Source organism: Dryobates pubescens, chromosome 15 (assembly GCF_014839835.1).
Source record: "Dryobates pubescens isolate bDryPub1 chromosome 15, bDryPub1.pri, whole genome shotgun sequence".
Lineage (NCBI taxonomy): Eukaryota > Metazoa > Chordata > Aves > Piciformes > Picidae > Dryobates > Dryobates pubescens.
In genome coordinates this window covers 12,499,159-12,552,761 of record NC_071626.1, presented here as the reverse complement: position 1 = coordinate 12,552,761, position 53,603 = coordinate 12,499,159, and the positions used below count along the sequence as shown (strand labels likewise).

Here is a 53,603-nt window from a genome sequence, read left to right as displayed (position 1 = left end):
TGCTGAAGAGAATGAGGCAAACTTCCCTAGATTTGTACTTCTAAACCAGGCTCAAGAGTGGCCCTGACTTTACTCCTGAGAGGATAGAATACAATTCCTAAAACACAAGATTGTGGGAAATACAACATTCACTTGATGCAAAATTACTGTTTATGAAACCAAACAGTTAAAAACAGCATTAGAAGATGGGGCAGGGATAGGGAAAACTTAACTATATGTTCTAACCTTTATGCTATGATAGCTGTATATACATTTTCCCTGTTTCCATACATACAAATATGGACACATTGCAGCATAGATAAGGATATGAGATGGTTTCTGTGCACACATAACAAGTTTATTCTGGCTCCTTGAGAAGACAGATGGAACAGTAAGAATTCTTGAAACCTGAGTCACAAAAAGGACTGTCTCTCATTGGTTAATGCTCATGTTCAGGCAGCATCCTAAATTAGTCTCTGACCACAAGCTGAATGACAATAAAAATATACATTAAAACACTAAGAGCTGGCTTTGTTTGCAAACCACTTACATTCATCTGTATTTAGGTCCCAACAGATGACTAAGTTGTAGCAGAAGAGGAGCATTTCTGAAAGTCCTTTCACATCTGCAGTACTTATCTACATTCCAGCAGCCTACTCCCTTCATGTGGCATTAATTTACACAGAGAGGAAATCAAGCTTATAGGTCAAAATCCCCACTGCTGAGATAGCCTTTCCCTCACATAGTACACACAAGTATCATCCCCTTATCTATTAAAAGGTTTACTTGTTTACATAAGCAGAGAGACAGCAGAACCCCTTACACCCTTAGAGTAACTTTCTAACCCCACTTAAGCTAATAAATCTCTTCCATAGAGTTTACTACTATCTTTCAATTAAATTTTGTCACTATAGTCATGGATAATAGTAATGATCACTGTAAGATGAAGGCTGAGTAGTCATAGCATCATAAAATACTTCAAAAGTATTAAATCAACATAAAACAAACCGTGTTTTAAACTTTAAAATTCAAACTCAGACAGACTCTCATACAAGCTTGAATTCTAAAACTACAGCATTCCTAACCCACAGAAACCCAGACTGATTACCCACTGATATTCAAGAAAAGAGAGGAATACTTGTTGCCCTGCAAATATCCAGTCATTTTTTCCTGACTGTAGACATTAGGTTCCTGGAACCTGGCAGTCCCTAACTCAGTTGCCAAATCCTGTAACAAAATGAGGGGCTGCAGAAGGGAAAGCTCAGAAACAGTGACATTACTGTTCAGATATTTCCTGCTTAATTAGTCTTTTTACCTCTTCAAAGCAGTACCGTATTCGGGACTCCTCTCTCCTGAAGAGCTGCAGAGCTATTTACTCAGATCCTAGATAGCCCACAGCTGTAAGCACTCTTGCCAAAGCTGCCTTGACCATCATCCTCTTTTGAAGTCTCTCGCACAAGGGCCTTACAGGGCACAGTAACAGTTTTCAGATTTAATTCCTTTTGCAAACTCTTCAAAGTTTACTTTGGAGTTGTGCTGGTTTTCTTTTCTTCTGCTGCTGCTCAGGAATAGCACAGAGTCCAGACGCCGCACTGGAGGAATGAGAGCCCATAAACCACTTCCAGATGTGCGGAATGATGATGCAGCCCTAGATCTGGCAAACTTGCCTCAGAGCTTCAGCTAGCAGATTGCAAACAAATCCCATAAGACAAAAAGTCTTAAGGGGTGGGGGCAAGAGAAAGAAAAAAACTCTTCCAGAAGTTACTTCAACAATTTAGTTTTAAGATAGGTTTCTGGTCATTATTTATGGTAAATGTGAACAGATAACTAGTGTGCAAGAGCCAAACAACATGCCAAAGTCAAACTGAAAGCCAAGTTTTTTTCCAATGTCGGTTTGCAGAGTTCTTGCCAGTCAAATAAATGCTAAGGGAAACTTGCAAAATTCAACTCTGAACATGCATGTTGACTTGCATCATCTCATTTCTCAATCTTTGAGTAGTTAAGACAATCTGAATCCACAGGTATGGTTTAGAGTCAAAGGTAATTTAAATCAAGCTAACTAGTAAAAGTTGATAACCTGTCTCCTAAGCTATCCCATAATGTTTTTGCAGTTTTACTTCCATATAACCTCTTTTACTCAAATTCTATTCCTTCCTTCTAGGGGCCTCCCCTTTATTTGATAAAACACAGTTTTGTCACAAGATTTGCACGAGTACTGAAAGGAAGAATAATAATCATCTTAAATCCTAAACTATGTTTTCATATTTTCAGCATAAGGCAGTGCAAAACTTATGAGGAGTATTTAGTTAAGGCTTTAAAAATATTGTTTGAAATGAAGATTGTTGCTCCATTTGCAAAAACTGAAAATGTGATCTTTGAACTCTACGTCTCAAAGATGCTAAAACTGTATTATCTGATTTTGTACAGAAATCTGTCTTTTGCAGATCTGCTCAAAGGGAAAAATAAATGAAGATCTTTACACATCGTTGCATGCTTCATGTAAATGGCCCAAAATATTCCCTTTTCTGTATTAAGCTCATCAAATCAACTTTTTAATTATTTTTTAAACGTCCCTTCCTTTCCTATGTACATCCGAATGTACCTATGGCACACACACCACTGTGAGCCTACAGTACTGAGTCCATCAGCTTCACGTGGCAGCACCCCCTGGATCACTGGCAAGGAACCCAGAAGCACCTTCTCTGCATTTCCCTCAGCTTCCTGTGTTTATATTCTCACTTAGCATCGCCTTCGCACAGGGAAGGGAGTCGCTTCTGCTCTGCAGAACGAGATCTTCGTATTTACTCAGATCCTCTGCTCACTGTAGAACTGAAACCTTGGTTTTTCATCGCAGCCTTCAGTGTTTAAACAGACGCACGCAGGCAGCATACCCCTCCTACAATCAGCAAGCTTTCAAAAAAACGTCTGCCACGTATTTCTGAGGGTTTGAGCACATAGCTAAGAGCCCCCAGCCCAACAGCACACACCACATGTGTGATGACCCGGGCGCCTCAGAAGCCCAGGCCGGGAACTAACAGCCCCGAGCAGGTGCGCTGCAGGCAGGCTCGCCTCTGCCATCCGCCTTTGACAGGGCTCTCGCCGAAGCAAGGCCGAGACCGAGGATTCCTGAGGGATGGAGGGTGACGTGCAAGAAGGAAGAGCCTGAGATACAGGGGCCGTGGCACAGCCCATGAGGTGCGCCCGGGGCCTGGCCCCCAAGTCCCCGCCCCAGCGGGGGACAAGACACAGCTCCCTCGCTGAGCCTCTCAGCCGGCCCCCGTCACCCAGGTGAAGCCGGCCACCACCCAGCAGACGGTTGTCGCCTCCCCTGACTAGAGCGTAGAAAAGACTAGCGGTCAGAGGTATCCCGCACAGAGGACTGTAACTGACACCACCCGCCCCACCGCCTCCTCTCCCCATTCCCCCGCCGGCCTGCCCCGGCTGCGCGGTGCATTGTGGGAGTGGCGGTAAGATGGCGGCGGCCGCCGCTGGACTGAGCTGGAGGCGGGTGTCTTCCTTCACGGGGCCGGTGCCGCGCTCCCGCCACGGGCACCGCGCGGTCGCCATCCGCGAGCTGGTCATTATCTTCGGGGGCGGCAACGAGGGCATCGCCGACGAGCTGCACGTCTACAACACCGGTGCGCGGGGCGGGGCCGGGCCGGGGGCGCCCGGGGCTGTCAAGAGGCGGGCGGGGGTAGGTGGGCAGTGGTGGGGCTGTCATGTCTGTAGACGCCGATGGCACCGGCCTCCTCACAGCAGGCGGACCTCTGAGCCTCATGATCCCCCTCCGAGATTGCCGCGGGACGCTCGGCTGAGCAGCTGGCGCTGCCCGCTGGCGGGCAGGCGGGCGGTCCCTCGGCTGAAAAGCTGCCTGGAGCCGAAATGAAGGGGGAGGGGTCGGGAAATACGCCTGGGAGAGGGATCCTCCCGGGATCGTGCTGAGCCCTGGCTGATGTAGCGGCATTATTGCTGCTTTCTGGGAAACGGAATCTGGAAAGTCTTTTCATGCACCTGACATCTGCTCCACTTCCCCAGTCCCTCGTCCTGGGTCGCCGAGTCTCTCTCGGCGGGTCGCGGCTGAATGACTGCAGGCTAGATTAGCCCCTTCCAGTATCCAGGTCCCCTTCTTCCCTCTGGTGGCTGTTAACGAAAGCTAAACACGCCGGAACAGAAATCTTGGTTAGAAAAGCGAACGTGCTGGCATTGGGAACCTTTCCAAACAGGAAGCTGCCCCAATGCGACTTTTTTCGGGAAAGATTAGATGCCTAAATAGTCACAGTACGGGATGCTATATGAGGCTGGAAAACTTTTGATTAATTTCATAGCTTGGGCTGAAATGGGAAACTTCAGTGCTTCTCAGTCAGCTGGTGTTGGCTACTTGTGCAATACACCAAAAGCATTATTAGAGTGGGAGCATGTTAACTGGCTTCATAATTTGCCAACCTTATAAAAAAACATGCAAAAATTATTTTTACCACCTTCCCTTGTACAAGCATGTTTTGAAGGTAGTTTATTTGCTTTCTGTTGAAGTACCAGGCAGGTTTCTTTCCATTGTAGCTTAAAGATCTGCTATACTCAACCACATAACTCCAAAAAAAGTTGTATCTTAATCTTTCTGTTTTGAAGAGTAATCAAAAAGAAAGCTTATAGGTAGTACACTTTTACTTAGAATAGTTACTCTGTTCTTCTGCCCAGACTTTCTGCTAAAGGTGTTTCCCCTTTGTGGTATTTACTGAAAGGGTCACAACTCAGTTGTTCCAGTTCCCAGATGAGTGTTTGGCCCAAACTGACCTTTTTTCCTCTGGAATCTAAGATGCGAGGTTGTGACTTGGGCTGCCAGAGTTTGGAGTGTCATCAACTGCACTTGCTATGAGTGTGATGACTTTCGAGGAGCTGGCACACAGCGAGAGCATCTTAATCCCCTGCAGCAACATTCACTGAAAGCTGCTAATTTCACACTTTCCTCTTCATGCTCATGAAAAAGGCTTAGGAAAATGGAGACAATATCTCCTGTAATTCTTTCGTTCCAGAGCAATTTAAACACCAGTATGCTGCTGCTGGATCAAGCAGTCTCAGTGGCTTTTGCCTCTGTGCCTCTCCTCTCCTATGTATCAGTGCCGTGCTCTGTAGATATTAACATTGCTCCCAGAGCAGTGTAATTAGTTTTTCAATAGGGCTGTTAAATCCAGGCACACTGCCATGCTGCTGTAGCTCTAATAATTCTGTTTCTAGGGCTAGCTCCCTCTGAGTTAGTTATCTCTTTTGTGTGAAACTGCACTTATGTTCCTCATTAGCCTCTTTTCTTTTTTTGGCAAATTGCTAGGTGACTCTTGGTAACTGACTTGGTTGCAGTGACCTCATGTGCTCATTTTTAGATTGAGAAACATTGATTTGGTAGAGGTGTTTGCTTTCTTTTAAAAAATATAATAATTAAACAGTCCAATTGCAGTTATCTACAGGTAAAAGGTAATTCTTCAGAAAGCAGAGGTATTTAAAATTAAGTTTTTCCTTCTCAGTGTTTAAAACTTGGTTTGGTTTTGTTGATGTTTGTTGAGTTTTGTGTGTTTGTTTTTTTTTCTCCCCTCTGCTATAGTTACAAATCAATGGTTCCTTCCTGCTGTAAGGGGAGATATTCCTCCAGGCTGTGCAGCACATGGATTTGTTTGTGATGGTACCAGAATACTAGTTTTTGGAGGAATGGTGGAGTATGGAAGATACAGTAATGATTTATATGAATTGCAGGTAGGAAATACGTGAAAATGTTTCAGTTTTCAGGACTACTTTACAATCTGTTTATGAACAAGCATTTTATATTACCAACCACAGAGGAAAGTTAGAGGAGCCTTGCTGTGCTTCAGGAAGAATAAACTCTTTATAGACTCTGAAGATGGAGACAATCTGAATAACTTTGAAAAAGAGATGTCCATCTAGCCTGAGTAAATAGAACATATTTAATGTTTTATGAAGGTTAGCTCTCATGTGTCTGTTTTAATGTATATTCTAAGAAAAGCTCATCATTGCCTTAAAAATAATTCAGAAGTGTTAATATTGTCTGAATTCTGCTGACTAGGAATGCCTATAAACAAAGATATTTCTGAATATATTTTCCTTTTAAGGCAAGTCGATGGCTCTGGAAAAAAGTAAAACCTCAAGCTCCTTCCACTGGATCACCACCATGTCCTCGACTTGGCCACAGCTTTTCTTTGTATGGTAACAAGTGCTATTTATTTGGTGGCCTGGCAAATGAAAGCGAGGATTCAAATAATAATGTTCCCAGGTATGCTGATTTGATTTGAATTCAGTGTCTTTAAAAACAAATTACTAGATATGACAGCTTTGAAGAGGAACGTTCTAGGGAGTCTGTCCTCCATACCAAGTCCTCACGTTTGGGTTATTTGTGCAGTGCAGAAGTTACATGCTAAAAAGCTTAAATATTTCTGCTAATCCTACAATATTTAAATACTGACTGACAGCTCTGACACTTTTGGAGGGAAACCTGAGTAGAGTGGTGTGTTTTTATTCCTAGCATTTTGGGTGATGTTTTTAATAATGGCTTCTTTGTTAGAATGACTTAAATTGGCAAAATCTCATGAGTCATCAGAGAATACACAATTGAAGTTTCCTCTATAATGCTGTGGAAAACAGTTAGGAATTCATCTGGAAATTTTGAAAGTAACAGCTGAAGTTCTTTGTCAACAAACTGTGCTGTAGTGCTGAAGTTTTATATCCACCAGCAGCAGTTCAGGGCACTTATATGCAGTGAGCTATAAAATGGTAATTTTCAGCTCAGTAAACAAGAGGTATCTGGTGTGAATGCCAAGATTCAAAGACCATTATCTAAAAATAACTTGCTGATAGGTTCAGCAACAAATGGCTAATTGTCTGGTGGCCAGCCTGAAGACATCAGAACAGAAGCCTCTCCTTTTCACCTTCATTGCCTTAGAGTTGCAGATACTGATCTCTGATGTCCCATGTCATCACGTATTTCTTACAACATTGCAGTTTATTCCCAGTTTGTCCATATGAAGTAATTTCTGCTAAGGATGTTGTTCACCAGTGTTGAATGCTTCATGTAATACAGTGTACCAAGTGTGATATGAAAGCATGTTTCCTTAGAGGCAACAAGTTGTAATAGCAATTTTTTTTGTTTTAAATCCGTTTAATTTTGATGCTGTCTACAATGCTGTCAAATGTTTTGAGATTTTAAAGTTCTAAACTCTTCCAAGACTGAAGTCTGTAATACTTGGAAGTGAACAGGCTTTAAAGCTCACTTGTAATCTTGCTTCTAAGTGAATTTTTCATGCTTTGGCAATAATACCCTAGGTATTTAAACGATTTCTATGAACTGGAGCTGCAACATGGTTCTGGCGTCGTCGGCTGGAGTATTCCTGTGACCAAAGGGATCTTGCCATCTCCTCGAGAATCTCACACAGCCATTGTGTACTGCAGAAAAGATATAGGAAGTCCAAAGATGTATATTTTTGGAGGGATGTGTGGCTGTCGGCTTAACGATCTCTGGGAACTTGACATAGGTGAGTTGATTTGCCCAGTGTAAGTCAGCACGGGGACCTTAATGGCTAAGAGGAAAAATGCTAGTATGCAATGATTAACAACATGATGTGGTGCAGATATTATTGATACTTACATCATAGTGTTAAAAGTGTAGATTTTTTTCATTAAATAGATACAGCATTGTTTGCATATATTATCCTCAGTGATTGTGGTTACTCAGTGGGATTGTTTCCTTAAGAGTGCCTCACTGGTAACCAAGTTGAATAATCTTAATTAAACCATCATAAACTGATAAACAGTTAGCTTGTCAGTATTACCTGTGAATTTTAAAGGCAGTTTTAAGTGCTTGTTCCTACACCTTCTTTCTTAAAACAGCCATCTTAAAAAGGTGGTATTTTATTTTGTTGAATGTTTAGAGACATGTTTGCTCCTAAAATCTAGGAAGTGAAATATACAGCAGCAAGTGTTTTGAGGGTTTTTATTCTTTCTCTTTTAGAAACCATGACCTGGTCAAGACCAGAAACTAAAGGGACAGTACCACTTCCTCGCAGTCTCCATACAGCCAATGTAATAGGAAACAAGTATGTCTGTTGTTAAAAGCTCAACTCTAGAAAGGTACACTTAGTAGGAGAATGATGATGCTTATCCACTACTGCTCAGTGTAAACCATCAGCCCCGTAGAGTATTTTTCTGCTTCTATTATTCTGCCTCAGAGGAAATGAAAAAGTACCGTTCTTAAGGGTATCAAACTGTTAGCTTGACACACTTATTGTCCATCTGTTTGATTATAGGGTATTTGATAACCTTTGTCCCATCCACCCAGTCCTATCCAGTGGGACAATCTGTCCAACCCACAAGCAGCCTTCCAGGCTTCTTAATGCACCTTGGTGCATTCTGGGGCAGTCTGAGCTGGACCTGAGCTGGTTTTATCAGGAGCCAGCCTGAGTGCTTCTGTGTCTGTGATAGAGTGAACTAGCTATGCAAAGAAACAGCCCAAAGAGTAGAACTAGTTCTAGGCAAAACCATTCCACATAAATGTGAGCCAGTTTTTCTGTACTTGGTTCCTCATTACTTTGCTTCTTGCCAATATGTTTTGCCTTGGCAGATAACATTTATAAAATGGACTTTTAAACACTGGTTTCAGTCTGCTTTTATATCAGTTTACAAGGTGATCTAAAAAGAGAAAGGGTCAAGGGGGAAAGTGTGAAAGCTGTGTAACTTATGATCCAGCAGCTTAGCTTTTAATTATTTACTTAAAATATTAGTAGCCTGTATTATGGTTTTTGAATTTTGACATTTGACTTAGCAGTCTTCTAATTTTGGAATGGTTTATAGAGAAGTTTTCAGTAAAGGCTTGTAGAAATTCTGTGTAAATGTGAGTTTTGGAGAGTATTAGCAGTTTGGTGGTTTGTAAAAGGATACAGTATTATCTTCTGTTTCTGGGAAGCTGTTGGAGGAGTTTGGTGGGTTTTGTTGTTTGGTTGGTTTTCCTACTCAGTTAACTTACTCAAAAATTTCAGAAGCTAGTTGTCTGCAACAATGCTTTCTCAAGAGAAAACACAAAATCTGCTGTAAACCAGAACTGTAAAGCACTGGGAATTTTCTGTTTTGTCCTAGTTTGAGAGAGCACATGCAGCAAATCTGGATGTTAATTGGCTCTTCTTTTCTTTTTTCCCCTCTTACCTCTTTTCCTGTATTTCAGAATGTATATTTTTGGTGGATGGGTTCCACAGTCAACAGGAGGTGAAATTTCTACTCATGATGGTGAATGGAAATGCACTGGTTCATTCTCTTACCTTAATTTGGGTTAGTGTTTCTGCCTTTCTGGGAGTGGGCATTTTGAATTAATACTTCCTTAGCACAAGAAACATTTTGAAGATCCTGAGAAAAGTTTTAGGACACACAGTTGGAATTCTAGCTGACTAAAGGAGATGTCACTTTTTTACATCTTTCTTAAGTATTTTTTTAATGATTATTGTTTTTTCCTTGAACATTCAGCAGGTTTGCTGATGCAAATCTTGGTTGATACAAGGTTAATACCAAGTAATATAAATACTCCTTCTTCATTTATAGAAGAGCACAAAAGACAGATCCTAAAATTAATTTTTTTCTAAACATCCCTGAATCTTCAACATTCTGATCTTGTATTTGCCTGAGAGACAACCAGAGGTCAGAAAAATTCATCCTGTGTTAATTGATTGTGTCTTGCAAACTAATTGTAAAGCAACTGTCTCGTTGTAGTGTTGCAAGTTTAAATGTAATTGTCTGTAAACACAGAGGTGATCTGTTCTAATTTTCTCTGAGCAGATAAATGTATTCTTAGGATGCTAATTAAATGTTAATCTCTGTTGCTTGTTTTGGAAAACATCTAGAAACTGAATTTTTTGAGTTTCATTTAATAGATACCACAGAATGGATAGGTCTGATCTCAGATTGCCAGGAGGACAAAAGTAACTCATTACCAGGTCCAAGAGCAGGACACTGTGCTGTAGCAGTCGGCACTCGTCTGTATATCTGGAGTGGTAGAGATGGTTACAGAAAAGCTTGGAACAATCAAGTTTGCTGCAAAGATCTTTGGTACCTTGATACTGGTGAGTCAGACATAAATAAGAGATTTGTGCTGTGTTCTGTATTTTATTAACATATGGGAAGTTGGCAGTCAATGATGAACAGAACATCTAAAGTTGTAGCAAACTCAAAGATTATTTACATTTTAAAGCTTATTTAAATTAACCATGCTTCACTGTTGATGGTTTGATGGCTACAGCTGGAAGTTAAAGTGAAAATATTTGGAAGGCTTCTTTAAAGCCTCTAAAAGAGTTTTGTGGCTAGATTCTGCATTGCATGCCATAGCAGGAGATACAAGATGTTAAAGGCTTTTTATTTAAGGCTCCTGGCCTCTCTTCTTGGTGATCTTTTCTTCTCCTACTTACTCTTTTTTTACCAAACCACTCCTTTTGGGATCATTGCTGCTGCTGCTTCCTCATTTCTTGGACTGCAAAAGATACTGTTGAATCTGAGAAGGGAACCAAATTATTCTTGGTGTTGAATGGAGTTTTTGAGCACTAATCACTCATTAGTAGCTGGTTTGATGGCAGGACACTGAGGTGATATTGGGAGAGGGATAACTAGACTAGTACTTCAGGGAGGGAGTTGTTGTCTGCCCAGGTGGAAGCGTGAGAATGGCTACTGAAGACTGTGAAACATTTAGGAGACTGTTTGCTTTTCCTTAGCTTTCTTCTTTTTTTTCTCCTTCAGGAAGGTTGGAAGAAAAAGAATAGCAGGTGAGGGATGTGCAGCCTAGTCAGGCATTGAGGCGAGTGAGAGGAGCTGGTCATTGGCACTGAATCGTGCCTAGGCTTCAGTCTCTGCAGAAGAAGTTTGAGCTCACTGTAGCTACAGAGAAGAAGCAAAAAGAAAGGACAGTCATCTGTGAATCCTTTCTGCGAGTACATAAACCTTTAGGAGCCAAAGAGCTGCATGCAGCCTTTCAGGAAAGGCTGAGAATCTCTTGTTGCTGTAATCTCTGTAATGTTGTATGTAAAACCTAAAGACTTTCTGTCAGCAGCAGAGACATTAAAAAAAAAAAACAAAAAACCAAAAACCAAAGTATCAAAACTTCAGCATTTTCCAACACTCTGTAACAGCACTTTATGATTCTCTGACTTGAAGTGCTCTCATTGACAATGGTTTCTTGAAACAGGTATATCCTGTACATCAGTGAAAAAGGATCTATCAGCTTTGCTTGCATTATATGGATACTTTTGAAACAGATAAAGGAGGGCAATTTCAAACATGTCATCTGTGTTTTGTTGGTTTCTTGTAGAGAAACCTCCAGCACCATCACAAGTACAGCTGATTAGAGCTACAACCAACTCTTTTCAAGTGAAATGGGATGAAGTACCTACAGTTGAAGGATATCTTCTTCAGTTGCATGCTGACTCACCAGTACCATCAGTGGCTGGAATACCTGCTACTGGGGTTCCTGAGACGTCAGTACTGAGTTCACAAGGTAGTAGTCAAATCACATTTTGCTAATGTGTATGCAAAGATAGAGGATGGCATAAGTATAAAAAAAAAAAAGGAGTTTGTTCTTGAAAAAATAATTTGGAGAGAGACCCTCTTTGCTTGGTTGCTCTCAAAATGGGGGCATCATAATTATGGAAATTTCAGCATTAGCATGTCTCTGTCAGTTTTGGCCAGCCATCTCGATACAAAGTTATTTGTACAGTGCAGGGCACCAACTTGAGAAAGGAAGCAACAAGGAAGGGATTTTATTTGATTGTTTGGCCATGCAGTTTTATTTCAGTCTTACAACGAAGTCTTCCTTCAGGAAACTTTGGGTCTCACTCTTGCTTACCGGAATAGATTCCAACAACATGAGTTTTACGTAACTGATTTGAATTCATTTTTGTTTACCTGAAAGGTGGCTCTTCTCTACATCAATCACAATCATTGCCTAGTGTCCCTTATCCAGAAGTGAAGGTGGATCATCCCAGTCCAACAAATAATGTCATTCCTAATAATGTAAGTGCACACTGGAAAATGGCTAAGTGGCAGAGTAGTGGGGGAATGAGAGAACTGCCATTCTACTTTTATGACTGACAGTCCTCTTCTGGAAATGCAGAAAGGAAACCGCACTGTGTTGACTTCCAGAATTGTAACTAGGAACCTGATACCAGTAGAAATCCTATTCATCCTTTGTGGTGACATGAATAGGGGAGGCAAAAAGGATAAGTCATATGCCTTCTTTGTTAGTGTTTTTATGCTGCTCTGCTTAGTCATATGTTCTTACTACAGTATAAACCAAATTGCTGTCTGTTCTGGTTGTGCAGTTGCATGTGTCCCACTGCTTTGCCAATGTAAAGGAAATTTGCCAATTTAAAGGAAACTTTAGATGAAGGATCATATTTTCAGAAATGTAGACCTTTTCTTAACTGCATAAAGCCCCAGGTTTGTATGGGAAGCATAATATTTTCTTGTAGAAAACACATGTGGAAGTACTGTAAATTCTACTAACAGTAGAAATATCTTGAGTATGTGCTAGGAAAGCAAAGGTTGAAAGCCTCTGGTACTGTGATATTTCCCTCCCCCCTTTTTGAATTCCCCCAGCAGACTAAATTATGTGTCAATGAATTTCCATGTAATATCATGAGAGTGTGCACTCACTCTCCGCTACGATGTTGTGTGTCAGGGGTTCTTCCAGGTCAGTTCAAGAGTTTGAGTCTTTGTTTTGGAATGGCTGAGATAAGGTGGATTGTGGTATTGGTGTCTTGGTTTAGATAAAGTGCTAGGGGGATTTGTTGGAAGATTTTGTTGTTTTCAAGCAAATATTTTCATGCCATTTTCTGACCTTTGCTGTTAAACATTAACAATGTATTGTTTTGATTAGGTCCAAGTTTCCCTTTCCTCCAACTCATTATTAAAAGTAGAAGGAAAAGAAAAGGTTTCAGCACCTGAAAACAAGATTACACAGGAGATTGTGAAAAACCATGCAGATGCTACAGGATTTAAAGAATCAAATGCCCCATCTCTTTTGCCTGTTTGTACTTCAAGTAAGATGACTATAGAATAGAAATTTAAAAAGTGAGAGTTAAAATTAATCTTGTAAACGTAAAATGAGATTATTTATGTCTTGCAATTTAAAACTGATGTAGAGGCTTTTGTAGTTAAAAACACAACCATTTGTGCTAGTTATTACTGTACATATTTTAGGAAGATACAAGGGAAAACGAAACTCAAAGTTGTTTGAAGTGTTGCAAGGAACGTGAGTTTCTCAATGCATTCATTATTATGATGGCAAATGTGTCCCTTTAAACATAAATAGCATTTTTTAACATCAAAGAACAGACTGACAGGGCCACATTCATTTTAAAACATTAAAGGTGATAACAACTCCAGGCTCTCTTTGACACTACTTCTGTCTGCTAACACGGAAAAGCTATTAGCTGGTGTAAAATTTTAGGCATTGTAGAGAAGGACCTTGTTTCTCTCTTACTGCCAAAGAAATAGAAGATGACATTTCACTGAAGTGCCTTAAATTCGGTGTGGTGAATCCAGGCTCAGTGACCTGATTTATGTATGTTTGACTTCTATGTAATTTGTAGTTCTTGGATTTTCCTTTTTTTTTTTTCTGTTGGTTCCCCCCCTCCCCAGTGTAATTTAAGTATTGTGTGCAAAATTTGAATCTTCATGCTAAGCAAGAAATCAGCTTTCACAGTGGTTAATCATAAGTCTGTGATACTGGTTTGTGTGGCTAGTTTATGTTGGGTTTTTTTCCCAAATAAATCCATCCTTAACCAAATAGATGTACAATAGCAAGCTTAAAACAAAGAATTTTAATATTGCTGTTGACATATATCTGTTTATGACTGTGCAAACAGACTCTAAAGTTATATACCTAAAGAAAGCCTTAGCAATTAATATAATCACATCTATTGTAACCTTAATCTGAGCTGAACTCTGGTTTTATGTGAAACTAAAGCCATTAGATCAAGTTGAGATTTATTAGGTGTTATCAATATTGAAGTTTGGTTAATATTGTCTTTTTTTTTTTAAGGTCCTCAGGCTTCAGCAAATGTAGGTGAATTACATGACTTGGACAAACCAACTGTAAATCCTGATGCTTCTGTATCCAGTACTGTCTCCAGCACACAATCTATGGTAACCCAGCAGGCTGTTAAAACTGAATCATCAAGTACAAATGGGGCAGTTGTTAAAGATGAAACTTCACTAACAACATTCAATTCAAAATCTGAAGGTTTGAAATGTGTTTCACATACTGTATTTTGAGCCATATATATCTAAGGCCATCAGAGTTCCTCTAGTGTGGTGGGATCCCCATTTTGAGTAGTACCTGGGGTGGAGATAGGGCTTTAGGCATTGAGGACCTGGGGCAGCGTGGATGATCTCTGTTTTGATTTAAACATCTTTTAAAATCAGGATATTCCTTTTATATCTTTGTAAACCACTTTGTTTGCTGTAAGTGAAAAGTCCTGTCAATCTTCACTTACACAGAAGCCCATGATCTGAATAGCAGCGGCAGCCAGTTTTGGTGCCCACAGCGTACTTGTTTTCATTCAGTGATAGTTTATTTAGTCAGCAAGAGGATACAAAAAGTGACTTTAGATGGTTTTTTATTTTAAGCAATTGACCTCTGTAACAAATATGTCCAGTTGACACGGCTGGCTCACTGCTAGTCAAATGTGACCTCTTCACAGTCTGTTTGAAATATCCAAAATAAGCAGCAACACAGAACCTAAACATACAGGTAGTTGTTACAAGTTTTGTTTTGCATCAGTATCAACAGGCTGTGCTTCCTGTTGATTTCAGTGTTAAGTCATGAGCTGTGTTCTGTTACTGATGCTGTGTGAGGAGTGGCTTTTTTACCAAATAGTATTGTATTTTAAAAGCTGAGCCCAGAAACACAAGTATAGTATAATAATATTCCCTTGTGTTGCTTACTTGCTTTGATTTGTGATCTATTTGTTGTTGTTGTTGTTATTTCTTTGGGGTTCCATTTTAAATTTAATGAATGTTCTTTTCCCATTTGTTAGGATTGTTTAAAGATTAACTGCTTGTGTTCAGAATTTAGGCTGTATTGATGTCAGAAAAAGTGCATTCAAATTAAGATTTCATGCTTTGGCTATTCATACAGTGTCACCAGTTTGTGCCTCAATCTGGTATTTAGATTATTTGTTCACAGATATTTCGTAATTCAGGCATTTATGAGGATTTTTTTCCTCGGGAGTCCTGCCTTCTGTTTGTATTATCTCTAGCAGCCTGCAGTGCCAGGCTCATGCAATTGTTCTGTGAATAGGATGCAAGCCAGAACTAGTTGTTTGCATGCAGAAGTCTCAGACATAATTTTGTAAATGGCTGTTGAGGTCAGCTTTCATGCTCTGTGGACTTTGTGTTAAGTTTGGTGGGTTTTGTGTCACTTAAGCTTTTTAAGCACAACTTTTTGTTTCTAGCTGCTGAAACTGCTTGTACCGTGCCTTCGACAAGGGTCAGTACCGGACAGACAAATGATTCACACTCCTCTGTAAGTCTGAAAGAGTATAATCGAATTGCTCTATTTATTGTTTTGTTGATTAGTTGTAAGGGCTCTCCTGTTTTCCTTTAATTATGTCTCTGAAAGAAAAACAGTCTGTATTTAGGGCTTGAAGTGAATAACATGGGGGTAAACATTGCTGTTGTAAAATGAGTAGCATTGTGTGGGCTCGATTTGAGTCTAAGTAGCAGTTGTGTAGTCGGGAGGAGATCCAAGTATGTGTTTCAGCTGTTGAATCATTTTTTGTCAGCTGGCACAGTGGAGTGGCCTCTCTGCTGCATGATGTACAAATGTGAAATGTTTTTCTGTATGCACAACTGAATTTAAAATTATTTATTCCATCAGACTCGTGTTAGCTGCTGATCTATAGGTCTGAAACATAACTAAACTGACATCTTGATGTTTTTCCCTAGAGGAGATGGGGACTGGCTATGCAAGCTGTAAATACTGCCTGAAAAAGTAAATGCCTCCTATTTCACCTGTTTACATTTTAATACACAAACCTAAGGTGCCACTATTGCCACTAAGAGAGAGGAGCTAAAGATGGGAAGAAGCAGCTGCTGCTAAAGGGTTGGGGTGCTTTTGCTAGGAGCTGCTGTCACTTCTGCCCCTTTTTCTTGCTAGCAGGGTCATAGCCTGCCTGTGCAGGGCATACTGACAATGCAGACACTCTCCCTGGTGTCTGGAGTCAGGCAGGGAAGACAGGTTTGTCTTTTCTGGGTCAGTCAGGAACAATTTCCATGCTCTCCACTACCATCTTCCCATGCCATATCAGAGGCCCTATTCTTAGCTGCCAGTGAGTTCAGCAGTAGTTCGAAAGAGTATGTTTGGGGCTGAGGTGTAGCTGAATCCCAGGCAGAGCTACTGCTGTTGAACCATGCTGTGGAACTTCTTGAACCCCAAATGAAATTAACTTAACAGCTATGTGCTGCTACAGACACCTGGTTCTACACTTGAAACTTCTTCCCCTCCCTGTTGAGAGTGTCAGAGATGACATCCCAACTATTTTTATTTTTGTTGGTTGGTTGGTTTGGTGTGTTTTGGTATTTTGGGTGGGGGTTTGTTTGGTTTGTATTTAGATGATGGACTTTGTCTAAATGTGTAAGAATTAGTTGGTTTGAACAGTATTTTAATAATAAAAACATGCATATTCACTTGAATTGTAAGACATTAGTGCTGGTATAAAAGGGGGCTGTCTTTTACCCATGCTAGAACTTTTTTGTAATAGTACATTGAAGTATGGGTAGTCTACATAACGTGTTGTTCAACTCCTAGAAACCTCCACAAAGACAGATGGCTCCAGTGAAAACAAGAGACCGGCAGTGGTATGATGTTGGAATTTTCAAGAACAACAGCGCTGTGGTGAGCCAGTTCTACTTGCTCCCAGAGGAAACAATGAGCGTCTCTAACAAGGTAGCTGCTAATTCTTCTCTGACATAACTTGCACATACCTCTTTTTGGAATCTGTTGTTCACATGGTTGACAGCAAACTGTGAGATTTTCTGCTGCTTACAGGAGTTTTGGATTTTCTGAGCCTCATGTGTTTTGCTCAGCTGATTGTTTTTTATTTATTTTTTTTTGTACTGTTTCCTAAATCAGCTGAATTTTCTTGGGTTTGTAGGATAATATAGAATCAATGAAGTTGGAAGAGACCTCAAAGATCATCAAGTTCAACCTGTCACCCAAGACCTCCCAACTACTAAACTATGGCACCAAGTGCCACATCCAGTCCCCTCTTGAACACCTCCAGGGACGGTGACTCCACTACCTCCCTGGGCAGCACATTCCAGCTGCTAACACCTCTCTCTGTGAAGAACTTTCACCACAGTCCTCATGACTAAACCATGGCACCAAGTGCCCCATCCAGTCCCCTCTTGAACACCTCCAGTGATGGTGACTCCACCACCTCCCTGGGCAGCTCATTCCAATGCCTAACGACTCTCTCAGTGAAGAACTTTCTCCTCACCTCCAGCCTAAACTTCCCTTGGCACAGCTTGAGACTGTGTCCTCTTGTTCTAGTTGCTTGGGAGAAGAGACCCCCCCCCACCTGGCTACAGCCACCCTTCAGGTAGTTGTAGAGAGCAATAAGGTCTCCCCTGAGCCTTGTCTTCTCCAGGCTAAACAACCCCAGCTCCCTCAGCCTCTCCTCATAGGGCTTGTGCTTGAGGCCTCTCCCCAGCCACATAGTTTAGGTGGGTTGGATTGATTGATGGGTTGGACACGATGATCTTGAAGGTCTCTTCCAACCTGGTTTATTCTATTCTATACTATGTATTGCCCTTCTCTGGACATGTTCAAGAGTCTCAGTGTCCTCCTTATTTTGCTATTGCTGATTGTTTCTGTGTTCCTCTTTCTAGTGAACTTTATACTTGGTGAATTTTCAAATCAGTAATACTTGTTAAAAACCCCACAACTTTTTCATGTTTTATTTTGGTACAGCACTGAAATGTTTCAATGAAAGTTTCTTCTGTTTTCAGAACCTTCGCTTACAAATTGCTAAAAGTACTACTAAGACATAGGCTGGGCTGTTTAAGAAGACTAGACATGGAACTGTAGTGGGTTTTGTATTTCTTTAACTTAATGTTGTTTCCTATATAAACATTTATATATGAAAACTTGCACAAGTGTTGCTGTTTTGATGGTGAAAGTGTAAACTAATGATCTGGCAAACTAGAAGTAAAACTCCATGGGTATATGTTTTCCTGAGACAGAAATAAAAGAACAGAACACTTCCTTTGAAAGCAGCTCACTATAAATATTGCACATCTTAGTTTTAAAGAGCATAGTACATTTTACAATGTTTACATTGATTGTGGCTTCTTATACATTATTCAGAAGGAAAAATAGTACCGCTGGAAGTTTCGAGGATGCATCAATGCATATTTAAACATGGAAGTAGAGTGGCACGAGTGTTTCAGAGCCTGTTTGTTACTAACTTAGGGTGCTTTGCTTTCATTTTGAATACTTGTGCATCAAATTGCAGCTCCTAACTACAGAAGTAATACTTTTAGGACAGAAGAATATACTAATTAAATAATAAATTGTGTACTTTGAAATGTTACTTTGCATTTACTTTCCTGAGTTAAAAACAACCAAAAGGTGCAGCTCAGTTGAAAGGACTGAAAAATGTGGGTTTGGTTAGAGATTTAGTCTCATGCTGCATCTTAGATCAGCTCTTTTGAGGTGAGTTGCTGTCTCAGAACCTTCTTTTTTAAATTCTGATTTAAGCACAGAAATATCAGATAGCAACAAACCAGTAAGTTTAACTGAAAATCTAACTACTTTATGTATTTTTAGGCTAATCATGTTTAGAATAGTTTCTAAAAGAACACACATGTTGCTTTATTTTCAGACGGAAAGTGCGAATGTACCAGACTACAGGTTACTTAAGAAACAGGATCTTTTTCCAGGCACAGTGTACAGGTTCAGAGTTGCTGCAATTAATGGCTGTGGTGTTGGACCTTTCAGTAAAATCAGTGAATTCAAAACTTGCATTCCGGGTTTTCCTGGAGCACCTTCAACAGTCAAAATCACCAAGGTGAGTATAGAGTCCAATCGGAAGCCTGTGACCAGTGGTGTTCTCCAGGGATCAGTAGTGGTTCCAGTTTTGTTCAGTATCTTCATCAAGGACCTGGATGAGAGGATTGAGTGTACCCTCAGCAAGTTTGCTGATGATATGAAATGGGGGTGGGTGGCTGACACCCTGTCAGGCTGTGCTGCCATCTAATGAGATCTGGACGGACTGGAGAGCAGGGCGAAGGCAAACCTCATGAAGTTCAATAAGGACAAGTGCAGAGTCCTGCATCTGAGGAGGAATAATACCAGGCACCAGTACAGACTAGGGGTTAGTCCTGTCAGAAAGCAGGTCCATGGAGAAAGACCTTGGAGTCCTAGTGGACAGCAAGGTATCAGTGGGACAGCAATGTGCCCTTGTGACCAAGAGGGTCAATGGCATCCTGGGATGCATTAAGAAAAGTGTGTCCAGGAGGTCTAGGGAGATTTTCCTCCCCCTCTGCTCTGCCCTGGGGAGACCACACCTAGAATACTGTGTCTAGTTCTGGGCTCCCCAGTTCAAGAGAGACAAAACCCTGCTGGAGGGCCCTTCCAACTCCAAACAATCTGTGATAGGTAAATTCTACTTCTGATGTGTACAATACTAGTCACAAGGTTAATCTCAGACTTCTTGGTTTTAATAGTTTTATTGTTGTTTTGTTGGGGTTTTTCCCAGGTTAAAAAAGTAATATAAAATAGTGTCAAATGCTTACTTGGTTAATTTTGCTCAGTGTAATATTCTTGAAGTTTGCTACATATCTTAGATACCAGATCGTTCAGACAGGTGTTTTTTCCCTTATTCATAATCTATAGATGTTTCCTGTGCTTTAAGGGAGAAAAATAAAAGGCAGCAAAAGGCACATCTCTGCCTCCAAAAAATGATGATGTTGGGTTAGAATTTCCTGATGATTTTTTGAGTTTCTTTTATTTATTTTTATTATTATTTTATATATAGTCTATGTATTTGAGTATCTAACAGTTGCCTGCATGCTATGACATGTTCTCCCTTTCTCTTCAGAGTGTAGACTGTATTCATCTATCTTGGGAGCCTCCTTCTTCGCCCTCTGGAAATATTTTAGAATATTCTGCCTACTTGGCAATCCGATCCACACAGTTACAGGAAAATCCAAGTCAGCTCGTGTTCATGAGAATATACTGTGGTCTTAAAACCTCATGTGTAGTGACTGCTGCCCAGCTGTCCAATGCTCATGTTGATTACACTTCCCGACCTGCTATAGTGTTCAGAATTTCTGCAAAGAATGAGAGAGGATATGGACCAGCCACACAAGTTCGATGGCTTCAAGGTAAAGTCAGTGTCAGACGCAGCATGCAAAGGGGCTGTAGCTGTATTGTGTCTCTAGGACCAAAATATTTCTCAGCAGTGCGTGAGATATTCTCGAAGTGTTTCCTTAGGGAAACTTCAAGAAAATCTGCCAAATTGTGGTGGTTTGGCTCTGGCCTGGAGGCCAGATGCCCACCAAAGCCGCTCTATCACTCCCCCTCTTAAGTGAACAGGGGAAGAAGGGAAAGAAAATATAACAGAAGCCAGGATAGGATAGGAGCAATTTTAATAACAGTAATAAGCAAACAGCAATAGACTTGGAGGAAGCAAAAAGCAGAGAGAGACATGTTAGTCTCTACTGCCCATCAGCAGGACGATGCTTGGTCTCGGGAAGCAGGGCTCACTAAGCTTGGTGGTTCCTTGGGAGGATGAACACCATGGGCAAATCCCCACACTTCCTTCTTTCACTTCATTCTTATACCTGAGCTGACATCATATGGTATGGAATACCTCTTTGGCCAGTCTGAGTCAGCTGGCTCAGCTGTGTCCCCTCCCAAGATTTTGCCCACACCTCCATGTACTCTTGGGGCAGGGAAATGTTGAAAGGACACAGCCTGGATACTGGATTCAGCAGTAGCCAAAACACTGCTGTGTTATCAACTACAGCTGCAAAAAACCACAGCACTAGAAAGATGCTGTGAGGAGAATTAACTCCAGCTCAGTTTAACTCAATACACAAATGTAGACTAAAGTGTTTTTTTAATTATATTTATTCACAAGCAAATACTGGCATGTTGGTTCCTGACTCTTAACACAGTCCCTCAAATAATAAAAGCTTAGGAAGCTTCCAGTTTCCCTGGGCTTCATTTCAGCTAGTAAGAAGTAATCCAGTTACATGCAGGGATGTAATCAGAGGGTTTTAAAATGCACAGCAGGTGCATTTTTGTGACACATCCACACTTTAATGTCTGTACTACAGCCAGAAGAGGTTTTGCCATCTTGCCCCTGTGCTTGAATTTCTACAATGAGTTGGGGTGGGAATGGATCCACTAAAAACAAAGATCAGTTTTTAACTGATCAGTTCTGGCTCATTTAAAGTAGGCCAATCTAGGGACTCACACACAAGTAGTTTTTCTGGCTTCTCCTCTCATCCTACTCCTTCCCCTTTCTGGCTTGGCTTTCTGCTAGTTGGGAGCTGTCTTTGCTCATCAAGATGTCCTGTGTGCATGGAAGGTTAGAAAAGGGCAGAGCAGGAGGGGGATGCCCAAGCCCTGTGTGAGCTGTTGCATCGGTTTAGCTGACCTCTCAGTTTGTGGGCTGCGATCTGCAGGGTGTGGTTGAAAGCCAACTGTTGAATACACTACTGCTTGGTTTGTGAGGTGTTTTTCTGAGAGTAGCAATGAAGAAATGGTCTTCTGTAACGTTTAGCATTCCATTGCTGTTTCAACCCTTTCACTGGCCACGATCTGTATCCCAGAACTCTTTGAAACAGTGATTGTTTGAAAGCGTTTGACCGTGCACATGGTGTGAAATTACGAAGTGCTTAACAATGTCCCCTTCTTTTTGCAGATCTGAAAACATCAAGCTCAAAGTAGAAACAACATAATGAATCTCAACTTTCGAATGTAGTGTTTAATGTAACTCTTGTACTATTTGTAAATGCTACAAATATTTTATTTTTGCATTGTTTTTACCTTAAAAATATATAACCTTTTTTACGTTTGAAACATCAGCGTTACACAGCCTGGCTCAGGTTCTGAGTACTATACGGAAGCTATATTGAAGATGGTGGGGTGGAGGACCACGCTCTCTCCAGTAGCTCTTTTTGGTAGTGACAGTTAAAATGTAAAGAATGCAGAGTTTCAGATTTAAAAGTAATAAATAGCAAACTGACAAATGGTAGTATTGGAGGTAGAGTCCCACTGATTGCTGGAGGTCTTGCAGAGAGAATTCATCAGATTTGGTATATGAGCAAATTCTATTCGGGTTTCAGTTCCTTATACCACATTGTTTGCTGTGGTGCCTGAGTACAAGGCAAAAAATTTCCAGTTAGTATATAGTAACTTAAAGTGTAAAAATATTTTAATATATACCTTTTTTGTAAAGAAATGATTTTTCTACTATTTGTAACAAAGATCGTAATCCTGAAAGAGATCCCCTGAAGATTTAAAAGGAAGAAGATAAGTGTAGTCATTTCTCTTGCTACAAAAGAAAGACAAAGGTAAATTCATTGTAAATGCACTACTAATATTTAGAAGTTTCCTTTTGTAGTTGTACAAATCTTACACTTGTAAATACCAATGTTTACAAGAGACCTTTCTGGTCTTGTATTAAAACTTCCATGAGATTCATTATCTTCTTTTTTGGTTTTTGGGTTTTTTGGTTTGTTTTTTTAATCCATATGCTTTGCTTTTAGCATATGCTTGCTTTTTGCACTACTACTAACTTACCTCATTCCTGTGTTCTGTAATCACTTGTGTTGCTTCCATACTGTTTCTGTAAAACTTCAATCTGAAAATGTTAACCAAAGTCTAGAATACACGGTAAGCAATTTTGCACATATTATATGGCAACTTTTCGACGTATTTATTCCAGTTAACCTTCTTAAGTGCTTGTTTGCTTTACCAGTATATTCTACCAATCAAGTTCGGTATCTCCCTTTTTACTATGCATCATTTTACATTTGCTAGCTAGCTGATGAAATTCAACAAGCGTTATTTCTAGGAACAGGTTGATCCGTTCCTACGCTGAAAGCAAACTGTCAATGTTCACAGTAGTGAAATAAAGGTAAACATTTTAAATGCTATTTATGTATCTCTCTATAAACAAACCCCCTGTTTACCAAAGTGTAGAGGAAAATGGCTGAGTTGGACAAAGTCACTAGGTGGATAGACTGAGGCACCTAAATAAGATTTATTTTAACATAAAAAAAGCTAAATTATTTGCTGTGCAATGAAGTTTATACTTTGCACTTTAATTTTGCCCCAGATGCCAAAAGACTGTAACGTCAAGGTAGAATTTCTTGCCTCTGCCGGTTAAGAATTTGTCTTAAGAGCGTTTGTAAATATATAAAATGATGTGCCTGGTTTGGTGGGAGAACGATCACTAAAATATTAGAGGTTTAACAGCTCAAGTATCCCAGAGGAGATTTAATAGCCAAGTTTTAGCTACCCTGAGAATCAGGGTTGTAATGGAAGTGCTGATGCAGCCTTAATTAACGCAACACATCACACGCTATAATAGCACGTAAAAAGTGCTGGGGACCATAAATCGCCACGGTAGTGTTTATCGTGGCACAGGAGTAATACATGTGGTGTTACTCCAGAGGAAAAAAAATAATCTTGTGTTTCTGACAATGACAGATATCCCAGATTCACTTTAAATAGTGTTCATAGTATGAATGTATAGGACTTTCTCCTGGAGTTAACTGGCTTTAAACTATTTGTGTTTTTAATGGTCCATTTCATCAGGTATGATCTCACTACAAATACTGTCTGATAACTAAAGTACCATACACATGAACTGTTAACTAGAAGATTAGAACTTGGTTTTTCTTATTAGTACTGTGAAAGAAGCCTTTAGAGAAAACACTTGTGGCTTTGATTTTGTTGGTTGATAGCTGTGATTGTAGAGTTGTTATTTAAGAATAAAATCTGTTGGGTATGTCTGGGTGGAGTTTTTTTTGCACTTGTTTTCACATGCTTTGCACAATTTCTGTTTCAGTGGGTATGTCACAACTACCAAAGGGTAAAACTGTGGCGTTTTCAATGAAAGTATAATAATAGCCTTGTAAGTGTGCTTTCTTCAGCTGACGTGACATAAGATGTCACTTTTCTCTTCTTTGTCCAAGTAGGGTGACGTTGACTAGTGATCCATATGCACATCTTCAGTTCCTCACAGTTTTACTTTAAAATGAGATTGTGGTACACACTGTAAAATACACTTCGTGGTCTGTTTTTAGAACTGTATTTATAATGTCTAAATCCCACCTATTTGCCTATCAACTAGATACCAGACAAATCTTGATTGTTCCGTTTTAAATTTGTTTGGAAGACTGTTGCCATCAGCTCTCTGAGAATCTGTGCTAGCCATTTATTTCATGTGTCATGCTAAAGGATGTGTAACAAGCTGAAATCTGTCAGGTGACAGTATCCATATTGTAGAAATGTCTAGGTTTACTAATAAACTCCTTGGGGAAGTTGTGACTGTGTAAGTGCAGGAGACAGTCGTGCCAGTTACAGCAGACACTGCTACAGCTTCACCTGAAGAATGTTCTTGTGCAAGTGGAGATGAAGTGAACAATGACCTACACTTTGTGTTTTCCAAGTAATTCTAGCAATATCTTTTGAATGTAGTTTGGAGTAGAGCACATGATCATGCCATACACTGAAGATAGAAGTATTACTGTTGTTATCTGATATTTCAGGATAGCGAATTCAACGTGAACTTAGTCTTACAGCCTGTTACTTAATGACCTCTACAAGGAAACTGACATTTTGTACAATTCCAGTTGATCGGTCTTCTTTCGAAGCATTGTTTGTTCTTTGTAATAAAGTGGTTGTCCTATCAAATGCATTGTAAACTCTGGAGTGTGGCTGTCTTTTCAAAGGTGTACCTTTACAAACCTGAAAGTTCTGCCCTGCTTTAGGAAAGGGGATGGCACAGAGAAGACACCGAGTGTATTTCTCTTTGGGGAGAGAGGAAGGGTGTTTAATGATAAGAGTTGTTACATAGGTTTGTAAATACCCTTTCAGAGTAATCATTTCCCAGGTTACTTCTTCATTACTTGATGGGTTTTGGTTTGTTGGGGGTTTTTTTGCTACTTGAGGAATTCCCCAGCAGTTTCCCTGCCCCGTTTTCTCCTGCAGTTGCAGTGCTCACCAGTACTCTGCCCCCTTGTATGCCTTTGTGCTGAGCAGCTTGGTGGCTGCAGCCTCTGAAATGAGATTTTAAAATGACTTGCCATGTCTGTACAGCAGCTATGTCATCACTGTTCAAAAAGAGTGGCAGAGTTTGATACTACATTATTACAGCTTGTAAAAAAGACCAGCTATGAGCCATCGTGCAGAAGGCATCGAGTAAGGATAGGAATTGTGTGCATGTGTTGCAGACTTCACTGCCCTAAGAGTCTAGCAACTTGCATTGAGTATGGGGAGCTCCTGGGGAGATAAGCAATACATGTGCCTAGAAGCAGGGGAGCAGATAACAGTAAATGGAAAGGTCTACAGGATTGTTTCTGGTCCTCTTTAAGGACATAAGCTGCTGACTTCACGTAAGCTGCTAAAAGCTGTCTACTCCAAATTGATTCCTTCCTCGTGTTCCTAGCTATTACAACACAGTAACTCTTGGTTTATTTTCAGTTATTTGTGATCCTTGCATTACTGGAAAACAAATGGAAAAACTTCATAAGGAAAGAATTCCCTCATTGTGCTTTTTTCTTTGTTAGTAAAATCCTTAGAGAAGGAGTTATTTTCTTGAGACAGAGTTGCATTTGTTTGGGAATTTACCTTAAAAACAAGTCTTAAAAAAATAAATATATATCATTTGTTAATAGTGTTAGCTGGTTCCTGGTGTATTTTTATAACATTTTGTAGTTAGCTGAAGGCCAGGGCTTTTGTGCTGTAGTTTCCAGTTTTGACACTGTAGCTTTTCCAGATTGCCAGGGCAGGGTGGAGTACCGACTGCTGGCATTGTGTTGGCAGTTAATGTGTTCTTCCTCCTCTTAGGAGCTGTGAAATCTGCAATTTTGTGCATTAACCGTTGATCTGAAGCTAAGTGGAGATCCCTTTTGTTAGAATTTCCAGAAGTTAGTTGAAAGTAGCAGGAAGAGGAGCTTAAACTGGATCCACTTGCTCCGTGGAGTAGTCTTCAGGATACTGCACTGTCAATGCTTCCTCCAGAGAGAGGACATCTCCACAACAGGGATGTGGGGCTGGTGGAGGTAAACTGGGTACATTGCTAAACCCCAGTGTGAATGAATGGTGTTGGGTCTCAGCCAGAAAATGTTTATATATTGCACTTGCAGACCTCTGCTGTGGCCTTACAGAGCCCTGGCTTGGGAAATACCCCACTGTAAAATTCCCAAACCAAGCCCAGGTGTGTTGTCTGGCCCAAGGACAAGCAATTTAGCGAGGTCCATAATGCTGAATCCTCCTCTCTTGCCTAAGCCAGTGGGTGGTGGTTGAATCTACTTAAAAACACCCTCTGGCAAAGTGTCAACACCCAGTCTGGGCCTGGGGGAAGTCTCAGCTGTGAGCAGTGGTAGGTGCCTAGGACTGCAGGCCTTCTGCCCCTTTCTCCCTCACCTTCCTTGTCTGCATAACCCCAAGTCCAGCACAAAAGCCATCCTTTGGCCATGCCCCTATTGACAGTAGGGGAAACTGCTGCATAGAGGCATGGAATGGGTAATGGGAGGCTCATGCCTGGATGGCAAGAGGCAGAGGAGTGCTGATGTGTTTTAGGCACCCAGTTTAATTTCAAATTGCATGAGAAGATGGTACGAGTTTGCTCTGCTGGGCTCAACAGCAGAGACAGAAGCAGCAGAGCAAAACAAAGGGAGGGGCTGAGCTGAATGCTGGGAGAGGGGGAAGGGAGAGGAGGACTCTGGCAGAACAAAGGCCGAAAAGATCTCTGAGCTACTGGGACCATTTGCCTAATTCCAGCCATATGTGCCTAATGTTAGGTCTTGAAAATCTGGCATCTGGTAAGTGGCTCTTTGGCCTGTTCCGAAAAACATTCAAAAGCCTGAAGTACCTCACATCATTTCTTGAACTTAAACCCCTACCAATATCCAAAAAACTCTACCAAAGGGGGGCTGGGCTTAGTTTGCTGTCATTGTTTTATGGAGGAGGTTCTTGCCTCTCACAAGCACCTGCTTCTAATATATTACATAATTGCTAAGTTGGTACAGGAGTTCCTTTAAATGAAAATAAAGGCTCGGGTATAGTATCTTCAAAGAGAAAGAGAATCAAAGCATTTCCCTGTGTGCCAAATGGCAAGTAGTGCTCAGAGAGTTATTTCTGTACCTGATGAAATTATAAAATGCTGTTGTCCACACATGGAAGTTATAAGCAGGCAATTATTTCCACATGATGCTGAGAAGAGGCACTCTGGGTATGTGCTGTCTTAGGAGATTCAAAACCACCAGTTCCTTGGATTTGGTTGCCATTTTTTTTTGGGCTGGGGTTTGGTTTGTGGTTTTGTTGTTTGTGCCTTTTGTTGTTGTTTTGGGGTTTGGTTTGTTTATTTGGGGGTTTTGTTTGGTTGGGTTTTGTTGTTTTTCTCATTTAAATGTTTTGGGGTTTTTTTTTGCCAGGACTCTACCTGCCTTTCAGAATAACCACCTCTCTTTTCTATGCAGTGCTGGTGTACTTCTCCTTTAACAAAAATATATTAGGTACAAGTAGTAGCTCATACCTTTGAGCAGCAGTAAGTACCCTACATTTTTCTTCTTAGTAGCAGCTTTGTCATTTTTTTGTTGTCCTTTGCTTGAGTAAGGAGAAGGCTTTTTTAAAGTTGACTTTATGTGCTGTCTGCTCCCGAAGGAAAAATACTGATAGCCTGGGAACAACTCCCAAATGGCTGTCTTGGAAAACAAAGACTTGAAATTTCAATCTAGTACAGAGAGGTGTCAGCTACTTACTGATGTTACAGCATAAATGTTTTAGTACAAATGCAGACTATTTATGTAGTTATTATTTGAAGATTAGTTAGTGGGATCAGTTTCTTGCATTTGTGCTGCTGCAGGGGGATTAGACAGATAAAGTTGCTGTAGAAGAGTGCTGCTGAGCCATCTGAGGCAACATGGGCTCTGTCAAGACAGACAACACAAAACTGTCAGGTATTTGTCAGTATTTCTTTTGCTGGTGGGTACAGAATTGCTCTCACTGCATCCACTCAAGACACTCTTGGGAAGAGTTTCAGCTGCCTGGCTTATAAAACATGGCTGTGGCTGATGGTTTAGTGTAGACCAAGAGCAGGCTCATTCTCTGATGCAGCACTCCACAGGCCCTGCAATCTCATTCGCATCCCAAAGCGACAGAGCCTGTTTGTTTCCCTGTAGCAGAAACGCTTTCCAGCTGGATAGAGGTGAGATTTCAGATCCTTTTTTTTCTTCCCCAGTACTTGGCTTTTCTTTCTGGCAGCTCCCTGTTCACCAGATTGCTTCTCCTGGTGTGTTATATTACACAGGGAACTCAAGCATCTGGCTGGGTTTGGGTTTCATGACTGGGGCCAAGGAGTTGGACAATACAGAAAAAAACGTATGTGTCCCAGAGTCCTTTATCTGCACTATGCTCTTCTCACTAGTGATGGGGGACAAGCTCTGATGGGACAGACTGTTCTTCACAGAAGCTGCAGAGAGGAGTGAAAATAGTATGTATTTCTCCTGATTTGCTATTGCATAAAATAGTGACCACATTTTAGCTGCAGTTATTTCACACAGTATCACCATGGTTGGAAGAGACCTCAAAGATCATCGAGTCCAACCTGTCAAAATTCTAGCATCATTGGTTTCTGAACTGTGAAGCTTACATCTGCAGTTGGAAGTTGCTTTTATTTACTATTACCCTGTCCTTTTAAGTGGGAGGTAACTCTCATCACAGCCACCTCATTCAGATTCTCTGCCCTTACTTTATTGTTTTGTTCTGTAGCTTTGCCTCTCATTTCTGCCATGCTAAAGACAGACCCGAAGCAAATACATCTAGAGTTTTCTGCTGTTGTGGTCCCTGGGTGAGCTACAACCAGTAGCAAGGTCCATGCCCTACCCCCAGTTCACAGAGAGCTGTGTATCAAAGCAAGGTAGGGGACTGCTTGAAGTTGTTGACAGCCCTTTTATGTCTTTTTATTGTGCACGCTGAAGATTTACAATGCAAACAGTTTAGGAGCAGCAGCAAAGTGTTTTAGTCACTGTTACCTCAGTGACAGGGGAAGACTCGCCCTGCACCCAGCAATTTCTAGGGCAAAGTAGTCAGCACCTCCAAACAGAATCAAAACACTGGGCTGATTCTGACCAGAAGTATATTGCTGCCGAAACTGTTTGCAGTGTGCTGCTGTTGATGTGCCTTCCTGGGGCAAGCACTGAGCCACCCGTCTATTACTGAGGTTTGTTAGCCAGAAACCAAACCCTTTCAGGCAGCTCTGTCCTAAAAACCAGCTGCTGTCTCTAGTGCTGTACAGGCTGGGCTAGATCAAGTATTAGGGATGCACAGACTAGGCTGGCAGTCTGAAGAATGCTCCTCTGCCCAACAGATTTAAGACCTCAATAGTCTTCTTTCATACAAGAGCAAATGAGGTGCCACTGCTCCTGAGGAATGGATCCTCTGGCCCAGTGCGCTGCAATAAATTATTCCCGGAAATTACCCTGGCATGCCGCCTGGAAGATTTCCTAAACCAGTGTAGCCAACTCCCTCAGAGCTGCCTCCCCTCTCCCCGCCTCTGCAGCCATTCTTGGAGACTGCAATTTAACAAATGTGGTGCAGCCAGCAGCAATTTGGAAACCACTGTGCAGAGCTGGGCAAACTGTCCTCACTCCCAGGAGCATTCGGCCTTGGATGTCAGCACAAGCTGAATTGGCACAGAGTTTCTAGAGAACTTTCCATTAAATTTTTACATGAGGGTCACAGGTGACGCTGCAGTCCATTATCATGCCAGCTTCACAGATCAGTGGGTAAACAGATCAATATTCAGCTGCTTAAGGATAACTTTCCCAGCCTTTTAGAGGGTGGAAGTGCAAAGGATTATGCCAGAACAATATCTTTTTATTTTCAGAGAGGAAAAACTGGTCCTTGTTTTCAGCTAGGTACATCTTATGTACCACTGCCAAAAGGCATCCTTCCATCACTCCTCTTTTCACCAAACTGATTTGCAAGGGGACTGTAAGAATTACCATTGCCCACAGTATCAGTATTTAACTTCTTCCTACAGGACTTCATGGGCCCTACATATATATATATGTATATAGAGAGATTTTTCTATCTATATACTTAAGGAAATTCACTTCACATTTAAGTGAAAAACTTTCTTCAGTAAAAATCAAAACTGAAAAAGAATTCTAGCCTGCACCATTTGGGAAGGCAGTGACTTGAAAACAAATTGTCTTATCACTGTAAGTGTAACTGAAGCAGCAAGTCTCTGTGACCTAAGTAGAACATTAATCATATACAAAGCTCTTAAAAATGAATAATGCTATAGCTATAAGCAAGGCTGCTGCTGCTGCCAGCTCTTACTGTGACAGCAAGATGCTGGAGAAATTAGTAACCCTTGTCTCTGCCCTTTGCTCTTTATACTGCTTTGAGGAATCTCCTTGTGTGCCTGCAGTTGCACATATGCTTCCTCTCTTACCAAAGGCAAGACAGAAATGCCCTGTATGAGCCTGCGAAGTGTTAACCAGCATCATCTTGAAAGTGCAATAGGGACCATCTACTAATCTGATGTTTCATAGTCTATTCAGCATTCAGTTCAAGGAAGATAGCTATTTAAAGTAGAGCCCCCATACTTCACACTGAGTTTTAGCTGAAGGCAGATAAGCATGGGTCAGTAGATATTTAGGATGTACTGCCTCATGCCAAGACTCCCTCTGTGTTTTGGCTATACCATCCAATTGCATATTTCACTGTTCAGTAAAAATCAGAACAGAGGAACAAACAGAATAGTAAAGATGAATACATACATCAGCAAGACTGGTAAAGGCAGAGCCTCAGCTCCCATTAAGCCTGTAAGGAAACTGAGCTGGAAAAGAACACCATCTAAATTCACTTTTCTCACAACTGCATTTTGGCTAGAGGTGAGTGGTTTTGTGCTCTTAAAGATATCACAAGCACTCTGTAAGGAACAAGTCACACAAACTAATTTTAAAAATTCATGTAGTCAAATTTACTTGTGTCATGGACACTGTGCTTGGATAAAGATCTCTGAAGACCAATCTTGTTTCAAGCAGCCTTCCTCCAAGTTTTAGCATAGGCTGCCACAAGTGTCTTCAGCTCAAGGTCAACGTGTGGCTCCATTCAAACTAAACACTGAGAGAACCAAAGGCGGCAGTTTTGTAGAAGCAGATGGAATACAGCAGGAATGCTCACTTTTGGTTTGGGTCTAAACTACTTACAAACAGAAAAGTCAGAACATGTATCAGTTGTTAAATGGGGAAAAAAAAAAAGACTCCACGGTGGTTGCACTACTACTAATATAAATTAGACAAGTGTTTCCTCATACTGCATTTGTTTTACCAGCACTACAGTACCCTGCAAACTTTATTAGGTGAATGTTTTCAGAGAGATCCAAGTGTTGTACTGTTACTTCTACACCTGCACTTTCAGAAGGTGAATGAGCAAGTTAGTTGCAGTTTTGCTCCTGGGCCTTGGGAGATGAGAGGGAGAGGAAAGAAACAGAGAAAAATAAAAACAAAACAGTATCAGCAACTTTGCTCACATGACAGTGTGTAAACCACAAAGTCAAAACACTTTTAACCTAAACTCGCAGAAGAGAAGGCAAACTAAAAACTGTATGTGACAGATGACCTCAGTCCCCTTTCTGCACATCCAACTGCCAAATCTCTCCTAGCTTCTCCTTAACTGAGATCACAGCTTTTTCCATTGCAAATCTGGGAACATCAAGAATAGGGTACGATGGCCTGAAATAAATGGAATACAAACAGAAGGGGCTCATGTAGGGATTGTGTTATGCATTTTTACATTTAATGAAAAACCATTTGTTCAGTCAGAGCTGCTGATGAATAACAGACTGCCACAAGACCCAGAACACCCATCCAGATCACCACAGAATACACTGGATTGTCTCCAGAGGATCTGCCAGCAAGATGCTGATTTGTAAGAAACACTGTTCCAATCTGCACATACATGAAATTTTTGTTTAGCAAAGAGCTGGATATTTCAGGCTACTGGGATATCTTAGTTTAAGTAATTTCCTCAATATCAAACTTATTTATTTTTCTTCTTTTTTTTTTTTTTTAAGAAAAAGACAATAAGAAGACAAAACCATCGAGAAATTATTATGGCAACAGATTCAAGGTGTGGTTTGCTTAAATTAATGACAGGTATGTGGTAAGATAATTATTATTATTTTACATTTCAGTCTACTGCAAAACAGTAAAAATATCAAAGGTCCCAAAATTTCATCTGAATAAGAGAGATTACTAAAGCCACCATCCCAATCCCAACAGGCTAAGACATTGCATGGAACAGAATCACCCACCCGCTTACGAGAAGAAACAGCAACATTACTAAGAACAGGTCACTAGACATACAGAACTACATTACCTAGGTAGAGTTTATTGCAAAACCAGGAAAGACAGCAAAACAGAAGTCTGCCTTCCATTTCAGATTTGTATCAGTTGTTCAAGTCTCACTCGCTCACGCACGCACGCACACCGAAGTCGCTAACACGCTTGAGTCCCCACAGTCTCACAGGAAACCTTAAAACATTTCAGTAAAAAGTTAAAATGAGATCTTTTACCAGAGGGCTATAAAATCCCACTCCCCCACCCTCACTACCCTTTATTTTCCAAGTTTGGGATTCTAAAAACCATACATAAAAAGGAAGAGCTATTTCAGAGGCACAACGACTACCTTAAATATATCAAAGTAAGTCTAAGGATAGAGTTAATGCAACTGAAAAAAAACCCTATTTAAAAAAATGTACCTGCATCACACACAGCCAAGTGTTTCATCAGCTGTTGATAAGCTCCAAGTCTCCGAGTGTAGCAGAGCACTGGTTGGTTTCGATTAACTTTTAATTCTGAAGTTAGGTTAAAAAAACTGCAGTTGTAGCAATTCATCTGGCCTGCTCCCTTTCAAAATTCCAATAAATATGTTGACACGTAAGGTTAGTTGAGGTTGTCATGCAAGACAAGCGTTACATAACCAAGACCAACTCAATCTTTATAATAATAAAGGCAACTTGCATTCGAAAATGAACTTTACCCCTTACAAGTTTATTCAAAGGGTAAACATGAATTAACCCAGCTGTTTACCTGAATTACAAAAGTAACATGATTCAATATGAAAATAAGAAACTGTCTACAAATCTCTGACAGTAATAAATTGCAATATACAATGCATACAGGAGTTATACAGAGCAACAAACTCTTGTACAAAACAAAAATATTTTAATACCTTTAAAATCCAATTTTTTTTTTCCTTAAAATCATCATGGAAAAAGATTTGAGTCAGAACTCACACCTCAATTAGTCAAGCTTCTGGTAGCTACATTACAGCTATTTAATATACAAAGAGATAAATCTCTTCACCAGTCATTAAAACTGCCTCTTCGTTAGAGTCGCACAGCTTTTCCGTCTTGTGTTCCCAGATACAAAGTTATCTTCAAATCATGAGAACTGAATTTGTTGCACACCAGAGATCTACAGAAAGAAAACACAAGCTTACATTCAAATGCACCTTTTCCAAGACTGCATCACCCTCTTATCATAGAATCAATAAGGTTGGAAAAGACCTCAAAGATCATCAGGTCCAACCCATTGCCCAAGACCTCATGACTACTAATCCATGGCACCAAGTGCCACGTCCAATTCCCTCTTGAACACCTCCCAGGGATGGTGACTCCATCACCTCCCTGGGCAGCCCATTCCAATGGCTAACAGCTCTCTCTGTGAAAAACTTTCTCCTCACCTCTTGAATTGTCACAATGTTGAAGTGTCATGCCAGCCACCACCAAAGGACTACATAAAATTAATTCTCATCTTTCAGAGAAAGGCATCTGAATTAGCATTTGAATTTTAGCATCAGAATGGAGAGCAGGGGATGGGGTACAGTACCTGTTGATATGATGTTGTGTAGACCATAACATTCTGCTGTTGGCCATCTGTAGTTATTAAACCTGCTGGCAACTGGTTAGCTGAAAGAAAGAGCATTTTAAGAAAGTTAGACAGGAACTGCAGGACACAGAGATCTTTCTTTGATGTGTCTGTCACTATTAAATAACCTTAATTGTGGTCCACTCCAGGACTATAGAGCCATTCCTCTCCTGACAGCTACCATCCTACACTTGGTACAGACATGTTACTGAATGTTAAACAAGTGTATTCCTGTTACTAAGAAACAAGATTAAACTTCATTTTGTGTCAGAATCTAAAAGTAAGACTGCACCTTGTTCCCCTGGATATATCTGAAGCAGAACATATGCAACTGGAGTTTGCAATCCTGACCGCTGAAGAAGCAATCTCCACCATTCAATACCCCAAGAAACCTGGAAAATTGTTTGTTTTGTTCAGATGTTAAAATCAGCATGTGAGCACATGTGTGCATGAGGAACTCAATGAAACTCCTGCATTTCTTATTAAAACAGAATCCATCAGCGACTCTGTCAGGTCTGGAAGGCAGCAGAGATGGGCAACGACCGAAATAAACTGGCACTGCCACAGCCTGACATCACACCAGCTGACTTCAGCTTGCCTTTCAGGATGTGCACAAGAGCTCCAAATTTCATAGAGCAGTAAAATTACTTCTGAGATGTAGAAAGAAAACACAGGGAGTGAAGCTCTAAAGATAAACCTTCACAAACATCTGTATGTTGAGCTCTGCGACGCCTTCAGAGCGTGCACATTACGACTGTTCCTTGGATGCAAAGCAGCAAAGCTCTGAAGTTGGAAGGCAAGTGACTGCAGCATAACGTTCCCCTCTAGGGGACAAACAAGAGGGCTTTTTTCTTTCTGAAGCATGGCTGTCACTATGTGCAAATAAATAAGACACAGGAAAAAGAAATCTGAAAACACAGTGCAATCTTAAGAAATTTCATTTGAAAGCTGATGCTTGGGGAGCCTTCAGTTGGGTTTTGGGTATTTTTTTTCTACCCTCATTGTACTAATTTTCAAATATTTGAGCTGCAAGTTACAAGATGCATTAACATCATAGTGAGAAGTGGCTCTGACAGATGCAAAATTTTACTGCCCTTTGGTGTACATGTTTAGCATGCAACACAGTTTTAATACCAAGCTTTTGGCCCAACTCTGGCATTAGAATCATAGAATTATTTTGGTTGGAAAAGACCTTTAAGATCAAGTCCAACCATATCTAACTTAGCCAAAGTCTGGTGCTAAACTACGTCCCTCAACACCACATCTCTGCCTCTCCTCCCTGGGGAGCCTATTCCAGGGTTTGAAACCCTTCTCAGTAAAGAAATTTCTTCTAATATCCAATCTAAGCCTCCCCTGGTGCAATATGAGGCCCTTTCATCTCAGGACCCTATCATTTATTACTAGGGAGAAGAGACCAGCACCCACCTGGCTCCAAGTTCTTTCAGGGGCTAAGACAAAGAACTAAGGGTTGTGCCACACTAGCACAGCTACCACTGTTACTCCTGCAGTGAGACCATCATTCTGAACAGATCTTTAGCTACGCCTCTGTGGAGAGAAATACCTGCAGCACTTGACACAATCATTTCACAGAAATTCTTTTTTGTTTTCTCCTACTACTGCAACATCTCTTTTGCATCCTGCTTAGACTTGATATTCAGTTCCAAAGTTGCTCTTTTCAAATTGCATCACATTAAGGCCTATTTCATAGAGCCCCAGGAGGCTCCCTGGCCTGAGATATGTGAACAAGTGACTAGGAGCCTATCTTCACCTTTCTGTTGTTTAACAGGGAACATACATAAACTATGACAAGGGGTAATGGCTTTAAACTGGAAGAGGGTAGATTTAGATTACAAGTGCAGGAGTTCTTCACTGTCAGGGTGGTGAAGCACTGGAACAGGTCACCCAGAGAAGCTGTAGATGTGTAGATGCCCCCTCCCTGGAAGTGTTAACAGCCAGGTTGGACAGCATTTTGAGTGACCTGATCTAGTGGAAGGTATCCCTGCCCACAGCAGATGAATTCGAACTATATGATCTTTAACGTCTCTTCCAACCCAAACTAATCTATGATGCCATCAAATCTGGGAAAGGGACAGAGGATTGACAGATGTAAGGGGATTCCTTCTTTTTGGTTTCAGTTTTCTGGTAAGCATTGTACTGAGGCTTAGAGCGTGAGCATCCAGAGCATAAGTTTTTGGTGACGATACTGAACACAGATACAATCAGAAGTTTCCAACTATATACTCTCCCTCAACATTTCACAGAATCACAGAATGTTAGGGGTTGGAAGGGACCTCAAAAGATCATCCAGTTCAACTCTCCTGCCTGAGTAGGATCACCCATGCCAGCTCACACAGGAATGCATCCAGGTGGGTTTTGAGTATCTCCAGAGAAGAAGACTCCACAATCCCCCTGGGCAGCCTGTTCCAGTGTTCTGTTACCCTCACAGTGAAAAAATTTAAACTTATGTTCCCACGGAACTTCCTATGCCTCAACTTCCACCCATTGCCCCTTCTCCTGTCATTGGGCATCACTGAGAAGAGCCTGACTCCATCCTCTTGACACTCACCCTTTACAGATTTATAAGCATTAATGAAGTCACCCCTCAGTCTCCTCTTTTCCAAACTAAATAGTTCCAGCTCCAGCCTCTCCTCGTAAGGGAGATGTTCCACTCCCTTAATTTTTGTGGCTCTGTGCTTGACTTTTTCAAGCAGTTCCTTGAGGTCCTTCCTGAACCGAGGGGCCCAGAACTGGATGCAATATTCGAGATGCAGCCTCACCAGGGCAGAGTAGAGCAGGAGGAGAATCACTCCCAACCTATTAACCACAGCCCTTCTCATACACCCCAGAATGGCATTGGCCTTCTTGGCCACAAGAGCACATTCCTGGCTCATGGTCAACCTTCCATCCTCTAGGACCCCCAGATCCTTTTCCCTTTCACTGCTCTCCAACAGGTCAGTCCCCAGTCTATACTGATACATGGGGTTGTTTGAGTTGCAGTTTACATGTTTGAAGTGTAAATCAGAATATATATACAGAATTTAGCTTTTACAACAATTTCTATATATTGATTTGACAAGGTTCTAAGATGGACAGGCTCCCAACAACTACAATCTGGAAACATCAGCAACATACACAAGGTAAGTAAGTTGGGCCTATAGTTGTTTCTTACTACTTCTGAACCAACAGAACTATTGCATCTGAGTATGGCTTAAGAGTTTACTATTTGTATTGTTTAATCTTTAATTATAAAATTAATATAGTATTTTTTTAAGTTCCCTGCAAATATTCAGGCTTACATTCTTAATTTCCAGCCAGTTTCATGATCTTATCTGCCAGGCTGGAAGAGACCTGAGAATGTGTACTGTTCTGCATAGCCAAATCAGTATACTGGGATCAAGGTGTGTTTCAGACCCTGAATAGGTAATTTCAGTCCTTAGGCTCTGAATTTTCACTAGTTCTGTAGTCTACCAGTGATTTTAAATAGAAAATTTATCAGAGACTTGAAAAACCCAATCTCAACACCAGATATGACTAGAGCTGCACTTCCTAATTCTTCTCGTATCAGCTTGAAGATTACCAGCCTGTAACATTTAAATGGTATGGGGAAGCCTACATGCAAGATTGCAACATCAACAAAACCAACATGAAGTCCCAACAATTGTCAGGCTTTAATTCACAGTAAATGGAAGAAAAACTAGAGTGAATGCACATGATGCTCCTTGCCTTGCACCTCTCAGCTGCCAGACTGTGCATTCTATTCAATCTAAGAAATACTGAAGTATTTTTGAATTATAAGATGATGATGTCCTCCTCTGGCTCATTTCTCAAAGACAAGCTCCTCAAGTCGAGTTTATTTTACTTTTTCCTCAACTGTCTTGCAAGGAGAACAAATGTGTCCTAGACATAGCCTCAGTGGCTAGATCTACTGGGGGGTTAGGGGGAAAAAAAAAGTAAAGTTTGCACATTTCATTACAATCTGTGTTTAAATGTAAAGAAAAATATTGGCACTAATATATGCATTTAAAAATCTTTCATGGTTGCCATTAGTTCTCACTAGATTGTTGTAATTTATATTACTTCACTCTGGCCATAAATCTACAGACTGGAGTTTTTCTGAGCACAGGTTATGTTCCAGACATCTCAAATGAAAATCTCCATGGAGCATAAATGTAACATGAGCAGTCCAGGATGTATTCCTCAAGTATGAATTTTGATGTCTAAAGGAAGTGCTGGGTTTGGAAAAGACATAGTAACCATATAATAAATTTAAAAGTATTACTTACTAAATGCTTCCTCTGTGAGCTCCTCACTTAGACTGTCTCCAGTTGTAACTGTTCCGCCAATTCCCTTTTCTCCTTTCATTGCCTGGAGAGAGAGAAAGAAAAAGGAAGAATTTGTGTTAAGAAGGAAGAATTTGTGCTGGCTTCAGATTGTTTCAAGACTTGCAGAAGAGTCACAGTGCAGCAGCTGGAGTCTGAAATCCAAGACCTGTAAAACTCCATGGGATTTAAGAAAATGCAGAGGACAAGAATATATGAAGGCTGTTTTTCATCTTAGCCACACTCCTCAGAAACAAGACTGCTAAGTAGGATTGCGTAGTTCTAAGAAAGGCTTTCATGTTCTGCAGAAAGATCTGCAGTAATCCAAGAGGAGCATTTAAAAGCATTTACAAGAAATCACAGAATCTCAGAACTACTGAGAATGTGCAACATTTCCTACCAACCACACACCAGTGCCACCATAATAAAGCTAAGAGCTGACATTTGAAACCAAGATACTGGATTTCTTTTCCTACATCAAGGACTACAGCCAGAAAGGATATCAGCACAGAAAGCCAAGGCTCCCAGTCATCTGCATGCAGTTTTATAAGTATGAAGTTTGATGCTCTATGCTATCACTAAGCAAATACTAAGCTACAAACCAGAAATATTTCATTATACATGATGCTATTCTGAAAACTAGCTGGAATGGAGGTTTAAAATTAATGAACAAAACCATCCAATCCATCCAGTTAAAACCCTACCCCACAGCATATATCTGCAGAAAGGCTCACTTCAGAATGAAAGTAGCACAGAACCACTTCAGGCTTCTCCAGAAATACTGAAACTAGTTAAGAACTACTTGCATATTTTATTAAAGCACATATAGCACTCTGACAGCATGTGCAACTGCTACACAGAACTGGAAAAAGACAGCACATAGCAGTACTTCAACTTTTAGATTACACCTCCTGTTAGTCATCACAGCAAGTGGGCCTTCTGGGAAGGAGAAGCTTCAAGTGCTATCGAATTACGTATCATTAGCTTCTCTGACCCCATTAATTAAAAACTTCAGCTTACAGAACACAAAGAATGTCTGAAGAGTATCTACAGCACTGCCAATTTAGATACACCTGCTTCACTCATGCCAGTAAAGCCAAGTAGCCATACCAACAGACATAGCCTTTTTTGGTTTTTTTTTTAGTATTTTTTTTCTTATTCTTCCTTCCCCCTCCCGGGATGATTCCCATCTTGAACAACTTTTTCATTCAGGAATATGAGGAAGAAATGTCACTGGATAAAAACACTTTTGATTGGTTTGGTTAAATCTGGTATTCTGAGGTAAATGAACACCAAAACAAAGAAGCAAGCAAGTGTAATTCTCTTTGGTCTCCAGACAGGAGGTGGGAGGGAGGAACAGTACAAGAAACCCCAAAACAACACCACCAACACAACCCAGCCCAAACAGACAGAAACAACTCCTCCTTCAAAATGTTTAAATTGCTGAAAGTAATTTTGTGCTAGAGAAGGGATAACTTAAACTGCTTGGATCACATACCTAGCATGTACTATGTCTCAAAAGCAAAATGAGGGATAGGCAAAAAAACAAAGGCCAATTAAAAAACACCATTGAGGCAGATAAGCTTCCATGTGAATCCTTATTCCAACATGAGAAAATTATCTTTCTCTTTTGCAGATCTGAAGCCCAGACAAGTAACAGGCATTAGCCTAGTTCCTCAGAGGATGCAGTCTAGCAGAGTTTTATTGATTGAACGCAAAGATCGAATGAAGTATTCTTAATAGGCACCCTTAAAGAGCACAGTGATTTACTACCAGCAATATATAAGAGAATTTATTCAGTTGAAAGCTTTAACTACTTCAAATCAGTGAGTCAAATCAAAATGCTTGCTTACTCCTTTTTCTCTTGATATCCTCTGGTATGCTTTTAAACATTAGATTAGTCCCTGACAATAGCTGTGAGATACTGTGCAAGCTATCCATTACACAACTAAAATGACAGGGGGCTAAGAATAAACTCAACCAGGTTAAGTAAATCAGAAAATACTTTGGTAAACTATACCAACCTCTCTGAATTTTTGGAGGTATAACTTCAAAGGTTCAACATAGCTATCGAACCCCAAGGTTGACATGGCAAAGAGAATATCCTCTCCATTGATGGTCTTTCTTTTCTCTTGGTGACACCTCTCACTTGCTTCTGACGTTATAAAGCTGATGAATTCACTTACACACTCTTGCACGCATTCCTTTGCATCCTTAGCAATCTAGTAAGGAAAAGGTATCATAAAATGATTAATCAAGATGCAAGAAGATTTTCAAAACAATGCCAAAGAATACATTAGACAATATGGAAACATCCCCAAACCTGATGATAAATACCCATTTAAGCAACACCTGTATGTGAGGGAACCACTGGATGTCATCACTGCTCTGTGTAAGCACAGCTGCAACGCAGCTTCAGCTTGTTTTACTATTTCACCCAGCACAGCCAACTGCCAGCATCTCCTCAAGTCATAACTGTGTTCTGTACGAGCTTTTACATACAGATGCATCTCAGTATTGCTTACTTTGCTTAACCATGCCTTCTCTTTTAACTTGTCCATTACAATGTCATAGCCTACTTGCATCTTCCTTTTAACAGACTCAGCAGTTCCAGCTCCACTGCAGTAAATTCCCACAAATTCAGCAGTGACAAGTATTTTTATCCTGACCAGATTCAAGGACACAATATGTGCCTAGCAGCAAGCCTCTCTAATGCTTTATTATTGTGGTATGCATTTTCCCAAATGAGAATTCAAATGAAGAAACGTATGCCCCTGGTAAGAATGGAGTAAGTCAATTTGATTATGGTTTTCAGCTGGACAAAAGTAATTTTACCTGACTTAAAATAAATAAGAGCAAGCATTACTAATGCTTATTTAGGAAGCTGACAGGAGCCAACTGAAGGATTATAATAACTAAGATTCTTATTTTTCACATGAGAAGAACCTGTTTGTATTTAAAAAAGAAAAAAAGCAGTAGCCATATGTAGAATCTTCCCTACTTTCTCTGATATTTTCAGACACACAGGGTGAGATTTTCAGAAGTTCTCATCAGTCAAGAACTTCCCTTGTACTTTTCCACAAAAACCTTTTTTCCAAGATAGTTCGACATCCCATATGCTAAACTCTTGAGAAAAATCTCATCTTGATCACTAAAAATTTATGACAATATGGACTAGTGAGGAGATTTTTCACAGCAAAGATATAAATGTAACACCCAGATCTCCAGAAAGCCCTGAACGCTATGAAAGTACAAGCAGATGCAAGTAAATTATGTTTTGCTTCTATTTAGAGCGAGCTCAAAAAAAGAGTAAAAAGAGAGAAAGAAATCAGCTTTAGCTACAGGAAATGTTACTGGGGCAGGAACTCTATTGGAATACAATAGAGAAACAGCAAGTAATGGAAGACTAACCATTCTCTTTCCTTCAAGATGAGGAATGAATTTTTATTTCATACAAAATGGTTCCTTTATTCAAAATTTTATGCACCTCAATAAAAGCAGATTAAATTTCTTAAGAGACAACTGCATTGAAAAAATATTCTTACTGATATGGGATTGTCACCAAATCTGGCCTGTTATGACAATTTCAGAGGACCTCTTAGAAAAAAGAAAGCTCTTGAAAGCCCTATGAAGAGCACTGTTTTGGATATTCTAGTTACAGCAGTTACTGAAAGTTTTAAGAAACCCAAGGAAAATGGACTTGGCTTTTCTCCAGTAAACCCAGATCATTTGTAAAAATATATTGTTAGAATAGAATAAACAAGGTTGGAAGAGACCTTTGAGATCATAGAGTCCAACCTATTATCCAACACTATCTAATAATCAACTAAACCATGGCACCAAGCACCCCAGCAAGTCTCTTCGTAAACACGTCCAGTGATGGTGACTTCACCACCTCCCTGGGCAGCCCATTCCAATGGCCAATCACTCTTTCCAAGTTCACTCAGAGGAAGGAAGAGAACTCATTTCTGTATTTTCTTTAACAGACAAGCATATTACCTTTCCTGTTTGGGGTATGGCATTTTTCATTATCCTTGCCACATTTGCAATTGGAAGATATATATCTTGTTCTCTAAAACTCTCTTTTGAGCCGTTTGTATCTTCGTGATCATTCATGCTATCCTCTGTGTCTAAGGAAATAAAGAAAAGTTAATAGAAATTGTATTTGACAGGCAGCAGGCAATAATTAAGCCAGTTTAAAATCTTACACTGAAGGATGAAGACCTTTGAAAGCACAGTGTATTAGCACTGAAGAAATCACTAATAAAATAAAAGGCACCACCAGGGTACTTGACGGTTGTTCAGCATCATCCTTACCACACTGAGCAGAAATGTACGTAGCTGCTGAACATCAAGCATTCCTAATGTCACACAGCAAAATACAAATTGTCTCCTTGAACTTTTTTTTTTGTCATGACTTCAAAGGATTCAGTGTTAGCACTGTAAAATCCAACCCCCACCTTCAGACTGCAGAAAATACACTTCATATAGTGAGGCAGTACGAATACAAACAATTGTAAATTTTTAGCTTGTGATAACAGAGAAATATACAAGAACTGGAAGGAAATATATATACACACACAAAAATTAATAAAATAAAATAGTAGTGTTTACTTCTTACCATCATGAGGCTGTATCACATAGTGACTGCCACCAATGTAATCCCCAGCAATTCCTAACTGAGAAGCATCTGTCGTGGAGCTATCACCATCCATCTACAACCAGAAGAAGGAAATCTTTCAGGCATGTTTATTACATCATTAAGTGCAGCTATTGCTGAAAAGCAGCACTTTGATCACTTTAGAACTATGAGACCAATTTATACACAGCATATTTTGTCATTTGAGAACAGCATCCCCTCTCTCGTTACTGAGCTTTATTGACAGTGGAAACAGTAAAACTGCTTTGTGAAGCTTCCCCAAAAATTCAGCCAGAGGCAGAGGCCATGCACTGAAACATCTGGTTTATGCAGCACAGATATAGCAACCTTGTATTGTTCCCATGAGAGTCTGACCAGAACTGGTCAAGGCATCTGTTTTTCTAACAACCCTCAAAATCTACATTAGCCCACTGCTCACTGAATGCTTTACCTACAATTACTACACAGAGTGTAATCCTTCACTCACCAGTACCCTCCACACAAACAGCTCTTGTCAAACCCACTGACAAACTTCTAGCCAGACCTTAGGGCCAGCTTGGCATCCTCATTTTCCTTGAGGCACCAGTCATTTCTAGGTGCCTTCTGAGTCATGTTTTCCTTTGTTTTACCTGGTCTTGCCCTGACTCACTCTCCCCGGGCATACTTCAGTGCTGCTCTCACAATGTTCTGACACGGTGGCCAACAAGAAGGCTTCTTGAGGTGACAGTTTAAAAGGTAATTTGAATGCTAGAAGAATGGAAGAAGCCAAAAGACCCAGCACTTCCCTCCCCAGCTAGAGCCCGTTGTCCTGGGAGGCACCAATCACATGTCAGCTAGAGAAGTCTGGGAGAAGACTGCCTCAACCCCTTCCAAATGGGTCAAAACTCCTGAGATCAGCAGCAGCTATTTGCTGGCAAGTCTCACTGTTTTCTAGATTACTTTGTGAATAACTGAAGAGGTCTCATGGTGCTGCTCCAAACTAAGGCTGTCTTGTGGTCCAGAAGCTTCTCAGCAGCCTGCTGTCTCACCACTTGGGAGACATTGCATGTATTCATCTAATGCATTCCTCATTCTTTGCAGGTGAAAGAGGTGAAGATGCCTCCTTCCTTGTAAGGTGGTATTTTTGTAGTCAAGTGTTTTAATAAAGCTTCTTTTGGGGAGAAGAAACAATGTAGAACTTAGGGGGCGGGAAATGCTCCCAGCACACGCAAATTCTTTCAACACTGGCACACAAATAACATTTTTTAATATGCTTAGATGCACAGCACCAGATTCACCTCTGCCCTGACTTTTCTTGGTTATATTTAACATCAAACAACATGTTTTAGTATTTGCTTATCTACCTGCTTGCTAGAAAATCATCTCTTCCATTCCCATTCTCCACTTCACACAATTTCCTCTCTGGACCAGCAATTACCATCCTTCCATCTTCCCACTCCAGCCATTTCTGATGGGGGCGGCCAGCCTTACTGACAAGCTACACACAGAGACCCCTGGGAGGCAGAACCCAGCTCCATTCACCCTCTGATGCGCACCAGCTGTGCAAGTATCCTGGTGTCTTTGGAAAACAACCTCAGCCCTAAAAGGGCTGTGTGGTCATTACCAATGACACCATGCAGCTCACTTCTTTACAGTACCTGAAGAGGGAGAGAGAAGCAGTCTTGTACTATTTTTATACTTACCCAGAAGTATGAGCAATTTAACCTCTCTCCTATCTGCACTTTGCCTGTGGTCACAGGGCTAGGCTTTGCTTTCAAACCTTTAGGCAACGCGCAGTGCTACGCTTAGCCACAGATGCACATGTAACCCAAGTGCTGCTCACATTCAGACAATACTACAACAGGTAGACACAGCTTTAGGAGCTGCTTGAAAGAAAAAATAAATAATTCTTCCACTTCATCATACAGAGTATTACACACATTTATTTCTTCAAAGCACTTCTGGTCCCTTTTGATGGGCTTTTGTAAAATAGTTTCACTTCTTACACAAAAGAAGAGAATCAGTTTAGGCATTAGCTTTCCGTGTGTCAAGTTTCATGCAAATTTGCTTTCTCTGCATTTTGGTTTATATTTTTTTCCTTTTTCAATTTTCCAAAGGGTCTGCAGTTTGCTTACTGAGCTCCCTGTTATGACAATGCAAGGATATCACAATCCTGCTCATCAAGATCATCAAAACTGACATCATCCGTGATAGAGTTGTTTCTCTTCTCCTGCAACTTGAAGCAATGAGCACACTGTCATCTGGTATATCACAAAAGCTACCTCCAAAATTATGTCCAGTAGTCTTTTTCTCAGTTTTGGCTCACTGATCCCTACTAGAATTGAAGTCAGAATTAGGGTCTCCATACACTTTAAGCACTAAGTTCATTCAGCCTCAGTATGATTTAAAATGCCTTAATGGTTTTTCTCCTTTTTCAGTCTTCTCTGAGCCACCTGATCTAGTGGGGGATGTCCCTGCTCACTGCAGGAGGGTTTAGACTAAATGTCCTTTGGAGGTCTCTTCTACCCCAAGTCATTCTGATCATGTATCTTCTAAAACATTACCTTTGTCCAGGATTGCAATATTCTTCAAATTTCTGCAGGTATGTGATAATTCAATGCTTTATGCTCATTCATCCCACAGGCTACCCCATCAGAACCTTTATTGCCAAGATTCAGCGCTGTCATTAAGAAACCCATTTCATTAGCCTAGCTCACCTTCAGAAGTTGGTTCCCGCTAAAATCTCTTTTAAACCTTTGCTGAACCTGCAGATAGTTTTGGCTACATTATACTAAAGCAGCCTTGAGGTATTAACCTTTGCTTTTATTCTTCCCTGTGTGCACATTTCCGTATCTACACACAGTACCTATTCTTTCACAATTAGTGCAAATTTAATTGGAAGCTTATCAACATTATGAAACCAAAATAGTGAATAGCAAAATTGACAGGAAAAGGTCTGCAAAAGAAAAAGGCAGATCTGTCTCAGATAAAGCAAGCAGGCACTGACAGCTTAACATCAACTGGAATTACTTCTATGAGTATTACTTTAAGAAAGAGATTCAGCTGCCAGGACAACCTTGGGTCAGGGCATTACAGACAGTGTAACACCCTTCTGCATAACGCTTAGCATAACCAGGTCCTAATCCGGGATCACAGGGTAATTCAGGATGGAAGGGGCTTTGGGGTGTCTCTAGTCCAACCCTTCCTCAGAGTCCACTCTGAGCAGGTTGCTCAAGGCTTTATCCAGCCACATCTTGAAGACCAACACAGACAGAGCCTACCCAGCTGCTTTGTAAGTCTCTTCCACAGTTTGGGTGGCCTCACAGTGAGAAAAGGAGCAGCATCGCTACATACTGCTTCAATCCAAGAAAATTGGATAGAACAATTTGCCAGGTTTGTAATTTCATTCAATGCCAGATCTAGATTTCTGAATATAGCAATGCTGATTAATAAGCCACCTAGTCACCCTACTAGTATTTCTTTGAGCCCAACAGATAACACAAACATGACTCTGCTGAAAAATGTGGCCACTGCCATCCTAGTCACCTCATAGTGAACGCAATCGCACACTAATACTTGAGTTTTAATTTCAGGTGTTTAAGGCTCAAGTCAGTCAACACATACCCGACGGCCAGCTCAGGACAACAAAACACTCAGAAAATCAAAATACACCGTTGCTAACTAATCCCATCCTTTAAACACACAAACAAAACCCAAACCCACAAAACCAACTGCTTTCAGTGTCCCTCAAGTTAGTCTAAAAAGGCAGCAATCCCATGTAGCACAGAAACACCCTGTTTACAGCAATTGTGGTCACTGGGTGACCAAAAGGACAACAGTTGTTACAGTGGCACATTTAGTGTTCACGTGCTACTTCTTTCTATGGAATAAGATGCTAAGTTTCCTGAACAGACAGAATCTTGACAGATCTACCCCTAAAAGGTTTAGATGAGCAAGAACCCCTCCTTCAATTTTAGCCTCTGTTGCTGTTACAACTTCCTTCAAACCACAGCACCTATTTGCAGATTACACATCCCATTTGCACGGCAGTTTCAGCATGCAGACATTGCAATGTCTTAATACAAGACATGCTCTTCCACACCTGCGCAGCTACTGAATTGTACAAGAGAGGACAGCTTCCAACACTCTAGTTGGTCTTCTTGCAGCATGCACTGCACACCTCTGCAAGTACTGTGTGTTGCCTTAAGTGCTAGGGAAATACTGACGCTCCACCATGCATGAACATATTGACTGAATCAAGATTGACAGCTAAGTGTATCACAAGTGACAACATGTCAGTCCCTAAGTGACCATAACATCCGATTTTTATGAACAGTGAGAGATAGTATAGGACACACAATCCAAGTATTTGGTGATATGTAAGAAAACATACAAATAAAGAGTAGCAGCACAAAGTTTCCTAGCAATGTTTTTGTTGGTTTGGTTTTGGGGTTTTTAGTTTGTTTGTTGCTTGGTTTGGTTTTGGTTTTGTTTGTTAGGGGGGAATTTTTTGGTATGGTTTGATTTTTGAGGAGTATTTTTGTGGCTGTTCTTAGTTGCTTTTTTGTTTTTAATCTCTAATGAAAAATGTTATTATTAGGGATGTAAAATTAATGGATCAAATAAAATAAACCTGAGAAACATTTCAGATCAAGAACCTCAAAGAAAATTCTGTGATAAGATGCAAGTGAATGCACATACAGGGTTTACACTGACATCTGGTAGAAAATCTTTTGGAGGACGCTTAAAAAAAGCCCTGTCAGCTGCCCACAACTCAAACTGTTTCTAGAATATAGCTACACTGAATCAATAAAACCTCAGTATCTCAAAGTAAATTTTGCATCCTGTTTAAGAAGAGAGCAGTACCAGCGGCTCAACTAAACAGCTAAAGAATGCAAGCCCAGACCTACTAGCACTGAGGACAAGATGGATCTAAAACTTAGATCAGTATAAAAGGCAAAAATGGGATCAAAGACACAGGATTTTGTCTTCCTAATGGGAAAGTTATCTGGCAATGATTTGCAAAGCTAGTCTCTTAAAGGGAAACCAAAGGCCTCTTATGATTTAAATACTTCACGTGGTATTTATCCATCACGTCTCCCCAAAGCTGGTAGCCTACAAAATGGACAGCAGAACATGATATGCCGTGAACCAAAGCACTCGGTACGTTTTCCTTGCAGGTGTCCCTGCCACAGAAGCAAGACAGAAACGGTAACTACAGCTCTAGGTAGCACCCACATCAGTCATTGTAGATTTATTTTTGCCACCACATCTTATTACAAGATATGTAAAGCGGTACACAACAGCAGAGGCAATAAAGTTTTATTCGTGCCTTCTGCACCTTGACTTATTGCTCCTATGTAGAAACAATTTTTTTTTTTTAAATTGAAAATACAGTTTAAATTTCCTTTTATTTTCTGATGACTTCTGGAGAATCTGATTTCCCACTGAATTCTCACCTGGCAGCAAAGCAATGTCTCCTGTAGCAAGAAACACCAACTGGTAAATGCATTCACAGGACATCATTCTAGCACATCCACAAAAATGCAAAGTTAAAATCTCTCAGCACATGCCTAGAACAGATGCTGCACTGCACCTCTCCATCTTGGGCTCTTCTAAATCTCTCACATTCAGTGTTTTCCCCTACAGCAGAATAACATTCAGTGAAGCAGACTGATGCTGAGAGGACCTGACAGTGTCACTAAGGCTTGTTATCATCTAGGTCATACCAGGCTCCTTCCCCTGGACCAGGAGGGGGAAATCTTTCCCTCATGAAACCAACCAGGCTTTTTCACCTTGCCATTTTCCCTTTTCACAAACCACAGTATTATCAGCTTTATGGGTCATCTTACAACTCCTGATGTCACCAGTCACAAGTCCCACCTGCATGGATCCAGCTCTGCTCAAGTACGTGGTAGTTCCTCACTAGGCTGGCTAAGCACTCACAAGCATGGTTAGCTGCATATATGAGTGGACTATGTATTTTTACATGAAGGGCGACTGTGCCGGTGACACGTAGCAAGCAGGGTAAACAATTCTCATGCCTTCTCTTTTTTTAGGAGTAAAACTGAAAATTGGAGGGAACACTACCACCACACACCAAAAAACCCACAATCCAACCAAACAACAAAAGAACCACTACAGCAATGGAGGCAGTTCAAGATGGCAATAGCGTTGAACAGACTGCACCACATCCTCCCTCCTGCAGCACTGACTGAAAGCTTTTCTAGCATTTTGTTGGCAAAAAATAAATTTATCTCTTTATTAAACCAGCAAGCCACAGAGTCTGCCTTTTCCTTTTCTAAGGGTGATACCATGCATAGGTTATGTTTTTCCCTTACTGCAGCAGTACATGAGGTGTACCAAGAAACTTACTCCTCTCAAGCTATAGGGTAAGAGTTCTATAAAGTTAGTCCAGAGCAGGCCAGTAGTTTCATCAAAATTATCAAATTTGCTGACTCTTCCTTTTATCATACTGATGTTATTTACATAGTCTGTTTAGTATGCAGTGTCATGTTTTGTACCTTTCACAAGTATCCTGCCACTAAAACATCGATTCCCAAATATTATCTAAAGTAGTATTGCAAAACTCAGCACTGAAAAGTGAAGTTTCTCAGCAAAATTTGATAGGTGAAAGCACTAAAGAGCCTTGCAGTCCTTTAAATGTTGGCAAATGACTGAAAAATTTCATAGCATTTAACATTCCCTCTCTTCACAGTATCTTGAACAATCTTTTTCAGTTTCTGTATACTGCCTCCCTTCATGTCATTAATGGCACAACAGTTTATCTATCAAACTCTGAACTGCTGCCATTGTCAAATATTGAAGTTTAAAGAGCAATATCCAATATTCTTTACTTCTTTCGAATATAACTTCTTAGCTATAAATGCCAGCAGCCAAGACCACATATAATTACCCACTCAATGCAGAGCACAACTCACTCAGGCAGATCTCATAATGACTTAGATTAAACCACTGTCTCCCAGAGAATTAGATCCCCCTTTTAATGTTATACCTCTCATGCCATAGGCCACAGGAGCAACATAATCACCAAGCTTGTTTAGAAACTTTACGCTAATGATTATGCCATTTCTCCATCCCTGAAAGCCAGTTAAAGCCAGACCAAAAAATGCAGCTCCTTCCATTTAGCTCTTCACTGTTACTTCACCTGAGCTTCCAGAAAGCTGTATTAAATTTTCCTTAAATTCAAAATAACTTCCATCTATCAGCAAGACAGGCAAAGGTTACTACATTTAAGAGTGCCCATTCAAGGGCTGAAATCCAGATTTCCACATACTTCACTACCTAGAAATGTTTACCAATTATTTTGCTCTCCCAAATGCATTTCAAATGCACAAGGTAGCTTTCACATGACAGTTCTATACAGAAAAGTCTTTTTGGTTAACCTCTGAAGAAACTGATAAGCCAGAAGTTGATTGACTTTTTGTTTCTGCAGTATTGCAGCAGGACTGAGGAAGGTTTCTTTAACCAGTTTATCTTAATACTTTCAAAAACAATTTTTTATTATTTTCTAATATGACTGTGAATAATCTACAAAAAACACACTTCAGGATCACCAACTACATAATTTCTGGACATAGTAGTAACTGGCACATACAGGTATGCCCAGGAACACTTGATGAACGCACAAGTTAGGTAGACATTGCAAACGTTAGGAGTCTCACCTCTATCTGCCATGTGTGCTACAGGTCAAGATAGTGTCGATACTCCTCGGCTGTGCCATACGATCAATTTCACTTCCTGATTTCATGCCCTTCAATGATGCAACATCAGACCGCACATGGGGGGAAACCTTCTTACTTACACAAATACACTCCAAGTCTTCCTAACACCTAGCTCACATCTATTCGATAAGCACCTAATCTACTGTGATCCCTTCTTTTCAAGATCGAAGAAGACACAGTATTCCGTTATTTACCAACTTTATTGTTAGATCACCATGGCTGTCATTTCCGTGCTGAAGGCAGCAGCCCCCCGGGCCTGTGGGGACAAGAGGCCGCACACCTATACCGGCCCACTGCTGGGAGATTTTTGCCGGAGCCCTCCTGCAGACCACTGCCCGCTGTTCCCGCCCCGAACCGCCGTGCCCTGGTCGGACTGCCCGCACCGTCACCCCGGTACCCCCACCACAACGCAGTGACTCGCCTCTGCTCTCCTTTTCCCTTCAAAACACCGCTTTCAAGTAAATTTCGCTATCGACAGGGGCGGCAGAAGACAGCTCTGGCTACCGTTGCCCGGCTCCCGGCCCGGCGAGGGGCCGTGGGCGTGGTGGTACACCGCCAACAGCGCGGCGGGGCCGCGACCCCTCTCTCCCGTGGCGAGGGGAGGGGGCTCCGAGGGCTGCAGCGCTGGACGGTCAAAAACAAAAGAACGGAGCCCACTCAGGCCGCGCACGGCGAGGCGCGGTTGCCACAAAGCCGCCTCCCCCGCCCGCCATGCCGCCACCGAGAAGAGGGGCCTTAGGGCACACCGAGCGGGGCCGGCGGCCCAGGGTGGGGGGAAACTTATATTGAGGGGTCGTGGCGGCCGCCAGGCCGGCCTGGAGAGAGGCTGTGGGGCCGGCGGGTGCCCCGCCGCGACCCCAGTGGGCGATGAGGTGCCGCGCTCCCCGCCTGCCCGCGCACCAACGGCCGCGGCCCGGCTCGCGGCGGACACAGCCGCCGAGCAACCGCGCTCCCGTCTCCGCCTCCTATCCACCCCCCCACCTAGGCCACAAAATGGAGCCGGAGCGGCGGAGGACACCTCCTAGCTCCGGGCCCCACGGCGAAAGGGGGGAACCGGCAGAGGAAGCAGCCCCACCACCCCTGCTAGGAACCCCCGAGCCACCGCCTCCCCGCCCGCGCGGCCGCCGCCTCCCCGCCTTCCCACTCCGCTCCCCTGGCCGCGCTACCCCCGCGCCTCTGGTCGCACAAAGAGGCGAGCGGCCGGTGGCGGGGCCCGGGGGCTGTGGCCCCCCACTTCCTGGTCCCCGCGGCGGCGGCGCGGCGGCAGCGCCGAGGCCCGGGGAGGGAGACGGACATTTCATTCGAGCCTGCAGTGGAACCGGTTACCAATCATTGGCCGGAGCCAGGCACAAACCTCCAGTGCGGCCCTGGTTGGCTCCCTCCGCAAATCGGCTGTTTGGTTGGACAGAAAATGGCTGCGAAGGAACCAGTCCCAGCGCGGAGCCCCGCTTCCCGCAGCTCGGCTGCCCTCCCTCCGCGCCGCCTCCCCGCCACGCGCTCCGGCTCTTCCCCTCAGCGCGCTCCCGCCCGCCGGAACCGCGGCACGGCCCTGCCCGTCTGCTTTATGCGAATAGAGGCACCGGCCTTGGGGGCAGTTGGGGCCACCTACCCCGTGCCGAGGGGCGAAGGGTGCCTTGCGGCGGGGTTGAAGTGAGCCGGCCTGTTGTGGTGCTGCTGGAGGGCCCTTTACCTGTCCCCGGCAAAAGAGCTCTCTGCCGCCAGATACAGGGCTGGTGGTGGTGGTTGTGTAGTGGGGTCTCTGACCCAGGTGCACTTCTTGCCCAGGGGTATGGTAAAGGAGACCCTAGGAGATAGCGAATGGGGCAGAGTGGCCTTGTCGGCTGTGTCCCGCTGGCTCCAAGCACTTCACAGGCAGGGGCCTGCTGTCAGTAGGGCTGGCTCCATTTTTTTATAGAGGATTGAGAAGATCCTCAGCGCTATTTAAAGCTGCCCACCAGCATGTGGCTTCATCGGTTGAGAGGAAAACAAGTTACATCCCTTGTAAGTTCCTACGTCTCACATAAACTGAGAAGAGCCTGAGAAGAGGAGGTTGATGGAAGGTGGAGGATGGCCCATGGCACCTAGGTCCCAACTAACTGTTTAGGGGAACAAAATCTTGGTTTAGAATATTGGTAGTTCTGTGTTGCCCCTTTCCTCTACAGAAAGAAAATCTCACTGAGACCAGAAAAGATTGTTCCCCTCTCCCAGTGATATGGGGCCTGATGAGCACATTCTCCTTAAGCATTTAGGCTTTGTTCTGAAGAAATACGAGCTGCTGAGTGAAGATAACAGTTGGATTGACTACACTGAGATTTATAAACCTCTCCTATGAAGCATTTATATGAAACACTTCATAATCCCCCAAATCTGCCATTCACTAGAAGAGGTTTTTTTCGTGTAGATGAAGGCAGCCAAAGACATTCCACACACCTGACATCAATACATGTGTGTGCAGTCTCCACAATGGATGTAACAAGACTAATTTTGTGCAGCTTTTAATAGCCTGTAGTCATTCTTCATTACGTGAGGATATTAAGAATTTCACCTAAACAGGTATGAGACTCACATTTCACAATGGCCTCTACTAGCATTCTTCTGGTTAAGACCTGATAAACACAGTAAATTCCTCTCCTAGGTTTATTCTGACATTTGGATTTAAACAAAGCAAAGCTTAATAAACATTAACACATTTCCACTTGTTTCCCCATAGCAACATCA

The 53,603-nt window shown here is 41.4% G+C and overlaps 2 protein-coding genes across 4 annotated transcripts; one reads left to right on the top strand and one right to left on the bottom strand.

Annotated features, from left to right (window-relative positions):
* Positions 1-3,388: 3,388 nt before the first annotated feature.
* On the top strand, positions 3,389-22,766 carry HCFC2 (host cell factor C2). Its single transcript, XM_054167673.1, has 16 exons — positions 3,389-3,617; positions 5,573-5,721; positions 6,096-6,256; positions 7,303-7,511; positions 7,988-8,072; positions 9,194-9,297; positions 9,894-10,082; positions 11,318-11,503; positions 11,918-12,018; positions 12,884-13,046; positions 14,051-14,251; positions 15,465-15,535; positions 16,820-16,957; positions 18,897-19,082; positions 20,115-20,400; positions 21,948-22,766. The coding sequence occupies exons 1-16, from the start codon at positions 3,452-3,454 to the stop codon at positions 21,971-21,973; spliced, it is 2,421 nt and encodes an 806-aa protein (XP_054023648.1). The 5' UTR covers positions 3,389-3,451; the 3' UTR covers positions 21,974-22,766.
* A 10,303-nt stretch (positions 22,767-33,069) lies between these two features.
* On the bottom strand, positions 33,070-52,360 carry NFYB (nuclear transcription factor Y subunit beta). Of its 3 annotated transcripts, none has more exons than XM_009908343.2 (7): positions 52,240-52,360; positions 43,144-43,237; positions 42,522-42,652; positions 40,547-40,744; positions 38,487-38,568; positions 34,165-34,244; positions 33,070-33,750 (listed from the first exon to the last, which is right to left on the bottom strand). In XM_009908343.2, the coding sequence occupies exons 2-7, from the start codon at positions 43,235-43,237 to the stop codon at positions 33,718-33,720; spliced, it is 618 nt and encodes a 205-aa protein (XP_009906645.1). In that variant the 5' UTR covers positions 52,240-52,360; the 3' UTR covers positions 33,070-33,717. The 3 variants fall into 3 exon arrangements, with proteins under 3 accessions (XP_009906645.1, XP_054023913.1, XP_054023911.1); XM_054167938.1 differs by having other exon boundaries at positions 52,212-52,291; XM_054167936.1 differs by lacking the exon at positions 52,240-52,360 and adding an exon at positions 50,826-51,331.
* Between the last annotated feature and the right edge of the window lie 1,243 nt (positions 52,361-53,603).

What these genes read in the sequence shown, in the direction of transcription:
- HCFC2 (XM_054167673.1), top strand. Translation starts at nt 3,452, where the DNA reads ATGGCGGCGGCCGCCGCTGGACTGAGCTGGAGGCGGGTGTCTTCCTTC. An exon ending in TTTGCCTGTTTGTACTTCAA is followed by an intron (nt 13,047 to 14,050) that starts GTAAGATGACTA and finishes TTTTTTTTTAAG; the next exon opens with GTCCTCAGGCTTCAGCAAAT. An exon ending in CAAATGATTCACACTCCTCT is followed by an intron (nt 15,536 to 16,819) that starts GTAAGTCTGAAA and finishes TTCAACTCCTAG; the next exon opens with AAACCTCCACAAAGACAGAT.
- NFYB (XM_009908343.2), bottom strand. Translation starts at nt 43,237, where the DNA reads ATGGATGGTGATAGCTCCACGACAGATGCTTCTCAGTTAGGAATTGCT. An exon ending in TGTGATACAGCCTCATGATG is followed by an intron (nt 42,653 to 43,143) that starts GTAAGAAGTAAA and finishes TTATTTCCTTAG; the next exon opens with ACACAGAGGATAGCATGAAT. An exon ending in CCATACCCCAAACAGGAAAG is followed by an intron (nt 40,745 to 42,521) that starts GTAATATGCTTG and finishes TTTCCTTACTAG; the next exon opens with ATTGCTAAGGATGCAAAGGA.